Here is a 67033-nt window from a genome sequence, read left to right as displayed (position 1 = left end):
TTTCAACAAGACAACAACTCTAAACACACCAGTAAACAAGCAAAATCTTGGTTCCAGTCCAACAAAATTGAGGTTATGGAGCGACCAACCCAATCCCCGGACCTTAATCGGATAGAACACTTGTGGGGGGGATATTAAAAATTCCATTTCTGAGGCAAAGCCAACAAATGGCAAAAAAATGTGGGATGTAGTCCAAGCATCCTGGGCTGGAATAACAGGCGACAGGGGCCAGAAGGTGGGTGACAATGCAACATAGAAGTGAAGCCGTTCTAAAAAACTGTGGGTAACAACTAAATATCAGGTTAGTGATTCACAGGAATGCCAAATCGTCATAAAACATAGCACATATTGTGAATTTATAAAGATAAATGCAGACACTGCTATTTTTTTTTAACAGCCCAATGTTCACTTTTTATTATTTTCTGTAAAGTAGTTAAACAATTTTCTACATTCCTCTTCATGTTTTAAATTAGAAAACAGTGTGCAATGTTCCCTATGCTGGAAATAAAAACCAGTATAAAGATTGTGTGATTAACTCATGTTTTTGAACACTACTGTATATACAGCGATACACTAGTATTGCGGTATACTAGCACTAGGTACTGTATACAAACAGTGGTATTGCGGTACACTAGCACTAGGTACTGTATACAAACAGTGGTATTGCGGTACACTAGCACTAGGTACTGTATACAAACAGTGGTATTGCGGTACACTAGCACTAGGTACTGTATACAAACAGTGGTATTGCGGTACACTAGCACTAGGTACTGTATACAAACAGTGGTATTGCGGTACACTAACACTAGGTACTGTATACAAACAGTGGTATTGCGGTACACTAGCACTAGGTACTGTATACAAACAGTGGTATTGCGGTACACTAGCACTAGGTACTGTATATACACAGGTATTACGGTACACTAGCACTAGGCACTGTATATACAGTGGTATTGCGGTACACTAGCACTAGGTACTGTATACAAACAGTGGTATTGCGGTACACTAACACTAGGTACTGTATACAAACAGTGGTATTGCGGTACACTAGCACTAGGTACTGTATACAAACAGTGGTATTGCGGTACACTAGCACTAGGTACTGTATACAAACAGTGGTATTGCGGTACACTAGCACTAGGTACTGTATACACACAGTGGTATTGCGGTACACTTGCACTAGGCACTGTATATACACTGGTATTGCGGTACACTAGCACTAGGTACTGTATACAAACAGTGGTATTGCGGTACACTAGCACTAGGTACTGTATATACACAGGTATTACGGTACACTAGCACTAGGCACTGTATATACACTGGTATTGCGGTACACTAGCACTAGATACTGTATACAAACAGTGGTATTGCGGTACACTAGCACTAGGTACTGTATACAAACAGTGGTATTGCGGTACACTAGCACTAGGTACTGTATACAAACAGTGGTATTGCGGTACACTAACACTAGGTACTGTATACAAACAGTGGTATTGCGGTACACTAGCACTAGGTACTGTATACAAACAGTGGAATTGCGGTACACTAGCACTAGGTACTGTATACAAACAGTGGTATTGCGGTACACTAGCACTAGGTACTGTATACACACAGTGGTATTGCGGTACACTTGCACTAGGCACTGTATATACACTGGTATTGCGGTACACTAGCACTAGGTACTGTATACAAACAGTGGTATTGCGGTACACTAGCACTAGATACTGTATACAAACAGTGGTATTGCGGTACACTAGCACTAGGTACTGTATACAAACAGTGGTATTGCGGTACACTAGCACTAGGTACTGTATACAAACAGTGGTATTGCGGTACACTAGCACTAGGTACTGTATACAAACAGTGGTATTGCGGTACACTAGCACTAGGTACTGTATACAAACAGTGGTATTGCGGTACACTAGCACTAGGTACTGTATACAAACAGTGGTATTGCGGTACACTAGCACTAGGTACTGTATACAAACAGTGGTATTGCGGTACACTAGCACTAGGTACTGTATACAAACAGTGGTATTGCGGTACACTAGCACTAGGTACTGTATATACACAGGTATTACGGTACACTAGCACTAGGCACTGTATATACAGTGGTATTGCGGTACACTAGCACTAGGTACTGTATACAAACAGTGGTATTGCGGTACACTAACACTAGGTACTGTATACAAACAGTGGTATTGCGGTACACTAGCACTAGGTACTGTATACAAACAGTGGTATTGCGGTACACTAGCACTAGGTACTGTATACAAACAGTGGTATTGCGGTACACTAGCACTAGGTACTGTATACACACAGTGGTATTGCGGTACACTTGCACTAGGCACTGTATATACACTGGTATTGCGGTACACTAGCACTAGGTACTGTATACAAACAGTGGTATTGCGGTACACTAGCACTAGGTACTGTATATACACAGGTATTACGGTACACTAGCACTAGGCACTGTATATACACTGGTATTGCGGTACACTAGCACTAGATACTGTATACAAACAGTGGTATTGCGGTACACTAGCACTAGGTACTGTATACAAACAGTGGTATTGCGGTACACTAGCACTAGGTACTGTATACAAACAGTGGTATTGCGGTACACTAACACTAGGTACTGTATACAAACAGTGGTATTGCGGTACACTAGCACTAGGTACTGTATACAAACAGTGGAATTGCGGTACACTAGCACTAGGTACTGTATACAAACAGTGGTATTGCGGTACACTAGCACTAGGTACTGTATACACACAGTGGTATTGCGGTACACTTGCACTAGGCACTGTATATACACTGGTATTGCGGTACACTAGCACTAGGTACTGTATACAAACAGTGGTATTGCGGTACACTAGCACTAGGTACTGTATATACACAGGTATTACGGTACACTAGCACTAGGCACTGTATATACACTGGTATTGCGGTACACTAGCACTAGATACTGTATACAAACAGTGGTATTGCGGTACACTAGCACTAGGTACTGTATACAAACAGTGGTATTGCGGTACACTAGCACTAGGTACTGTATACAAACAGTGGTATTGCGGTACACTAGCACTAGGTACTGTATACACACAGTGGTATTGCGGTACACTTGCACTAGGCACTGTATATACACTGGTATTGCGGTACACTAGCACTAGGTACTGTATACAAACAGTGGTATTGCGGTACACTAGCACTAGGTACTGTATATACACGGGTATTACGGTACACTAGCACTAGGCACTGTATATACACTGGTATTGCGGTACACTAGCACTAGGTACTGTATACAAACAGTGGTATTGCGGTACACTAGTGGTAGTTACTGTATACAAACAGTGGTATTGCGGTACACTAGCACTAGGTACTGTATACAAACAGTGGTATTGCAGTACACTAGCACTAGGTACTGTATACAAACAGTGGTATTGCGGTACACTAGCACTAGGTACTGTATACACACAGTGGTATTGCGGTACACTTGCACTAGGCACTGTATATACACTGGTATTGCGGCACACTAGCACTAGGTACTGTATACAAACAGTGGTATTGCGGTACACTAGCACTAGGTACTGTATACAAACAGTGGTATTGCGGTACACTAGCACTAGGTACTGTATACAAACAGTGGTATTGCGGTACACTAGCACTAGGTACTGTATATACACGGGTATTACGGTACACTAGCACTAGGCACTGTATATACACTGGTATTGCGGTACACTAGCACTAGATACTGTATACAAACAGTGGTATTGCGGTACACTAGCACTAGGTACTGTATACAAACAGTGGTATTGCGGTACACTAGCACTAGGTACTGTATACAAACAGTGGTATTGCGGTACACTAGCACTAGGTACTGTATACACACAGTGGTATTGCGGTACACTTGCACTAGGCACTGTATATACACTGGTATTGCGGTACACTAGCACTAGGTACTGTATACAAACAGTGGTATTGCGGTACACTAGCACTAGGTACTGTTTATACACGGGTATTACGGTACACTAGCACTAGGCACTGTATATACACTGGTATTGCGGTACACTAGCACTAGGTACTGTATACAAACAGTGGTATTGCGGTACACTAGCACTAGGTACTGTATATACACGGGTATTACGGTACACTAGCACTAGGCACTGTATATACACTGGTATTGCAGTACACTAGCACTAGGCACTGTATATACACTGGTATTGCGGTACACTAGCACTAGGTACTGTATACAAACAGTGGTATTGCGGTACACTAGCACTAGGTACTGTATACACACAGTGGTATTGCGGTACACTTGCACTAGGCACTGTATATACACTGGTATTGCGGTACACTAGCACTAGGTACTGTATACAAACAGTGGTATTGCGGTACACTAGCACTAGGTACTGTATATACACGGGTATTACGGTACACTAGCACTAGGCACTGTATATACACTGGTATTGCGGTACACTAGCACTAGGTACTGTATACAAACAGTGGTATTGTGGTACACTTGCACTAGGCACTGTATATACACTGGTATTGCGGTACACTAGCACTAGGTACTGTATACAAACAGTGGTATTGCAGTACACTAGTGGTAGTTACTGTATACACACACTGGTATTGCAGTACACTAGCACTAGGTACCCGTATACACTGGTATTGCGGTACACTTGCACTAGGCACTGTATATACACTGGTATTGTGGTGCACTAGGTACTGTATACAAACAGTGGTATTGCGGTACACTAGCACTAGGTACTGTATACACACACTGGTATTGCGGTACACTAGCACTAGGTACTGTATACACACAGTGGTATTGCGGTACACTACCGGTAGTTACTGTACACACACACTGGTATTGCGGTACACTAGCACCCTAGGTACTGTATACACACAGTGGTATTGCGGTACACTACCGGTAGTTACTGTACACACACACTGGTATTGCGGTACACTAGCACCCTAGGTACTGTATACACACAGTGGTATTGCGGTACACTAGCACCCTAGGTACTGTATACACACAGTGGTATTGCAGTACACTAGCGGTAGGTACTGTATACACACAGTGGTATTGCGGTACACTAGCGGTAGTTACTGTATACACACAGTGGTATTGCGGTACACTAGCGGTAGTTACTGTATACACACAGTGGTATTGCGGTACACTAGCGGTAGGTACTGTATACACACAGTGGTATTGCGGTACACTAGCGGTAGTTACTATACACACACACTGGTATTGCGGTACGCTAGCCTCAGCTCTGCGGATCCCATGAGGTGCATACAGTAGTGTGGCGGTACATTAGGGCACAGTATATAGCTGTTCTGTGCAGCTGGAGCTATATCCATCCCGCCAGCGTCAGGGAGGTGTCTGGGAGCCCCAGGATGCGGCATTATGGGGCAGGCTCCTCAGAGAGCTGTGATCATTCATGTGCTGAGAACTCATTAGGGATAAATCAAACCAGTAACAGCAGGAAGCAGAAACATTACACCCACCATTCAGTGCGTCCCCCTCCCTTACCCCGAGCCCCCCACCACATATAAGATGCTGAATATTCTGCCTCCTCCCGGATCATGATGGGGAGGACGGATTCACAGAGCCAAAACGCTGCTGATGCTGCGCTCACTGCCCCTCATCTGGTTAGGAATAAAAGTACCTTCAGGTTAACCCTCCGCAGCCCAGACCTAGGAACGACGATGATTTCTGTTCTCCATAAAGGGACGATCAGCACCCCCTTCATCTACAAGACCCAAATTACAGATTACATTGGAGGATGTGGACAATCAGTCACTGAAAAGGGGTCTCGGGGGGGCAAAAACTAAGGAGGTTAAGGTGGGGGGTGGCAGCGGAGGGTTAGGATTTGCAAATAAAAGTTCACGAAGCAGAAAATAAAAAAGCAAATCATACAGATGTGCCAATTTTCAGGATCATTGCTCCGGCCGCCCTCTCTCCGTGGCAAAGGGTGGGCCCTCGGGGACCCTTTACCCCAGAACAGGGAATATCCCGCCCTACTAGTAAATGATAGACCTTCACAATCGTGCCAGAGGAACAAGCCTAAATTAAAGGTTCTGTGACATATGGTGCCAATCCGCGACACATCGTCCCCACGCCGTACCCCGCGACCCCTCTATAGTACAGCCAGAGGAGAATATCCCATAATACCGCCAATTATTCTAATGGTAAACCTTTCCAGCAGGCATGAGAGCGGGCGCGGATGGCAGGAACGGGTAATAGTCCCAGAAAGCTCTCACAACATCGTATCACTAATGGCTGCACCTCCCGAAGCTCCTTAACAAGCTTCACTGCTCAAAAACAAAGACATCCTTTGTCTACCAAGATTTCCCTCTATAGTCGCTCTGTACAGAATCGAGATGGACGGCTTTCATCTCACCCAAGATTCCGAAATGCTACGGGGCTGCAATACCAAACACCGCCCACGCACAAGGGTGGCGCTGTACGTGGAAGAAAGGTTTTAGACAAAATTCCACATAAAATCCACCTTCCTGCAACTTTTTTCTTTTATTATTCTCAGAAACATTCACCCCCACCATTGACATCAATGGGAAAAATCCTTAGAAACCACAGGGGAAAACGTTCACACTTTGCAGCTGAGGTGCCACGGACACGAGTGTGTGAGATCTGGCCACTATTGACTATTTGCGTAGCTTAGATTTCTTTTTTTTTTTTTGCATTCGAGAAAAAAAACTGGATCTAGCACAATGATGGAAATCAGACTGTTTTTCCCCCCCATGTACATCCTAAAGGAGACGTAGGAATAATTTGTGGTTTTATTCCCGTCTTCCACCAGCTGTACCTTTTTATTTTATCAGCACAAGTCATACGAGAGCTTGTATTTTGTGGAATTTTCAATGTCACAATTTTTTTTTTTTTTTTTAAACCTTCCGGAACTTTTCTTATTCTTTCCTACGGGGTGAGGAATGGAAAAAGCACTTTTTACATTTTTTTTTTTTTAATTTAGTGGTTTTTTTTTCAGCGTTCCCCGCGTTGTGTAAATGAAGTCCACTTTATTCTACTGAACAGCACAATTACGGTCACATCAATTTTTTTCATGTTTTACAATTTTCAAATAAATCAAAAACTTTAAAAAATTCAATTTGTGTTTTTGTCGCCACTTATTTTCCATCGATCTGGTTTTATTGGTACCATTTTGGGATGCATAGAACTTTTGATGACTTCTTTTTTTGTAGATGTACACTTTATGTGCCACCATATAGTGACCTATAATATACGGGCAATACAAGGCAAGCTCCGAGGATGACAAAGTCTATTGTTTCCTTATGTTTTCACAACATAACACTTCTGTGTGTCCGTATTCTGAGAACCAGAACTTTTCAATTTTTCTGTCGACAGAGCTGTGCGATGGCTTAGGGGTTTTTTTTTTAACGAACTGACATTTCCATGCAAACCATTCAGGGGTAACTGTTGGCTCCATTTTTTTTTGGGTGGTGTGGGGAAGAGGGATGAGCCAATATTCTGCCATCGTTTTCCATTGTTACGGTACTCAATGCCCAGGTTAATTACTCTCATGGTTTTTTATCTTCCAGGTCAATAGGGACATTGGGAGGTGATACCAATTATCGTTTCTCTTTGTATAAAAAACCCCAAAACAAAACACATTTTTATTGTAAAAAGGGGATTTAGTAATTTTTATTATTAATTTTTTTATATAGGTTTTTATTATTATTTTTTGTACACATTATATATATTTTTTTAATTTTTAATGAGTCCGAGTTTTATCTAATTGTGCACACTCCTTTCACCCTTGAGCCACTGATTACTGTGTGTAGGGAGAAATCTGTCAAGATGTAGGCGAGAGAAATTCAAGTACCCCATTCCACCAGCACCTCGCTGAATGACCGAGTGCACGCTAATCTTCCTTATCCAAAAACGAAGATGTCCACTTCCAGACAGAGCTATAAAGCCAGGCCACTAATATATGATGATGACAGATGCGACAGGTTCCTTACCTGCAGCCACCACTAGAGGGGGCCAAGTACAAACCTTTACTGCTTGAATGTAATAATAACATTGTATGCAGTTAGCGCCCTCTAGTGGTGGCTGCAGAGAGCCACAATTTTAACTGTTTATTCACTGCTCGGTAAAATGGGGCTACAGTATATGGACAAAGGTATTGTGCCCCCTCCACATTAAACCCACAGCAGCTTTTAATGACCTCGTTTTAAAAATCATAGGCATTAAAGGAATTTATTTTATGTATTTATTTCTTATTCTATTTTTTTTTATTTCTAATTCTATTTTTTTTTACAACAAATCTGAGCATTTTCACTCTCTAGATGTTTAAAAAAAATGTAAAAAAAAAAAAAAAATAAATAAAATAAAAAAAAAGAGCACCTTGACCGCCCCAAAGCACAATCGATGGGACAAGTGGAAATACAAAGAACAGTGTGATCCGGCAGGAGACGAGTGCTCTCTCGTGTGATTCGGCGGCTCTTCTCTGCGGCCTTTCAAGTGCTCGAGAGGTTAGGAAAGAGTCAGACGTCAGAGCACAGGATTCCCGGCATCTTCTCAGGACTCGCCAGCCTAGTACATGCCCCGGTGATGACCTCCTGTGCTCCACATCACCCCATGTTCCTCCGAAATAACAGAAGATGTCTGATCCCACACAGCCCTCTGCCCCAGGTAGAGATGTAGCAGAGTGGAGTCTGTATCGGAGGATGCCTTGTGCAAAGTCCCCCCCGCACCTGTATCTGGGAGCACAGACATTGCACACAATAACGCCCCGGAATCATTTCAATGGTTTTATTGGTTTTCCAGTGCAATATGCGGATGGCAATGAGGCCGTGCCCCACTGCGGATACGAAGACCTGACGTTCAGTACCTGGCAGGATGGCCGAGGGCCGTGGCTTTAGATCAGGCTCAGAGAAAGGGTTAAATATAACAAACAGGTGACCGGCGGCCCCTGGGACAGACTGCGGGGGGCCATACTGGGCACATACAATCATACAGGCAGGTAACATGGCTGCGGAGGGCACCGAGAACACGGAGGTGGTCCGACAGCAAACCACCATGCACAGAAAGCACCGAACAAGAAGTGCAGGACGCCGTCCCCACACCTCCACCTGGTAAGGATCCGTATTCGCCAAGGAGCCGGACTCGGCTATGTGTTGTTCCTCTATTACTCTTCCTGGAAGCCTATAAATACATAGACAATATACATATGTATATATGTATAGGGGTCTTGGCATCAGGCCTTAGCGGTGAGGGAAATGCCATTTCAGTCCTACATTTCCAGGAGGAATAACAGGGGAACAACTGCTTCAGAATTAAGCATAAAAAAAGTTATATAATGGGAGGTTCAAGTATACGCTAAACAGACGTGTCAAGGGATCCATGGGGACGTGAGCCGAGAGCGGAGATGTCCCCCTGCAATACACCAGGACAGAACACATCGTCATTACATAGATACAGTACCAAACAAAGCAATGTACATAATATACCTGTATGAGGAGGGGCCGGCACTGCCTTCATCAGTCCAGCAAGGGCAGCCCCGAGTCATGACTACCCAACATCAGGCGGGGCTGGCATCTCCCTCGTACACTGTGGTGGTCTACCTCGATAGTCATACAAATTCCAGGGGTGGTCCCACGTATGATCGGCTGGGACCCCACTGATCACAAGATGGGGGTACTAATGCCCTATCTGAATGGAGCAGTACTGAGCATGTGTGACGCTCCCTCATTGGCTGTCTGCAGGTTGCACATGCTCAGTACTGCTCCATTCATGTAGAGGAACTTGTACTCAGGATTAATGAGGGGGGATCGAATTCCCAGCGATCAAACATTTATCATCCATCCTGTGGACGGGTGACAGATGTCATATGTGACAATCCCTTTAAAAGAGAAATAACCGGAATGAAGAGCTTCACCATAAACGGTCACTGGCAGAAGCAAATCCACAAATTGCCCCTTTTCTAGTAATAAATACCTAGTTCTATCCGTTTCTAGGAAAGCTGGGTAAAACAGATGTCCCAGGCACAGCCATTTTTTTCATCCCCCTTAAAGGAGGCATCTGTTTTTTTAAACTGAAGGCTTAGAATAGGTCATCCATATAGATTACGGGGGGCCGAACTCCTGGCAATCCCACTGATAGGCTGATTAAAGGGCCACATTGCTGTTCACCAGTTTCTGCTCTAGTGGCCATGCGTGGTACTGCAGCTCAGCTGGATTCCCCTTACTATGGTGCAGTACTCGGGAGCGGCTCCCTATATTGCTTACATCCGTCTCCCACCACAGCTGACAGATAAGGGTGTTGGATGTCGGACCCCCACCAATCTGTTTATCCAGGACTCTTTAGATGCATGCGTTTTGTGCTACATATTTTTGCAGTTCGGTTTCATTAAAAAGTGTGCCCCGTTTAGCTTTTACAGGCTTTTTTTTTTTATTGCTGGCTGCAGAATGAGTTAACCGGTTGTCCGTCAGTGAGCTGGTTCTGACAGCAGAGTTTTGTAACTCCTTTATCTGTCATTTCATGTCAGAGCTCCTCTCAGCCAGTAAAGCTCAGTGGTCATAAATCAACAGAGAAGAGCTTAACAATACGGATAAAGCTCAGAAGGAGCTCACTGACAGATTCTCAGAAAACTCATTCTGCAGCCAGCAATAGACGGCGAACGGTGCAACATTTTTAACTAAATTCTATTGAAAAAACGATTTTTTTAGCCTAAAATACATGCATTCAACAAGAAGAAAAAAGTTCCTGGAAGGTTTCTATTCCCTTTACAGAAATGGATAACTACTCTTAGAGGGGTGGTCACATAACAAATGGCCCTTTTAATACAGGAGGAGCATTCTGGCTACCCAGCTTTCCCCGGAACAGATAAGACAGAGAGCCATCACATCTAACGTAATAATTGGCTCTTCTCCTGTCTTAGAGGACGTTCTCCTCCGAAATCCTGGTCATCAGTAAGTCTATGGCGGCTCAGTGGTGCAACAGTGCCAGCTAGTGGCACAAGGCTGTAAGTGCAGGATGAGGCAGGCTTGCAGAGGATCTGGCTCCTAGGTAAGTGCCTATAGATCCACAGACTTATAAAAAGCCATTTTGTCCAATTATTAAGCACAGACAATACCATCAATACTGATTAGGAATCCCATAGGGGTGTCAGCTCATAACCTTGCGCCATTTCCTCTTGCAGCCCATGACAGATTTCCCTGTTGTGCAGCACATACAGAGGTACCATGAAAAGTGCAGAAGGTCCATTCAGTGTCGGGCCTGAGCAGGGATCTCCGGTCACACTAAGTTTTTATTACGCTTGGGGATAATCCTGCGATACGTCCGACGCTCGGAGATGTTACGTTTCACCTTCACCGCCATGGGAGAGTTCTCGGGGTTCAGCGAGGGGCTGGAGTAGGACCTTTTCAGGCCGGAGTTCTCCTGTCCTCCGTCAGGTTCTGTAAGGCGAGACTCTAAGGCCTGGAGATCTTCGCAGTCGTTCTCCATCCGTAACGCCAAGAGCTTCACGTATGTTTCGTACCGTAATTTCTAGAGAGAGGAAAAAAAAAATAGTGAAAAATCCAGGAGTGAGCGAGCACGTCCATGAGGGTCGGATCGGCAGTCCGGACTTCTTGGGTGGAAAGTAATTCGGTACGAGCATCGTGGGTGGATTTAATCTGCATGCGATGGAGGAAATCTGCAGCGGGAAGTGAGCGCTGGAGCAGATTTTTATGGCGGATTTCATTTTTTGCAATGAAAAAGGTAAATTTGATTTGCTTAATTTTTTTGCAAAAAATCCACATCAAGTAAGTCTTATTTGATTTTGATTAATCGGAATTGAAGTTCTGAGATCAGTGTTGTTATAGGATCTACATACATATCCACATTAAATGACAAGTTATCGCCAATCCATCATGTAGGTGATAACTTATTGATGGGTGGGGGTCTGACTGCACAACGGGAGCTATTCTTCCCTTTACAATGGAGCCGCAGTGCACACGCTCGACCGTCGCTCCATCACTCAGGGCTGCCATTTTTTGGGGCAGAGAACAAAGGGAGTGACGGTCGGGCATGTGAGCGACCTAACTGTCCTCATCACTGACCATGTACTTTTCCCTATGCTGCATTCAAGTGGTCGGAAATCTGACAATCTGTCATGCTTACATGTAATCTATCTATATAATCGTCAAAGGGGTACTTCCGTCTGTTTGTCTGTCTGTATGTAACGGAAATCCCGCATCGCTGATTGGTCACGGCCTCCCGGCCGCGACCAATTAGCGACAGGCTTAGTCCGGCCGCGAATTGGCCCCTCCCTACTCTCCTCAATCAGTGCCCCCTCCCTACTCCCCTCCAGTCAGTGCCAGTGTGTCGCCCCATCCCGGACCAACTTTTTACTATTGATGCTGCCTATGCAGCATCAATAGTAAAACCATATAATGTTAAAAATAATAAAAAAAATAAATAAAAAAATTGTGCTATTCTCACCTTCCGCCGATGCTGCCGCCAGCTTCCATTCCCAGTGATGCATTGCACTGTGGGTAATTTTGCAATGCATCACTGGGATGGAAAGCTGGTGGCAACATCACGCGCATCGGGACAGCTTCGTTGGACGCCGGAGGGCGAGTATGTAACTATTTTTTAGTTTAATTTTTTTTTTAACAGGGATATGGTGCCCACACTGCTAAATACTGCGTGGACTCTGCTATATACCGCGTGGCTGTCTGTGTTATATACCGCGTGGCTGTCTGTGTTATATACCGCGTGGCTGTCTGTGTTATATACCGCGTGGCTGGCTGCGTTATATACCGCGTGGCTGGCTGCGTTATATACCGCGTGGCTGCGTTATATACCGCGTGGCTGGCTGCGTTATATACCGCATGGCTGCGTCATATACCGCGTCGCTGCGTCATATACCACGTCGCTGCGTCATATACCACGTGGCTGCGTCATATACTACGTGGCTGCGTCATATACTACGTGGCTGCGTCATATACTACGTGGCTGCGTCATATACTACGTGGCTGCGTCATATACTACGTGGCTGCGTCATATACTACGTGGCTGCGTTATATACTACGTCGCTGCGTTATATACTACGTCGCTGCGTTATATACTACGTCGCTGAGTTTTATACTACGTGGCTGCGTTATATACTACGTCGCTGCGTTATATACTACGTCGCTGCGTTATATATACTACGTCGCTGCGTTATATATACTACGTCGCTGCGTTATATACTACGTCGCTGCGTTATATACTACGTCGCTGCGTTATATACTACGTCGCTGCGTTATATACTACGTCGCTGCGTTATATACTACGTCGCTGCGTTATATACTACGTCGCTGCGTTATATACTACGTCGCTGCGTTATATACTACGTCGCTGCGTTATATACTACGTCGCTGCGTTATATACTACGTCGCTGCGTTATATACTACGTCGCTGCGTTATATACTACGTCGCTGCGTTATATACTACGTCGCTGCGTTATATACTACGTCGCTGCGTTATATACTACGTCGCTGCGTTATATACTACGTCGCTGCGTTATATATACTACGTGGCTGCGTTATATACTACGTCGCTGCGTTATATACTACGTCGCTGCGTTATATATACTACGTGGCTGCGTTATATACTACGTCGCTGCGTTATATACTACGTCGCTGCGTTATATACTACGTCGCTGCGTTATATACTACGTGGCTGCGTTATATACTACGTGGCTGCGTTATATACTACGTCGCTGCGTTATATACTACGTCGCTGCGTTATATACTACGTGGCTGCGTTATATACTACGTCGCTGCGTTATATATACTACGTGGCTGCGTTATATACTACGTCGCTGCGTTATATACTACGTCGCTGCGTTATATACTACGTCGCTGCGTTATATACTACGTCGCTGAGTTTTATACTATGTGGCTGAGTTTTATACTATGTCGCTGCGTTATATATACTACGTCGCTGAGTTTTATACTACGTGGCTGCGTTATATACTAAGTGGCTGCGTTATATACTATGTCGCTTCGTTATATATACTACGTGGCTGCGTTATATACTACGTGGCTGCGTTATATACTATGTCGCTGCGTTATATATACTACGTGGCTGCGTTATGTACTACGTAGCTGCGCTATATACTACGTGGCGTTCGAATCGGGCCACCATCTAGTGAGATATATAATGATCCGACCCCGTACCTCAAAACGCAGGTAGTCTCCACGCAGGTGATAGTCTTCCCATTCACGCGTTTTGCTTTTTGAGTCTGGAAGATTCCGCTGATGCTCCGTCAGGTCGTCTGTAAACCTGTCCATCAAGGATTCTTGGGACTGAAGCTGCTCTTCCTGTGAAGGCGACAGAACACATGGTCACTATTTCATTACGGGTCATATCCCACCACCATACTCTAATCTCTTGATGAATACGGGTTCCTGTATCCACCATTGTGGAATCATAGATGTAGACGCCAAACCCTCAGACGATGCCGTGGTGGCCGTGCGCAGCCAACATGCCGAAGTGATGGGCTACAGCTTTACATCAGCACCTACCAGGTCCAGTTTGCATGGAGTGGAGGGGAGGATGGGTCTGTAAAACTTCCTTTGAGAACCCACGGCAGCTGGAAATGGCGGTGATGAAAACATGGCGGCCACCAAGTTAATACGGGTGATCCACGAGTTCATCTCTTCGGGTGTCCTAATGAGAGGCAGATGATACATTTCGTTATTAGTGGAGGTGATTAAGAATAAATAGGATTTATTTCTTCCATGCATTTGATTGGCGACGTCTTGTTCTGGTCTGCGACTATCTTGAGCTCGGCGGCTTTTTCTTGCCATTGTTGTGTATATAACTGCAGTTTCAGAAAAGAATTCATGTCATGTAGAGATGTCACAAATTGTGATCAGAGAGGAGTCGGGTGGTAAAACAGAGGGACAGAAGCTCCCCCGAGAGATAAGAGGGGCTCAATAGAATATTTGGTTGAACATTTCTGCCCCTTAAGTTTTAGCGGTCGGTGGGTGTCAGATCTCTAGACAATAAGACTCATCTGCAGGATATGGCGGTATACGGTGGGTAGACGTTACTTACGGAGTCTGGAAAAGGAATACCCGCCAGTCGGCGGTCTGCAGCCGGAAGACGTGCGGCCTCTTGGTGTACTCGCTGGCCTTCTCAGCCAGAGAATGGTGTACACTGATCACCTCCTCCGGGAACTGGAAGTCCGACCTGTACTCATCCTGCCCAAATGAGAAATGTAACAGGATCAGTCATTCGTAAAACATACAATCATTTTTTTTTTTTTTTACTTATTGAGTCCCTCAAAAATAAAACAGTAATAACCAAAAGAAGAAATGTCACAGTCCGCCCCTGTGTGTTGGTTACTGATGAGCGGCACAGCACTCCCACCTATACCAGTAGGTTTTTTTTTATACATCTATAACTGGACGGATCACTTTAAAGGGTGATTAAACTTTTTCAAAAAAACTTTTGAAATGTGAGAAGTTTTGATCGATGGCCAGCCTGATCATGAGCCCCTCACCAATCACAGAAACGGAGGAGCAGAAACTCTCAGAAGTCCATGTGAAATGGGTATGGACTCACAGAAGGTCCATCAGTGCTCCGAGGGTCTGCTGAGCCCCACTGCCCCTCTGTCGGGGTCCTCAACAATCAAAACTTCTGATATATGGATATATATATTTCTTAAAGTTTAGATATTCTTTGCATTTTGCAAAGGCAGCAAATAGAGGACATCTCTTTTTCCTTTTTGGTAGAAGTCTCACCTTTAACAAAAAGATCAGCATCCCCTTTAACACAGCGTGAAAGGATTTCCAGCTTCTTTTCCCCCATGGAGCTATGATGATACAAGAACAAGGTGTGATACAAATAATTCTAGGTAACAGCAGCAATATTAGATAGTGTACATGCATAATCTGATGTAAGCAAAATAATAAAAAACAACAAGATTAATGTTGTTCAAAATGCTGCCCCCCCCCGACTATCCCCATCAAAGTTAATGGGGGCCATTTACGATTTGTCCTTTACCCTTTGAACACAGATCTGTCATAGTAATCTGTGACAGTAATGTGAGCAGAAGGCTTTTGTGGGAGAAATGGCTAAAAGAGATAAATGTATGAAAAAAAAACAGTTTTATACCTGTAGGGAGAATTTTCTGGTGCTCCTGCTGAGCAATGTCTTCTTTTTGGGTCCATTCATTTTTAAGGGGTGTCCACTACTCGGACAACCCTTTCTGAATCTCAGTTTCCCCCCAGTAAAGTAATAACCCCTATACTCACCTCTGGCTCTCCCAGGGCTTGTGTGACATTGTTATGTCATGTAATCCCTGCGGGCAATCAGTGCTGGCTTCTTCCTCCCGCCTTCTGATGTAAGTTCCTTACAGAAGTAGTGAGAGCCGTGGCTGCTCTCTCATTTCATCCGTACCTCTGATTTGTCTAGATGGTGGGGAGAGTGAAGCCAGTGCTGACTGGCTGCAGGGATCACGTGACATGTCACATGATCCCCGGGAGAGCCAATGGAAAGGTGCAACTAATATTTTACTGAGGGGGAAAACAGAGATTCAGAAAAAGTTGACAACCTCTTTAAAGAGTAACTTAACTTTTACTTGGGTTTTTTTTTAATATTTTGTAGGCACTTGATTTGAATGCCTATAGATCGGTGTCAGTAGATCTGAGATCCCCTCTGAAGTGGGACCACCAATCACTTGGGAGATGGCTCAGAAGTGTGCATCTAATGAGGCATGAGCGCACGTAGCGGCCGATGACTTTCTAATGATTGCCGTGATCCACTCAGCCAACTCGCTCAGGCAGCGGAGCGGCGCTCCTGCCTCGTTATCGCTGCAATTCTCAGCCGTCTTAAGCGATCGGTGGGAGTGTCAGGACCCAGACCCCCACCGACCTACAGGCATTTAAAGTGCCTACAAAGTATATGTATGACAAAATACACTTAAACACTTAGTTACTCGTTAAGGATCATTTTCTTTGTGCATTAGATATTACATTACTTCCTCCTTCAGACAATAATAGGGAAACGGAGTTCTTGGTAAAACCCAAACAGCATGATAATGTCAGTGGATCGGGGGGCATGGCGGTCAGTACAAGCCGCAGTCACTTCATTTAGCAAATCCCGGAATCCTATTCCCGGAACTACAGAGTGAGAATGATTTAACAAATAGAAATGTTAATAGTTTATTTTTATCAATTAACAAAATGCAAAGTGAATGAACAAAAGAGAAATCTGATATTTGGTGCACCCGTCCTTTGTCTTCAAAACAGCATCACCTTTTCTCGGCACTCGTCACTTGCACTAAAGTGTCTAAAGGATCTCTGCAGAGAGGTTGTTGGATGGAGAACTAACCACAGATCTTCTGTGGATGTCGCCTGTGCAAATCCTTCTGTCTCCTCATGTGATCCCAGACAAACTGGATCAGGGCTCCATGATGCCGGAATATCACTGCCAGGGCTCAAATGGATTTGGCCAGGATTAATGGTGTCCTCAAAGTTGAAAAATTCAGGCAGATACTTATCAATCATGTAATACCATCAGGGAGGCGTCCGATTAGCTCCAAATTTATTCTGCAGCAGGACAAGGACCCCCAAACATACAGCCAATGTCAGGTAGGACTATCTTCAGAAGAGCAAGGAGTCCTGGAAGTGATGAAACGGCCTCCATAGAGCCCTGATCTCAACATCATCCAGTCTAAGATTAAATGAACAGACATCCACAGAAGGTCTGTGGTTAGTCCTCCAAGATGTTTGGAACAACCTCTCTGCAAAGTGCCTTCAAAAGTACAAGTTTACCTAGGAGATGTGATGCTGCTTTGCCACACCAAATATTCATGGAATTTAGATTTCTCTTTTGTGCACTCACTTTGCTAACTGTTAAAAATAAACTATTAAAAGGGGTTATCCGCTACTTGGACAACCCCTTCTCAATAGGTAGGTCTGACTTAGTAATTTAATAACACTAAGACTATGTGCCCACGTTGTGTTTTTTTTTAAGCATTTTATCCACGTTTTTCCGCTGCTGTAACAATGCGATCCTCTCGGGAACCAGTACCAACACCCCTGGAACAGAGCCGGCACTGGAGGGGAGTATAAGTGTTATTATTTTAAAAGGTAGAAACATAGGGATTGAGAAGGAGTTTGTCCGAGTAGTGGACAACCAATTTAACACTTCTATTTAAAAAAAATATTCTTCATTTTCAGCATATTTCCCCCACCAGATAAAACATTTTTACAGTCCTGTATATGGCCACATTCTCCTGCGTTACTATGGTAGGAGGGAGCCCGATGGTTGCACACATAGGCCTATAACCAGGCGCTGACTCACTTTTCTTTCCGTCGATATCAGCGAGTATTTTCCGGCAGAGCATCCCTTTCTTGTATACCGGGTCATCAGGGTTGGGTGCAGGTATGTCCAGGAAAGGACTGCTCTTTTTTCGGATAGACATCATGCTCTCCGGTCTTGTGAGCAGAGGGTTTGATAGTTTTTCTTCACTCCTGAACAACAGCAATAAGCAGGTTAGCAAAACGAGGAGGAGAGAAAGGTAAAAACATGGATGTAACAGCAGTCTGTAGGAAGGAGATAACGAGGGACTCGAGACGGATAACCGTGACTCTGTTTTACCCACTGAGACACTTTCTGAATAATAATTATTGGTGATGGGGCTGCACTGTGGCTCAGTGGTTAGTACTGCACCATGGCTCAGTGGTTAGCAGTGCAGCCCTGGGTTCCAATCCCACCAAGGACAACATCAGTAAGTAGTTTGCCTGGATTTCCTCCCAACACTTGCAATTTAAATGGTGACTATACAATGCAGTCCCCCTCCAGTGCCTGCTCTCTTCTGTAGTCACACATCAGACAGCTGGGATGGACTTGTCTCCTTACATGACGTATATAAGACAAGTGGCTTAGCTATAAATTGGCAAGGGGCTATGGTGAATTTTTTTTTTAGGTCTACTCACATTGCCCATTCCAACTTCTCTGTTCGGATCGAGTTGTAGAAGCCCTACAAGAAAAGAAAATGGGGTCATGTAGTGCATAAATGACACAATAATGAAATTGTGCACGCATACAAAGTGACTGCAGTAAAAAAAGAAAGAGCAGTCCTTTACCTTCAGGAGCTCCCGAGGAAAACTGGTCCCGTCGTTCATCCCATCAAGGTTATTAATGAATTCTTGTAATGTCATACTCTTCCCGATATTCTGCAGAAAGGAAAGTTGTCAGAAATAAGAATAGTGTGCCTGGTTAATTGTTATACTGTTCAATGTGGAAAAGCATGTGATGGTGGTCAACGTGGAGGGTCATTGTAAGAACTGGCACCTCATATTGTGCAAAGATAATCACAATGGGGTTTTCTCACATTTAAATATTGATGACCAATACTATAAGATTGTTAAGTGTCTGACTGCTGGCTTCTCCACAGATGGGGCAGCTAACGTGGCCATGGCGGTACCATGAGCGTCTTGCCTTGTGTACCAGGCACAGCTCCGAACACTATGATGCGAATTACACCTCAGTCCCATTTAAGTGAATGGAAATGATCAGTAATGCCATGCACCGCAACAGATAATTGTGCAGACCTGCACCTGACAGACACGGCAGCAGCACTCGCTGGAGAGCGGTAGTCTCTTCAATCAGCAGATCGTGGAGGTGCCAGCAGTAAAACTACCCAAAAACAAAGAAGACCAGCATGGTCATATTCTCAGATAACCCTTTTAATTTAATCACGCCAAAGTGTTGGGTCACGTGAATGTGTTACTCAATTCCTTGTGCCCGAACCATAGACATGATTGCAGCCAGGTAAGTGTTATGCCGCAACGTTGCTGTCTGCAATTGTGCAGGTTCCCTTTAAGAGGTGTCGAAAAAAGACGGTACAGATAAAACATAGGATATATTTTCCTTTGAGTCTAGATAAGATAAAATCATTGATTAATTCATGATTTGCTTATTTATCAGTGTACAGATTCCAGCTAGAGTGGCCGTTTCAACATTAACCTCTGGTAAGCCACGCTTTTTCTACTTTTTATGCAGTTTTTCTGCACTAGACTTATGACACCAATAAATGAGGCCGATTGCTTCACAATGGCTTTTTTGCACAGTCAAAGTCGCCTGTGACTTTTTTCATTAGAAAAATAGTAGGTTGCATGGTGGCCATCCTGCAATTTTTCTGCAATTCGCGTCACATGCCATTGCCTTGCTCTAAAATCAGTATTTGGTGTGACCGCCATTTTCCTTCAAACCAGCCTCAATTCTTCTAGCCACTTTTACACAAAGTCAAGGACTTTGTAAGATTTTAGTCTGGTGTATGTGTAACCAAATACACCAAACAGGTGATAATGATCATCATTTTCATATAGAAGTTGTCATTAACTCAATCAGAAAAAGCTGTGTAAGAGGCGTAAAAGCTGGGTGAGGAAGTCTGCTACAAAGGTGAGGTTGTGGAAGACCGTTAAATGGCACAGGTCATACACCATGGCAAGACTGGGCGCAGAAATAAAACGAAAGGTAGCTACACTGCATCAGCAAGGTCTATCCCAGGCAAAGATTCCAAAGCAGACTGGAATACCAAGATGTGCTGTTCAGGCTCTTTTCGAGAAGCACCAAGAAATGGGCAACGTTGAGAAATGACGTAGTGGTCGGCCAGAGAAACTTGGTGCAGCAGATGAAGGACATTTCATGGTTACTTCCCTTCAAAACTGGAAAATGTCCAGCAGTGCCATCAGCTCAGAACTCAAAGCAACCACTGAGACCTAGCTACACCAATCTACAGTTTGGAGAAGTCTGACCAGAAGTGGTCTTCATGGAAGAATTGTGGCCAGAAAGTAAGAAAACTTCTACATGGAAACAAGACCAAACAATGCAATTATGTGCAAAAACATAGGAACTGGGGTACAGAAAAATGGCTGACTTGGCTCTGGAGTGATAAGTCAAAATGTAAAATATTTGGCTGTAACGGAAGGCAGTTTGTTCACCAAGGGCTGGAGAGCGGCACAATAGTGTAAGTAGGAACAGTAAAGCAACTTGCAAGTTTGGGGTTGAATTTCAGCCAATGACGTTAGGGAATTTGTCAGGATTAATGGTGTCCTCAATCCTGAGAAATACAAGCAGATCCTTATCGATCATGTTATACCATCAGTGAGGTGTCTGATTGGCTCCAAATTTATTCTGCAGCAGGAAAATTATCCCAAACATCCAGCCAATGTCATTAAGAACTATCTTCATTGTAAAGAACAACAAGTCCTGGAAGTAATGATGTGGCCCACCGGCCCTGCACAGAGCCCTGATCCTAATATCATTGAGTCTGTCTGGGATTACATGAAGAAACAGATGGGTTTTGACAAGTCTCATATACAGAAGATCTGTGGTTAGTTCTCCAAGATGTTTGGAACAACCTCTCTGCTTAGTTCCTTCAAAACCTGTGTGCAAGCGACAAGTGCCTAAAAGTGACACTTTGGCAGGCAAAGTGCGGTCACAGCAAATATTGATCTGATTTACTTTCCCATAACGGATTCCCCTTTTCAGCCAGATGCCTTCCTTAGCTTTCCAGGACATAAATATTGATGACCTACACTCGGCACCCAGAGTCACCTATCTGTAGCTTTTGGATGTACACAATTTACCTAGCACAGCTCTGTGCACAGCATAGAGGCAGATCTCGGGTGCTGCTCAGCTCCTACTGAAGTGAATGGGAGCTGAGCCACTACGCCATGTACGGAGCCATTTTCCATCTCTGTACACTGCGCACATCCAGTCGCCATGAAAGCTGTCAGACCTCCAGCGATCTGATATTGGAGGATACACGTATCTGTGTGACCGGCACCTTACAGAAGCCTTCTCCATGGGCACTTATCACACCGAGCTTCCACCCCCTCATGGATGATTGTTATGTGGGTGGGTATGCATCCGCATTTTGCACCCGTCCCCATCATATAGGTACTGCGCAGTATGGCCTTCCTCTGCGTATTCTGCATAGATACTTACTATTATAACCACACAGATCTAATACAAAGGTCAGTATCGCACACATATTACCTGTCCGTGTAGATCTGAATTGAGCAGCATGAGGGCACAGGTCATAGTGTGAACAGCATCTGAAATACAATGACGTCTGATGAGCGCCGCTCCGGATCACGAATGACCAGAACATGATATATACAATCCGTATACCGGGATCACTCACCTGCGGATCGGAAATCCTTAGGGTTGCAGTTGTGGAAGCGTTTGGAGAAGTGGTAGAGGACCCGCTCTCGCTCCTGTGTTTCCCCAGTCAGTACCAGTTCTTGCAGCAGAGACCTAAAATATGGAAACGGAGGTGACCCCCATATCTATAGAGAGGGAATGCAGGCTGGAATATGAAGCCTAAAAATGTACTCATCATTGGTCCATGCTAAACAAGGACAAATTATGTGACTGACGCCTTCTTAGGAGCTACGGACCAGGCAACCTGGGTTACATACAGGATCTATGGGAGGCAGGGGGCTCAGCGCTGCCGTAAAGGAGGAGCCCATTTAGTGTTTTCTATGACCAGATGTATTAATTTATGGCACCATCCAAATTTCCTTAAAACCAAAAAACTAAGTATAAAAAAAACGTCATTGCAAAATGAATAAATGGTCTCACCTGAGAGCCACATCCAGGCTTTTCCCTGCGAAGTCGAAAAGTGCAAGGTATTCCTCAGCCACCAAGGCACTGAAGTCATTGCTGAACAGAACAAAGACGTATTATTACACCTGCCGCCATACACATCACTTACACCTCTACATCACTACACACAGGTCGAGGGGGAAGAGGATCCCCCTAATGACAGCCTCCGACCACCACTTCATGGATAAGGAGGCACATGGGATTATGGATTATGTACAGTAAGTAGTGCTTTATTTAAAGGAATTTTATGTTATGTTACAGAAATAAAAGCATTTGGGGTCTACTTTTCTTAAAGTGGAAACCCCTTGCAGCTAATAATTACGGTAAGTATAAACTCAATTCATCTCTATTTTACGGGTATGAACAAGTTCAGTGGAGACCCCAGAGTGAATATCGCCCCTGTTCATTCTTGTGGAGGGAAAAAAAACCTTGAATTTTAGCTTACAAATCCCTTTTTAGATGGCTGAGACCCTCCCTATTTCTATATCGACCCCTTTGTTGTCTTGGGCCTTTTAGAGGCTCCTGTTATCCAGCGTCATGCATGGACTAAACTATTGGGTCATTTTTTTATGATCTATGGTTATTACAAGCTTGAAACGTTCTGGCGGAGCTCCAAATGTAATTAGGTGGATTGTTAAAACTATATTTAACTCTTAATAAGACTTATTATATATAATGTAGTATTTGAACCCACGTCATTAACATGTACGAGTCATTATTATTTTGCATCATTCAGTATATAATTGACTCCACAGACTTAATTTTTTTTTTTTTACATTGGGGAAGTGATATCTCCCTCATGTTCCAGCAACCCGTATTTATTTCCTAGTCTGTAAATGCTGAGGGCCGTTCTCGTTCTCCAAAATTTAACAGTAGAAAAGAGGAGGGGGAGGAAGGGGATGCGGCTGCAGTTTCGCCCTTTCTCACTGACACTAAAGGGGTGGTCAAACAGAAGGACAAACACTGACCCTAGTATCACCCTAGAAAGATCTTTGACACTCAGGAGGCCTAAAAAGAGAAGCTATACTGGTATTTGGGGGGATACAATACTATATATCTACAGCTGCTTAAAAGTAATTTAATTTTTTTTTTAAAAGAGGTTCTCCAAGAACTAATCCAAGATGGCCTGCGTTAACTGTCTCAAGCTGCACCTTGTCCTAGGATGCGTTAAAGCCTGAATAAACACTGCTTGGGACACGGAGACAAAAGAAACAGAAGCTCTGCGAGTCTCCCGGCTCTGCTGTGAGCACGGAGGAGTACACAGCGGCTTTATCCTCCTGGTCCGTGTAAACCTGTCAGGCGGAGGGAGCAGATTAGTTTAGGATGCTGCTCCTCAGCCTGCCGGCCGAGATGTATGTCTCGAGCAGCGTTTCTTCAGGGTGGCAGGCACACACTAGGACAGGTTGTAGCCTGAAACAAGTGACAGCGGCCATCTTGGATTTCCTCTCAGGCAACCCCTTTGAAGGTGACGAGAACTGATAATGAAATAACTGTGGCTACCAATTTCGTTATAATTAGTCCTGACCGTAGGAAGTGTTCGTTCTCACAACAGACATAGGATCTGTCTTTTTTCCCTATTACTCATTGCAGAGAACTTGGAGAACATAGATAGGGTTGTCTGACACTTGGGAGGGTCTGCCATCTGTCATATCGCTGTGGAGGTCCTTGTTCGTCCCACCGTGTCAGAGCCATTTAGTGTTGTATGTGCTGGACAGTGACTACTGTCTCCTGCCCAGGCTCATAAGCAACTTCCCCAAAACCAGCTCTTAAGAGGGGCAATGTTCCCCCAGGAAGGGCTTGTCCGACACGACGAGAACTGCCTGTTACGTAGCCTATTGACACGCTGTGAGACTGATGTCCGTTGCCTTACTTTTTCTGCAGGTAAGGAGCGACCTGAGATTTTTCGAAACCGTCCAGCTGGAATAATTTCAATGCCAAACATCGGGCGGCCTCCACATCCTGAGTCCTGGCTATGGCCTCCACATAGGTCACCTCCTCGGAGCTGCAAACCAAAAAAACTACTTAGAGTTCACACAGAAGTATGTAGAGGTTTTCTGATATTTTACCTGGATTTCACACATGGATTATGTCCATGTTGAGGAAAGAAATGAATGGGAACCATGTCTACGGGAGAGAAGCTGCTTCCAGGTACATCGTCTCGAAGACACATGCATGCTCGGCCAAATCAAGGGTGCATAGCCGTTGGCCAACTTATGAAGATGTATGGGCACCTTTAGTTGCGCCGTCACTTCCACTGAACTTACCCAGAAGTCTCCAGATCTGTGGACACATCATCAGACAGTTCGATCACAATTCCCGGAGGTTCCTGCAGAGGTTTCCAATCCATTTCTTCCGTTTTATCTTGTGATGGAAATCTACTAGCCACATGTTCCTTGCCTTGGCAGCCCTGGCACAGCAGATGAGCGCCATCTTCATCATGGTCCTCCATGAGCATGTCTCCATCAGGCAGGAATACAAGTTCTTCTCTGGTCTCTTCTGATGGAGGAAGGAGCGTACGGTCCATAGATGAAGGAGAAGGTGGATTCTTCTGGTCAAAATTATCATCTTCTATTAACAACTTGGCCCAGAAACCTGTATCGGAGAACAGTAACCCTTCGTCTTCTACAGCCGTCTCGTGGTTGGAGGCTACAATAAGAATAAGGGGGAGTTAGCCGTTCCTGGTACGGACATGCAGGAGTCACCAATACTGATGGAAATCAATCAACAGTTCAAGGGATTTTTTCATTATCATAAAAAGGGGGGAAAAAAATTGCAAAATGCTTGTAAAAACAGCAACTTTACAATTTACCGCCTCTCTGTTCTCGACAGTAGCGAGATTTTTTTTACTTTATAGTTTACTTCTTGTTGTCAAGGCTATCGGCCACCTCAGCAGTCTATCAGCGATGGCCGGTTTCCTAGGCAAGAAGCAGGTTTAGTTATAGAGCACTGGGACCAGTTTAATCGGAGTGCTCCTCGATTCATCTGCTAGTTGCATGGAGAGAGCACACTTCAGATCTGTCCATCATTTAGGAGCACACCACCCCTCCTCTCTAAGCAGGCAGCCACGAGGCTGGGGAACAGTGCGCTCCCAAAGAAAAAAAAAAAAAAGATGTTGACACAATCCCTTTAAGGGAAGAATTGTTGGACAAGCCTTGTAACCCCTTAATAAAAACAGTCCATAAAGGGCCTTAATGACCAGCCAATTTTTGTTCAGGTTTTGCAGTTTTTGTGTGTCTGTAGGTGGCACTTGGTAGTTTAATATAGTCCTGTGATTACAGCAGCATCGGCACACATTTTTTTTTGCTTTTATATGAATAACGCAAAATACGTTCGTTCATATTGGCAATAATCTATAAAAAAAAAATCCCCTGCAATTGTCAAACACCTCATGTAACTTTGGTAAATTACTGGTGTCCTAATTACACGAGGACGCGGCCGGTGTAAATGACACACGCGTTGCAGATTCCTAGGTAACGAGCCCGTACACATCGTCAGCTCATGAATGTGCTTACATCCACTGTGGTATTTGTACAGCAGGTTGTAAACTTTGGATTTATAGCCGTGGAGCACGCCCCACACCACAACCAGCGTGCGCGGTATAATGACGGCGGTATTTATGCTATTACTTGGGGAAGTGTGGGTCACAGAACATCTCTCATATAACACCACATCTGTATGAAGTTCACGGCAAATTATGGCAATTACGCACTTGAAAGGGAAACGCCGCGGTGAGCAAATATTTGCAAAAAAACAAGTACGCAATACATGTGTGTAAGGTTTCTGACACATCCAACAATTTTTAGGAAATAAGTTTTTCAGCATACCATTCACTAATTATGCAATATATAGATTTTTCTTAGGGGGTGGAAAGTTAATAATGAACCACAATGTGCGGGAGGGTCACATATGCAATAATTGGGCTGTACGGGAGGGTTACAGACGTTTTTGATGATGGTCCACCATGCAGAATGAAGAAACGGGAATCATCTATTGTTTCAATCCTCCCCCGTCAATAAAATAGGGGCTAAGTTACTTATCACTGGGCTCTGACCACTGGGACATGCACCGATCATAAAAAAGGGGCTCTCCTCTTCTGAATGGTGCAGTGGAGGTCAAACATGAATACCTCTGCTGAATGAATGGGCTATGGGACCACCAACCATAGCCAAGTTGTAATCTGCTTTCTCTGGGACTCTCATTAACAATAAACGGGGCAGCGGTGGTCTTGTACGATCTCAGCTCCACTGGAATCACTGGTCGGACCCCCATTGATCAGTAAGTTACCTATTCTGTGCTTAAGGCATCATTTACAATCTCAGTACAATCCCTTTAAATTAAAGTGTTCAGTAACAAAAATGTTTTCTACAATCCTCATGTACAGTAAGTATCTTTACCTTCAACCAATTAGTTGTAGCCACTGTTCCTACAAGCTTGTTGCTCACAATATGAATGTGTGCTGATGCTGCTGTAATCACAGGACTTTATTAAACTGCCAAGTTCCCCCTACAGAAACAAAGAAAGCACTGCACCTCCAGTGAAAAACAAAAATCTAGAGTAAGTACATTCATGGAACTTAGCTTGTCCTTCAAATCTGCTTGTGCTACAGACTTTTGCTTCCTACTATATGAACCAGGGCTGTGGAGTTGGTAAGCCAATCCCCTGACTCCTCGATTTCTCTGACTCCGACTCTACAGCACTGGTCACTACTGATCATGTACATAAAGTGCAGCACAGATTCAACTCAACTCAAAGCCCAGACCCTTAGATCAGGAACAGAACAGACATTTACAGGACATTTCATAACTTTCCAAAATTATTATTAAAAAATTACAGCACATCCTGCATTGTACTACTGTACCCAGTGTATGATATACTCTACTCACAAAAAGTTAGGGATATTTGGCTTTCGGGCAAAATTTCAGGATAAACCTAAAACTAATCAAATTTGCAAATGATGCAAAGCCAGGATGAATATCTGACACTGGGGAAGACCGAGAAGGGATTCAGAAGTATCTAGCTAAGCTTGGACAATGGACAGCAACTAACTGAATGGTATTTAACATGGAGAAATGGAAGATTCTACATCTGGGCAAGAAAAACGAAAATTACATCTATGGAATGGGAGGAATAGAACTAAGCAACAGTGAAAAAGACTTGGGTATACTCAGATGACAGACTGCACATGAGTCAACAGTGTGATGCAGCAGCAAAAAAAGCAAACGCCGTTCTAGGATGTATTAAGAGAAGCATAGAGCCTAGATCACGTGTAATTATCCCCCTCTATTCCTCCTTGATCAGACCTCATCTGGCTTCACACCTCCTTGGTCAGGCCTCATCTAGAATACTGTGTCCAGTTCTGGGCACCAGATTAAACAAAAAAATACATTGGAAAACTGGAGCAAGTTCAGAGAAGAGCTACCAGGATGGTGAGCGGACTGCAAAGTATGTCCTACGAGGAATGGATAAATGATCTGGGAATGTTTAGCTTACAAAAAAGTAGGCTAAGAGGAGACTTAATAGCGGTCTACAAACATCTGAAGGGATGTCACAGTGTAGAGGGATCATCATTATTCTCACTTGCACATGGAAACACGAGAAGCAATGGAATGAAACTGAAATGCCTTTATATGTTTACCATGAGGGCCTTTGGGGACTTGTGTTGCCTGGATCTTCCCCCTATTTCTAACTCATCTTGTGGGTTATGTACACCAGTATTATGTATGTGAGTGAGCTAATAAAGACTTGTACAGTTTTTTTTTTTATATATTTACGTCTCACCTCACCTTATTTATTAAGGGCATTTATGCTCCATTTTTCTTTTTTTTGTAGGATAATATTATGTTAGGGAGCTGCTCTAATTGTTTAATTGTAGGTTCTGGCCTTGGAATCATATACATTGGCTTGTATCTGAAAATGTCAGTTTTTGTTAACTAGGTGTTTCATCCATGAATCGGCCCGGCCAATACATTTAAGGGTTTAGTTAGAATTGGTATTAATCAGTCTTCATCATACTGTTCACATTTCGACTTCATGAGACCAGGTGACACCTAACAATTGATCACCAGGACCTTGCCATTGTGATGCTTCAAGTAGGATGCTCTCAGACGGAAGAGGCCACTGAGCTTACAGGGTCACAGAGTCATCAGGGTGTAACAGAGTAGAAGAGTCACAGAACGGCAGAGAAGTGGACGTCCTTCGGCCACATCCCACACTGATGACCGCTTCATTGTGAATAATGCCATTTGGAACCGGATGAGGAGTTCCACACAACTCCTGACACATTTAAGGGAGGTGAGAGGCGCCCAAGTGTCACGTCGGACCATTCAAAACCATTTACACGATTGTGGTCCGCGTGCTAGACAGCCTGCAAGATACATGACCACACCACCAGGCACAGGAATCATCATCTTGCATGGGCCAGCGACCATCTATGCTGGATGAGGGACTAGTGGTCCTCTGTGCTGTTCACCAATTTAAGTCGATTCACGCTGAGCAGAAATGATGGCCGCAAACGATGTTGCAGACGTCAAGGAGAGCGCTATTCATCAGCCACAATTGTCACCAGACTAGCCTTTGGTGGTGGTGGTGTCTAGTCAATATGGTACAGTAACAAGCCCCTACTACTGAATAACATCATTAATCCAGTCATTTTGCCTCTGCACTATAAACACAGGCCTAATTTCATCTTCATGGATGACAATGGTCCTGCTCATCGAGGTCACATCATTCGGGAACGGCTGCTGGAGACTCGGGTACCTCAAATTGAGTGGCCTGCACGTTCTCCAGACCTGAAAACCTATGGGATCAGTGGAGTTTCCACATAGAGGCTCGTGACTCTGTACCCCAGAACATCAATGACCTGAGGGCCGCCCTTCAAGAAGAGTGGGATGCCATGCCTCCGCAGACAATAACTCCACTAGTGAACATCAAGAGACGTCGTCGTCAGCTGTAATTGATGCTCAGGGCCACATGACAAATTATTGAGACACTGACATTTTGTGTTGCGGTGTACCCATTATTGTTATAGGCTTTTGTTAAAAAAGTTGTTTAAGATGAGGACATCACCATTGCTTCTACTTAAATGTCCTACTTTCATGATAAATTATCACAGTAGTGTGAACGTCTTACATTTTTGATAAATATCGCCTAAAAAGCGAATTATCCCTAACAGTATGTAAGTAGTGTATTTTAGGAGTCTGAGTGGGTCCATTTTATACCGACTGCCCCAAAATGGACACCGACTCCACAGCACATTAATAACCGCAAGAAATTATCGTTGTCTGCCAGTCATGGTCTATTTAGTTACATAGTCAGTGTTCCTACAAGCTGGTTACTTATAATATGAATGTGTGCCGATGCTGCTGTAATCACAGGACTTCAATAAATTACTATTAAGGAGAAATCATCAAGTTTCCCTTCACAGACACACAGAGTACCTTTTGTTTGGTAAAATGTTTAAGTTACCGTATATACTCGTGTATAAGCAGAGCACATTTTTATGCGATGAAAATGCCTCCCTCGGCTTATACTCGAGTCATTTTCCCAGATAGATGGCGGGGGAGCCCGAGCGGCGGAGCAGCGGGTCACAGAGAAGAGCCAGCGGCTGTGGCTAAAGCCTGTGACGCTGCTAAAGAGAAATGAAATAAATAGCTCTTCCGGACGAGCGATCACGTGGCCCCGCTCATTAAGGTAATGAATATTTACACCACTCCACTCCCATAGGCATGGAGTGAATATTCATTAGCTTAATGAATGGGGCCGAAACGAGATGCAGCAAGGACACGCAGGCAAGGTAAGTAGGATGTTTTTTTTTTTTTTTTTTATAGGAGCCATGCATACAAGGATAGGGGATAAGGAACCATGTATACAAGGACAACGACGGGATGAGCCATGCATGCAAGGACAATGACGGGGTGAGCCATACATACAAGGACAGGGACCGGGGAGCCATGCATACAAGGACAACGACGGGGTGAGCCATGCATACAAGGACAACGACGGGATGAGCCATGCATACAAGGACAACGACGGGGTGAGCCATGCATACAAGGACAGGGACCGGGGAGCCATGCATACAAGGACAAAGACGGGGTGAGCCATGCATACAAGGACAACGACGGGGTGAGCCATGCATACAAGGACAACGACGGGGTGAGCCATGCATACAAGGACAGCGACGGGGTGAGCCATGCATGCAAGGACAGCGACGAGGTGAGCCATGCATACAAGGACAACGACGGGGTGAGCCATGCATACAAGGACAACGACGGGGTGAGCCATGCATGCAAGGACAGCGACGGGATGAGCCATGCATACAAGGACAACGACGGGGGGAGCCATACATACAAGGACAGTGACGAGGAGAGCCATGCATACAAGGACAACGACGGGGGAGCCATGCATACAAGGACAGCGACGGGGTGAGCCATGCATACAAGGACAATGACGGGATGAGCCATGCATACAAGGACAACGACAGGGGGGAGCCATGCATACAAGGACGACGGGGTGAGCCATGCATGGCAGGACAGGGACCGGGGAGCCATGTATACAAGGACGACGGGGGGAGCCATGCATACAAGGACAACGACAGGGGGGAGCCATGCATACAAGGACGACGGGGTGAGCCATGCATGGCAGGACAGGGACCGGGGAGCCATGCATACAAGGACGACGGGGGGAGCCATACATACAAGGACAGTGACGAGGAGAGCCATGCATACAAGGACAACGACGGGGGAGCCATGCATACAAGGACAGCGACGGGGTGAGCCATGCGTACAAGGACAGGGACTGTGGGAGCCATGCATACAAGGACAGCGATGGGGTGAGCCATGCGTACAAGGACAGGGACCGGGGAGCCATGCATACAAGGACGACAGGGGGGAGCCATGTATACAAGGACAACGGGGTGAACCATGCATGCCAAGACAGGGACCGGGGAGCCATGCATACAAGGACAGGGATCGGGGAGCCATGCATACAAGGACAGTGAGTGGGGAGCCATGCATACAAGGACAGGGACCGGGGAGCCATGCATACCAGGACAGGGACCGGGGAGCCATGCATACCAGGACAGGGACCGGGGAGCCATGCATACCAGGACAGGGACCGGGGAGCCATGCATACCAGGACAGGGATGAGGGGACAATGCATACCTGGCTTATACTCGAGTCAATACGTTTACCCAGTTTTTCATGGCAAAAGTAGGTGCCTCGGCATATACTCGAGTATATACTGTATTTCAGATAGAACTCTATTAGCAGGAAGTAAGTAAAGAGCTGCAGAAATTTGTGTCTTCTACTCTCTGTTCAATATTGAAGACTACAGCATGATATAGTGTGGCATACACTGGCAATAAGGTCCCATTGTAAAGTAAATGCATAAATAAATGGTACTGTATAGCGTCTCTTCTAAGGGAATCTAGATCTGAAGACCATGGGAGTCACAGCACATGGACACCCCAGCAATACTATTAATTCCACAGAAGGAGTTTGTTAAATCACAAGTTTACATGATTAAGAGGAAAGGAAATCTTACAAGTTTCCGGCATGGTCGCTGTAGAGGTGAAGGCCGTCATAATGTTCTCCGGCTCTTCTCTGTTGCTTAGGACATCCTGAAAGGTACAGACCATCAGAAAATGACTACTGGTGTATGCTGTGCCGAGAAGTCCTCGCCGTGCCGGGCTGACGAAACCAATTCTGATGTCACCTACAGTGAGGGCTGCACACACCCGTGGTTTCTGCCGAAAACGGATGTCAGCACGGCGACCGCCACAATGAAAGCAGAGACATGTGACTCTCTCCTCTCGTCTGTGTAACTACCGCTGGTACCAGCAGAGGAAGAGCAGACGCCAGAAAGCATTGCATCATGTAGGCCACCAATAAATCTGTACCACAAATGGGGAAAGACGACACTAAAATTCGCAGATGTGAAGAGAAAAAAAAAGTTTTTGGATTTCCTGTCTTGGAACCAAACCAGATGGACGTCATATAAGTAACCAGAATCAATCACAATTCGTATGAATCTGTCTGAAAACATCCATGTCTCTGAAAGGCTCAAAAGCCAGGACGCCTGATCAACGCCTTAGTATGCCCAATTGTGGCTGTATGCATAAAGGTGGGCTAAAAAATTCCAGCGTCACCGGCACTAGTGGACCAGATCACAAATAAGCCGTGAATGGAGCAGATCTCTGATCCTCTCTTAACCAGAGGTCCCAGCACAATTTTAAAAGGAATCTGTCAGTAAGATCAAGCCTTGCAAACCACATATCTGGGCATGTAGGTTATTGAAAAATAAATCCATCGACACCTTTATATCTTCTATCTGTTGCTGCACTCCCGAAAAATCAGTGATTTAAAAGAAATGAGGAGTTTAGTGCTCTGTTCACAACAGAGCACATCCCGAGTCTCTGTCGCCCAACATTGTTTCCCTGTCCAGCACCAAGCTTGATGGATCGCTCACTCACAGATTTCTTTCTCTGGCACCTGATGTCACACAGACAGCATTCTATCAATCAAGCTAAAGTCCCCGATGCTGGGCAGAGAAACAACCTCAGGAGGCAGAATCTCGGGAAGTGCTCTGTCACCCCCAGAGCATTTAATTCATCGTTTGCATATGAATGAAAATGCTGGTTTCTCGGGAATGCAGCAACAGATAGAAGATATAAAGGTGTCGATGGATTTACATTTCATAAAGCTGCCTGCCCATATATATTAGTTCCTGGTCCCACTCTGGACACTTTGGAAATGACCACAAGTGACCTGTCTCTGCCAGGGATATGCTAAGTTGCCATTTCCTGTGTGTTGCAGACCAGAAATGTGACTTGTGGAGCATCGGTGCAGGTGAGATCTTTCTACATTATTTTCAACCTTATTGAGCCCTTTGAATCTTAAATCTGCTGACAGTAGGGCAATGTTCACATGTAGTGTTTTTACTCCTTTTTATGCAAAATTTAAGCTGCTTACAAAAAGTAGGTTTTGCTTAGCCTTTGTTGCATTCTTATTGCTGCATTTTGCCAGGCTACATTTGCTTCTTGTGTATTCTGATAAAGTTTAGTGCATAAAAAATAATCTGATTCAACTTCACCAGGTTTTAGCACCAAAAACGCAGTAAAATTTGATACCTGCATTTTTTTGGAGTTTTTTTTTCCACCACCCATTGCTTTCAATGTGTGAAAAATGCTGCAAAAGCGTTGAAAAAAAAAAAAACGCTGAAAGAAGTGACATACTACATTTTGCAAAAATGCAGCTCTTTCACAAAAGAGTCAGGAAAAAAAAAAAAGGTGTAGGTGTGGACATGAGATTTCTGAAATCTCACAGACATTGCTGGTACTGTGAAACGCAGCTGAAAATTTGCATAACAAAAGCTGCAAAAACGCAATGTGTAAACATAGCCTAAAATAGTAAAGTAAGCAAAAACTGCAATAATGTCACATGCACAGAAAGTACCTCCCGTGTGTACAGTGTAACTAAAGAAGCCCTCCTGTGTATATATGTGCATGTAGTGTAGTGTCAGTGTGTTGTTATACTCACCTACAGTCGGTTCTCCGGTGTCCAGCGCCGTTCTGCTCCTCTTCTGAGTGATGTCACCACTCTGCAGCCTCTAAGGGGTCATGCTGCGCTCTGTGTGACCCCAAAATGGCTTTGGCAGACCGAGGTTTACATTAAAATACTTCCGGCTCGCGCATAGAGCACAGAGAGTGCAAGAGGGTTTGAAGAGCGGTGACATCACTGAGAAGAGGAGCAGAACAGTGCTGAATCCCGGAGAAGGCAGATGTAGGCGAGTATGACACACCGACACTGCACTCCCATTTACACAGATATAGTGAAAAAAGAACTTCTTGAGGACTTCTTCTTCCATGGAGGGACAGTGCCTACTGCACTAGTCTTATCTGTATAATGCAATAATTGTATGAGCCAAACCAGATCTTTGCATATCATGACAATAATATGGATGTCACATACCTCCTGCGTACTGTGTTGGCAGTCAGGAACTTGCCACTTCTTGGTCCTTGGGTTGGCAGACAACGCCCTCCTCTCCTCCCACTCATCCTCGTAAATCTGGAGCTCTTCCAGCGACTCTTCCCGTGCGATTTGATGCCACCCATCTGTTCTCGTACCTGATATTTTAACATCCCAAACGTTCTGTACCAATGCTAGCCTGGTCTCGGGGGCCTCTGCTCTGCCACAAGTGTCAAATCCATATTCACAATCTCCTTCAGGAATACATTGAGGTTTACTCCGAGATGTAGGATCTGAATTCAAAGAGTTCCTGAACAAAGGATTATCACAAAATAAGCTCTCATCTTCTACCTCCACTTCGGAGTAGGAAGCGTCATCACTCTCCTGCTCCTCTTCTAAGGTGGGAAGTTCCTCGTCTATTAAAGCGTTAACCTCAATATGAGGTTTGGTCTCCGGAGTCCATCCTCGGGGCGGACAGATCTCAGAATGATCGATCTCGTCTTGGAGATCCATAAAACACAGTTGTGCCTGAAGTAAACTAGCCAAAAAGACATCCGGAGCAGCGCTGTCCTTGGTCAACGGGTTGACTTGGGTCTTCATGTTGGTGGGTTGGTGGGGACCAAGATGGACTTCTTTGTGGACTTTCGAATAAGTCTGGTCTCTACAACAGTTCTCGGCATTGGTACCTGGAATAAAACCAAACTCTTTGGTCTTCGTTTGGTCTTTGTGATCACGTTTATAAGGTGAAGACCTCTCGGAGGTCTTTGAGGTGCACAGATTGGAATCAGCACCACATGTTAATCCCTCAGGCTCCACATAAACCCTAGAAAAGGTAGTAGTTCTTAGGTCAGGCTGCAGGTAATATATAGGTAGGAGGTCATCATCCACCGAAAGCTGCTGCTTTTCCATTTCACGCTGCTCATTTGTATTTATGGGTTTCCAGTTTGGTCCCAAAAATATGGATTCCTGGAGTCGTGCGCTGGATGAGCTCGAGTTTTCATAGCCACTTTGGAGGCTTTCACATTAACATCTGCCCTGGAAGACACAAGAAGAAAAGCAAACAGAGAGGAAAGGTTAATGGTTAATCAAGGATAGTAAAACTAGTAAAGCCTCAAGTAGCTTACATATGCGATTGCCACATATAAAGGCAGAAGCAAAACCGGGCGACATCGGCTTATGTTCTACACAGGGCAATATTCCCCTGAAAATCTGCAGAATCGGAACGAATGCTAAAAGTCTAGAAGCAACAGAGGATAAAAATGACTGAAATGGAAAAAAAGAGGACTCATGGAAATGTAGACTGTTCTAGGGAAAAAAAATACATAAAATATCTGACGTCAGAGGCCGCTCCACAGCCGCAAACAAAAAACTATTTGTAGCTAAGATCAGAAAGTTCTTAAAGGCAGGATGTTCTGATGATGGATATGGCTGAGGGGGAAAAATACCGAAATACAAACACCAAGGAGATGAGTAAGAGAAAGAAAGGCAGGGATGTAAGAGACGAGAAAGATATTAGATAGGGGTTGATGAGGAAGCCTGTATGGAAAGCTCAGGAGAAACGCAAAAGGTTCCACATGTTTGACAGTTTTGATCAATTCACAGAGTCGATGGATCGGAGACAAGGGCGCACAACCAGTGTGTTAGTGTACGGGCTGGTCTGCTCTCAGATGCCCAGTCACAAGTTTTTATGACAACTATCTACTATATAATTGTCTAAGGGTCACTTCCATCTTTCTGTCTGTCCTTCTGTCTGTCTTTCTGTCACGGATATTCATTGGTCGCGGCCTCTGTCTGTCATGGAAATCCAAGTCGCTGATTGGTCGCGGCAAAACAGCCACGACCAATCAGCGACAGGCACAGTCCGGAAGAAAATGGCCGCTCCTTACTCCCCGCAGTCAGTGCCTGTCGCCCGCATACTCCCCTCCAGTCACCGCTCACACAGGGTTAATGCCGGCAGTAACGGGGACCGCGTTATGCCGCGGGTAATGCACTCCGTAACCGCTGCTATTAACCCTGTGTGTCCCCAACTTCTTACTATTGATGCTGCCTATGCGGCATCAATAGTAAAAAATGTAATGTTAAAATAATAAAAAAACAAAAAACCTGCTGTACTCACCCTCCGTAGTCCACCGAGCCGCACGCGCCTGCCGCCATCTTCCGTTCCCGGCGATGCATTGCGAAATTACCCAGAAGACTTAGCAGTCTCCGCTCGCGTATCGCAGGAGCTTCGGTGGATCCCAGGGGTGAGTATATAACTATTTTTTATTTTAATTTTTTTTTAACAGGGATATGTGCCCACACTGCTGTATACTACGTGGGCTGTGTTAGATACCGCGTGGCTCTGTGCTGTATACTACATAGGCAGTGTTATATACTATGTGGGCTGTGTGATATACTCCGTGGGCTGTGCTATATACTGCGTGGGCTGTGCTATATATTACGTGGCCAGTGTTATATACTACGTCGCACGTGTTATATACTGCGTGGCTGCTATATACTCCGTGGGCTGTGTTATATAGTACGTGGCTGTGTTATATACTGTGTGGCCACTGTTATATATTGTGTGGCCTGTATTAATCGGGTATTCTACAAAATGTATGTATATAGCAACCACATAGTATATAGCACAGGCCACGTAGTATTTGTCTGCTATATACTACATGGCTCCTATATACTACGTGGCCTGTGCTATATACTATGTAGCTGCTATATACATACATAAATACAATACATATTCTAGAATACCCGATGCGTTAGAATCGGGCCACCATCTAGTGAACATATAAAAAGGGGTATTACATTACCTAAGGAAGAAGCTATTTTAATTGGGGGAAAAGTATTTTAATTGGGAAGAAAATGGATTCTGCTGTCCTTGAAACTGGCTCTGTCCAATTACCGTAACTAACTATACCCTTGAAAATAAGGAAAGCTTCAACACACTGACCCCTCTATATCAGACACAACACTGTGTGTTATTGCTTTTATGAATAACAATTATAAAGCTAATACTAAAATACAAAATTATCAAAGATATATCGATATATTTAATTGTCTAAATAATAATCAAAGCAAAGTATGAATATTTACCATAACAAGGTGCATGAGAGAAAGACAAGAACCAGAGACACCAGAATAAAGGAGCGTTTATACTGGCTGGTAATTGGGAAATAAGGCTATGTGCACACGTCAGGATTTCTGGCAGAAAATTTCCTGACAAAAACCTGACATTTCTGCCAGAAATCCGCATGGGTTTTTTTGCGTTTTTTTTTTTTTGCGCATTTTTCATGCATTTTTTGCGCGTTTTTTCTTGCATTTTTTTCCAAATGCATAGAATAGCGGGAAAAACGTGAAAAAAAACCCCGCAAAATTAATGAACATGCTGCTTTTACCGCAATGTGTTTTTTCGCGGAAAAAAACGCATCATGTGCACAAAAATTGCAGAATGCATTCTAAATGATAGGATGCATATGTCTGCAGTTTCTAATGCGGTTTTATCGCAAAAAAACCTGAACGTGTGCACATACCCTAAGAGTTTCCAGAAAAGCCCGTTTCCTAGATAATATTATCGGTCCATCTAAACAACCCGCCAATCCCCTGTTGAAGGGGCGAAACAATATTTAATCTAGCGTTTAAATCCTCGTTCTCGGCAGTACATCATCCAGCGTAAACAGGGAATGTGGGGCTGATAATATGGTATATCCATGCGACCAAGAGCCATCTCCCCCGTACCCCAACACACAGGAACACTCGGCCCTGTGCTCTCCGAGTGGAAGACGCTATCTGATTCCTCTGGCAGCGGCTCCTCTACCAGAAAAGAAAAAGATCGGCCGTTGGAAATCCGACACGCCGGCTGCCCTCCCTGCCCCAGTATACAGCAGGTTCGATGTAGCGGCTGCCCTCCCTGCCCCCAGTACACAGAAGGCCGGCTGTGGTGGCTGCCCTCCCTGCCCCCCAGTATACAGCAGGCCGGCTGTGGTGGCTGCCCTCCCTGCCCCCCAGTATACAGCAGGCCGGCTGTGATGGCTGCCCTCCCTGCCCCCAGTACACAGCAGCCCGGCTGTGATGGCTGCCCTCCCTGCCCCCAGTATACAGCAGGCCGGCTGTGGTGGCTGCCCTCCCTGCCCCCAGTACACAGCAGGCCGGCTGTGATGGCTGCCCTCCCTGCCCCCCAGTATACAGCAGGCCGGCTGTGGTGGCTGCCCTCCCTGCCCCCAGTACACAGCAGGCCGGCTGTGGTGGTTGCCCTCCCTGCCCCCAGTACACAGCAGCCCGGCTGTGGTGGCTGCCCTCCCTGCCCCCAGTACACAGCAGGCCGGCTGTGGTGGCTGCCCTCCCTGCCCCCAGTACACAGCAGGCCGGCTGTGGTGGTTGCCCTCCCTGCCCCCAGTACACAGCAGCCCGGCTGTGGTGGCTGCCCTCCCTGCCCCCAGTACACAGCAGGCCGGCTGTGGTGGCTGCCCTCCCTGCCCCCCAGTATACAGCAGGCCGGCTGTGGTGGCTGCCCTCAGTACACAGCTGGCCGGCTGTGGTGGCTGCCCTCCCTGCCCCCAGTACACAGCAGGCCGGCTGTGGTGGCTGCCCTCCCTGCCCCCCAGTATACAGCAGGCCGGCTGTGGTGGCTGCCCTCCCTGCCCCCAGTACACAGCAGGCCGGCTGTGGTGGCTGCCCTCCCTGCCCCCAGTACACAGCAGGCCGGCTGTGGTGGCTGCCCTCAGTACACAGCTGGCCGGCTGTGGTGGCTGCCCTCCCTGCCCCCAGTACACAGCAGGCCGGTATCCTCATCGCTGCTGTGACCTCTTCAGTAAATGTGTAACATGAAGTGTTCTAGTCCAATGTAATATAACAATTCGGTAGTTCTGAGGAGACATGGGGGTCTGTAGTTCTGGATCCTCAAAGAGCGCCTCTCTCTGGAGGACCCCTCCTGTCCTACACAGACAACCCATTAGTCTCTATGGGCACAGTGCCGTTTGTTATTTCCCCTGTGGTGGCGCTGGAGGGACGTGAAACACTTCCATGTTTTGCCCCAGATGAGCGCCGATCGCTGGAGCTCTGGGCAGTAGGACGCTATGATGTCGGCCAAAACAGCAAAAATCTACACGTCTATTCGCCCTCCACTGTGATATCTAGGCCAGGTTCAGACAAGAGTATACGGACCACAATGCCCGGACGGACCGAGGGTCTCCAGGCCCTAAACACATGAGGCTGTAAGTTTGGGTCAGGAGACCCGCGGTCAGTCCGGGCATTGAGTATGTGGACCGTGAAGTGCTCCTCTCTGAACCGGTCCTTACATGCTGTGTGCAATATCCATTTCTATCCAGTTATAAGATACTAAAAACTGTATATCAGAAAAACATGGCTGCCTTCTTGTCGGCTGGGATGTAACACCAAGAACAGCCTGGGGATGAGGGTGGCGCTGTTGGTACGAGAAAATAGCCATGTTTTTATTTAAAAACACACAAAACAAACATGGGCCGACAAGTGTGGGTCAGGAGGCTCGCAGACAGTCCGCGCTCGGATGTGTGAATGCGGCATATAAAGCAAGTACTTCACCCTCAGGCTGATCACATCCCTCAGCCCCATCACACACAGGGGACATTCTGTAACGTGGTGCGTCAGTTCCCTCCCAGTGCCACTGGTGCATGTGCTATACTGGAAACCAGGACAGTGACGGGAGCAGTCCAGGGCCACGTCCAGGGGCAGCTGTGCAGACATAATAATAATATTTATTTTTATATAGCGCTAACATATTCCGCAGCGCTTTACAGTTTTGTACACACTGTCCCCAATGGGGCTCACAATCTAAATTCCCTATCAGTATGTCTTTGGAATGTGGGAGGAAACCGGAGAACCCGGAGGAAAACCACACAAACACGGGGAGAACACACAAACTCCTTTATTTTGGGAGCACAGGCAGTGTCAGATATTAACACCGACTTTGTGCTGGAGACGGATAGTCACAGTGCTGGAGAAAAGTGCCACTGTGCAGTCCCGCGCTTCATTGTTAGGATCATGGGGGGGGACATAAAAGATGTTGTTCACCTTTGCAGCTTTTTTTTTTTTTTTTTTTTACTTGAATACATTGATTTGTGGCCAAAATCAGTTTTCAATAATTTTACAGCATTATGCCTTCTATAGCCTCAGTGCTGCAGATTGAGTTAACTGGGGATCCATCAGTGAGCTCCTTCTGGCCTCTCATCTGATTTATGACCACACACCACATCAAAGTTGAATGTGCAAGGAAACACAGAGCCTGTAGAAGCAAAACTGTGTGATATTTGGACTGGTACCCAAATGCAAAAATGATTTTTTTGGTCTAAACACATGCATTTAAGTAAAAAACAAAATCAACAAAGGTGGACAACCCATTGAAACGATGCCATCACCTAGTGATATGCCATATACATATACACATTACCTAGTAGGAAACATGGACATTCTGGACCCCCTCTAAGAGCCTTTCTATATAAGCAGCCCCCTTTCTGGAGACCTAGAGAGCTTTCAGTAGAAATCCAGAAGGTGCCACCGCTTGTAGGAAAGATTCCCAGTAGGCAGTCAGAGGGTTATCAGCCAGGAAATGTTAACTTTCAGCAGATTATTCTTTTATTTTATTTTTTTGCTGTGATTACAATTAAGCACTGAAAGAGCAGTTGTCGGCTCACATACAAATTAATTTAAAAAAACAAGATAAAAATAATAAAACATCACACAGCTATAAAAGCCTTCATCAGGTGTCTGATGCAAGACGCCCCTATATACATTATTTATACCCTTATCCATTACTTATGGGGGCGGTTTCCCAAACCAGGGATCCGATCACGGTTACCCCCTTTTTTTATTTCATTTTAAAAAGGTCTCATAGGATAAATGTTCAGTCTGACAATTGTGAGATCCAAAAGAACCAACGTTACTGGCAGACTCGTTCATAATAAATGTAGGAATGCAAAAAGCCAAACAAATATCCAAATCACTTTCATATGAATATGTATAATATATATGAGCCTCTAATTTTATATTCAAGTGGAACCTGATATGTAAAACATCCGATTACTTTCCCCCTACATGTGTTGCAGCTGTTCAACATAAGTACCGTAATAAGTAAGGGTATAAATCATTTATATGAGGCATATTGGACACCTGATGAAGGCTTTTAGAGGCGAAACGCGTGAAGAGATCCTTTTCATTTGCAACCGATATCTAGTGTTGTGCCTGCTCAGGTGATCAAATACATTTTCAGACTATTCTAAGGCAATACACTATACCTCCTACTCTTTCAGGTTCCTTATTAGAGAACTAGATATATTCTCTCCCTGAATGGCCTCCATGTAATACTACATGTGCTCTGCAGCTGACTGCAGACCGTGCCATTTGCAGGACAGAGAGCGATCGGCCATGGGGGAATATTATAGACTAGATGGTTGCCCGATTCTAACGCATCGGGTATTCTAGAATATGTATGTAGTTTATTTATGAAGTTTTCAGAATAATGCAACTTATACACAGGATTCGGCCGGCCGGGCGCGACCAATTAGCGAAGTGTGGTTCAAATTCCGCACCAATTCGTGGCCGGACTGCGCCTGTCGCTGATTGATCACGGCCGGCCGTGACCAATCAGTGAAGCCAGGGCCGGCTCCAGGTTTTTGAGGGCCCCGGGCGAAAGAGTCTCAGTGGCCCCCCTCTTTAACACATACCACGATTCATGATGTACAGATACAGCAGAGAAATCTACCACAGCCAAGTAGCATATAACACAGCCCACGCAGCGTACGACACAGCCCACGCAGCGTACGACACAGCCCACGCAGCGTACGACACAGCCCACGCAGCGTACGACACAGCTCACGCAGCGTACGACACAGCCCATGTAGTATATAACACAGGCCACGTAGTATATAGCACAGCCATGTATATTGCACAGCTACGTAGTATATAGCACAGCCCATGTAGTATATAGTACAGCTCACGCAGTATATAACACAGCCCACGTAGTATATAACACAGCCACGTAGTATATAGCACAGCTCACGCAGTATATAACACAGCCATGTAGTATATTGCCCAGCCACGTAATATATTGCACAGCTACGTAGTATATAGCACAGCCCACGTAGTATATAGCACAGACCACAAAGTATATAGCACAGAGACGCAGGAAATAACACAGTCACGTAGTATATAGCACAGCCACGTAGTATATTGCCCAGCCATGTATATTGCACAGCTCACGTAGTATATAGCACAGCCACGTAGTATATTGCCCAGCCACGTAATATATTGCACAGCCCATGTAGTACATAGCACAGAGACGCAGTATATAACACAGCTCACGCAGTATATAACACAGCCCACGTAGTATATAGCAATGTGGGCACCATATCCCTGTTAAAAAAAAGAATTAAAATAAAAAATAGTTATATACTCACCTTCCGGCACCCCCGGATCCAGCCCAGGCGTTTACCGATGCTCCTCGCAACGCTCCGGTCCCAAGAATGCATTGCGGTCTTGCGAGATGATGACGTAGCGGTCTCGTGAGACCGCAACGTCATCATCTCGCGAGACCGCAATGCATGGCCCGGAGCGTCGTGAGGAGCGGGAAAGGAGTGGGAAAGGCGCCGGAAGGTGAGTATAGAATGACTTTTTATTATTATTTTTAACATTAGATCTTTTTACTATTGATGCTGCAAAGGCAGCATCAATAGTAAAACGTTGGTCACACAGGGTTAATAGCAGCGTTACCGGACTGCGTTACACCTGGCGGCCGCGACCAATCAGCGACGCAGGATTTCCATGACAGACAGACAGACGGAAGTACCCCTTAGACGATTATATATATATATATAGATATCATGGACCAGACACAGCCGTGCCAATGTGGAATCTGATCAAAATGATAATTTCTGTGCCAATATTTACAGTATCAAGGACCCAACCCCATACTGGGGGAACGACCTGTACGCATACACATATACGTATATACTGACAGAGACCACAACACTGCACCACCATCAGCTCCTTCCAGATGAACAGGAAAACCTCACATCCGTACACGACTGGTTACCGCAATGTCAACTGTGCTAGACAGAAGGCGGACGCCCAGCACCTTCATGTCTATAGAAAAACATGGCTGCTTTCCATCCCAGAGCCTCACATATCAATGGGCTGTATCCGATACTGCATTTCCTTTCTACTGAAATGAATGGGGCTGAGCTGCAATTCCACACACGACCTGTGGACCGATGTGGCGCTGTTTTTGGAGGAAAGCAGTTATTTTATCTATTCCTGGAAAAGGTGATTAAACTCTGTATTTATGGATTATGCTGCGAAGACGCAACAAAACTGCAACCTTAAATTTCCAGCCAATTTGATGGCAGACTTTCTTCCAATTTGAAATCAATTGTTAAAAATGTGTAAAAAAAAAAAAAAAAAAAATCCACGCTTACAGGGGACCGATCATTTGCCATGAATATTTTTTTTCCCACCTGGCGTAAAAGCTGCTGTTCTCCAGAATCCGACTTAGTTTTCCCTATGTTCCTGGGCCTCTCCATTCCTGAGATATGGCCCTTTCTTCCCTCTATGTAAATCTAACCTTTTTTCCAAGTGGGCGTTGTCCTTTACTCTTCTTTAAGACCACACCCAGTTGGCTAACAAGGTCAGTATTATATACAGGGAAGAAAAGGGCATATCTCAGGAACGGAGAGGAGCAGAAAGAAAAGAAAGTCATTGCCAGATTCAGGAGAACAGCGGCATTTACTCCAGGGGGAGAAAATTACACATTTATGGCGAGTGATGGTTGGTCAATAATCTGCATGGTGTGGATTCTGCTGTAGATACCGGCAGCGCAAACCCGCAACTAAAAAGGAAAAAATGTCGACATTGTGGACTTCTCATTAGCGCCTATTAAGTGCAGACATTGAGGACGTACAGCTTACCTCAGGAGAGTTCAGCACCCGCAGGGGTGAAGGCATCACTTCTGGAGTTGGGATCTATCACAACTATGGCAAGTGCTACCTCGTTATGGAAGCGGGCAGTGGAGAGGGGCTGTCCAAATTCTGACTCCTATCCGCTATACTAGCAAATGAGCAGAAGGAAGCGTGTCATGTCACAGGAGCCAGAAGAACGCTTTCTAGCGAGAGGTGAAGAGGATCCGATGACTGTATATCTGTCAGCTCGGCAGCAGGCCGGCAGGAAGTCAGCTCACCTCCAGAGGAAGCGCAGCACCGGCCAGCGCTCTCGAATGTGCCAGGTACAGGAAATCTCTGCAGCCGATCGGTGACTCCATGTTTCCACATTCATCACAGCCCTGCCTGGCAAAACAGTGACGGGTCAGTGATTCACGCAGCCCATCACGGGGCCGATGGAAGTCCCCGATGTTACATATCTGGTACATAGCAGATCAAGAGATGGTCAGCTTATGAAAGGGTTAACGCCAACAAAATTATGGGCAGCGATATAGGTACGTGGGCAAAACATCTCTCTAAAAGGGGACATCCACTTTGGAAAGCAGCTCACGGGGCCCTGCTGTGTCACTGACCCCTGAGAAACCAGCAGCAAAAGTCAAATTTCCCTGCAGCGTCCCCCGCCCCCACAGGAGGAATGAAGAATTGCACAGTGACCATTGCAGTTAGAGAGCTTTCCATAGAATGCATGAAGGCACTGGGTCCTGCAAAGTAAGAGAGATGGGGTCATGAAAGATGGATCTCCTCCAAAAACCAAAACAGGAAAGCGATGTCTTCAAAACAACAAACTGGGCAGCACGGTGGCTCAGTGGTTAGCACTGCAGCGCTGGAGTCCTGGGTTCAAATCCCACCAAGGACCACATCTGCAAGGAGTTGTATGTTCTCTCTGTGTTTGTGTGGGTTTCCTCCGGGTTCTCCGGTTTCCTACCACAGTCCAAAGACATACTGATAGGGATTCTAGATTGTGAGCCCCATCGAGCCCCATCGGGGACAGTGATGATAATGTGTTCAAACTGTAAAGCGCTGCGGAATATGTTAGCGCTATATAAAAATAAAGATTATCACAGTATGATACCCCCAGAGTAAACTCCTTCACAATACCTCCACACGCACGGTATGATGACGTTACTGTACCCCTCCCAGCAAAGTATCGCGACCCATCATTGATGCCACAACAGTGATCCTCACACAGACCTTTGCACAGTAAAATGGCCCCCACATAGTCCCCCATACTGTATAATGGCCCCCACACTGTATAATGGCCCCAACAGTCCCCCACACTGTATAATGGCCCCAACACAGTCCCCCATACTGTATAATGGCCCCAACAGTCCCCCATACTGTATAATGGCCCCAATACAGTCCCCCATATTGTATAATGGCCCCAACAGGCCCCAACACAGTCCCCATACTGTATAATTGCCCCCACATAGTCCCCCATACTGTATAATGGCCCCCCACATAGTCATAATGGCCCCAGCATAGTGGGTCAAATATAATCACCCTTAGGGCCAGATTTGGCACGCGCGACAAATTCTGACATATGTTTGCTAGATCCTTTTGGGTCAGAGTCTATGGCCTCTGCCAGAGATCTTGATGTTCATTTGTCCGCCGTGCGCAACATAATCAAGAGGATTACAACCCATGGTACTGCAGCTAATCTCGCTGGAAGTGTATGGCAGAGAAAAACTGATGAAAGGTTGCAACGCAGGATAGTCCGGATGGTGGATAAGCAGCCCCAACCAAGTTCCAAAGAAATGTACAAAAATCAAAATAAAATCTGCCAATATTCCTTATAAATTGTAAGCTAGTTCCTCTTGTTGATGGAAGGCTGTATCCGAGGAGCAATTTCTTACTTGTTCTGTGGTTGGGGGACACAACCTCATTTAATCAATTTGTCAGGGATCTGAATATTAATGTAATGGAACTTAAAATCATTTTTTGAACATTACAATTAGAAGGGAAGAAACAGGGCGTCTATCAACTAAGACGCATAGGAAACCAACATCCACCAACAGATTTTTGCACTGGAACAGTCATCACCCAACTAGTCTGAAGAGAGGTATGGCAATACCGTTGTAATCAGATTAGTTGCTCTTCGGATACAGCGTTCCATTAATAATCCCAACGTGTAAAAGTTAAGATTTCTCAAAAAAGGGTACCCATTCAGCAGCTTGAATCCAGCCTTCAAAGAGGCGCGTTCAAAAGACAGAAGAAGCCTACTAAAAACACAACAGAGAGGATCTAATGAACAAGCAACTCCATAATGGAACCTGCAGGGTGCTGCAGACTCGGACTATGTTCAGATATGCAGAGCGTTATAAAGCCATGTAGCAGTGATCGCTGTAGATGTGACTACCACGTGGGACTCGTGTCGCGCCCCTTGGCGTTTGGAGTGGCGTCTATCAGTCATCGAACCGCACGCAAGTCTCATCATGCACGCCAGACGCGTGACGCTCAGCGATCACACACCTGACAGCACATGTCATGTCTGCCTCATATTTATAAAGGAAACCTACGTGATTCTGCAACAAAGTTACAGCCGAAAAAGTTTTTCTAAACTTTTTGTTGTGTTGTAAACTAATCTGAGGACACATGGCACAGATCGGATTCCCAGCAGCTGTGGATCAGGCTGATCCTCTCTGTAACCAGCCCTCTATAATCACTGGGGCACAGCTTTTGTTATGGATTTTACTCGCTTTTTGTACCCCTGACCTTGCCATAAACCAGAAGTTTCCTCCTACCTGGCCGCAGAAGTCTCCTTCCGATTGTTCTGCGCTGTCACCCTTCGCTGGATGCTCAAGGAGCCCAATTCAAAGAGCTGAGATGGACCCGAGCAGCTGAGACAGGTGCTGTCAGGGGCGGTCAGAGCTCGGCGGTCTCGTGGGCAGGAAGCTCGCAGGCAGCCAGCTGTTCTTGGCACACTCGCAGCCCGGCAGAGCACAATGTTCGGGGCGAAAGGGGAAGTGGCATTTCTCCCAGAGAATAATGAGGCCGGAGCGGGCAGTGCAAGGTAGAAGGGCAGAGGTGGCACCAGCACCCCCTCCCTGGGGCAAGGCTTAACCCTCTAAGCACCACGCCAATATTTTCACTTCTTCCTAAAGCCATAACTTTCATTTTATCTTTTTCCAATTCAGACGGTTTTAATTTTTTTTTTTTTTGCGGGATAAGTTTTATTCTTTAATGGCGTATCATATAATGTACTGTAAAAAGAGGGAAAAATATTTGCGGGGCAAAATGTATAAAAAAAAAAAAAAAAACACGCATTCACTGTCGGGAAATTTTATTTTGCAGGTGCAGTTTTATTTTTTTCAACATAATAAAAGTCTTCAAAAAAAAATAAAAAAATTAGTTTTAGAACCAAAACTTTTCATATTTCCATCATTGGACTTAGCTATTTTATTTAAAGGGAAAACTGTCACCTTGAAAACAAATTTATTTACCTGGAGATATAGGGTCGATCTGAAGGTAAATAGCGTTATATAATGATGCCCGGCCGCCGGGAGGGGAAAAAATGAGCTTTACTCCTCCCGAGAGGAGCCAGATTGATTGACAGCTCCCGGTGCGGGGCATCTGTGCAGAGCAGGATGACAATCAAAGTGCCGGGACGGCTCACAGCATAGTAAGCGGTGACAGCAGCCGCTCCAGCACGACCCTACGACTGAAAGCCGGCGGCTACGACTGAAAGCCGGCGGCTCATGGGAGAAATATTCTCCCAGTGGCCACACTTTAGGCGGCCGGGCAGCATTGCAATGTTATTTACCTGTATATTAACCCTATAGCTGGAAAAAAAACAAAAATAAATATCGTTTTCCAAAGTGAAGTTTCCTTTAACAGATGGGAAAATAATTCTATAGCTGGTACAATTTAATGCAATATTTAAAGGGGTTGTCTGGTGTAAAGCAGTTATCCACTGGTTGGGGCCCAACTTCTGGGATCCCCCCCATTCGGCAGCAAGTGGAACCTTTATACCAGTTATGGTATGGAGCGCCAGTGCAGATACTTGACCGCCGCTCCATACATTCCCTGTGGGGCTGACCAGTGCTGCACTCTGCTTTTTTCCAGAAGTCCCATAGAGAATGAATGAATGAATGAATAAATGAATGAATGAATGAATGAATGAATGAAGCGGCTGTCGTTCCCTTCAATAAAGGGGATTAAAGGGACACTGTCACCTGAATTTGGAGGGAACAATCTTCAGCCATGGAGGTGGGGTTTTTGGGTTTTTGATTCACCCTTTCCTTACCCGCTGGCTGCATGCTGGCTGCATTATTGGATTGAAGTTCATTCTCTGTCCTTCATAGTACACGCCTGGGCAAGGCAAGATTGCACCTTGTGCAGACATGTACTACGGAGGACAGAGAATGAACTTCAATCCAATATTGCAGCCAGCATGCAGCCAGCGGGTAAGGAAAGGGTGAATCAAAAACTCCAAAACCCCGCCTCCATGGCTGAAGATTGTTCCCTCCAAATTCAGGTGACAGTGTCCCTTTAAGTTCCCTGTCAGAAATAAAATTAGCCAATCGAGTCCCGGCGATCACCAAGATAGTTGTGGCTAGGACAATCACTTTAAAAAAGGCTGTGTATTGTCTTGTCAGCATTCTCCTCTTAAAGGGGTTTCTGCAGGAGCACACCTCTCTCTTGCCTCGCTACTTCCCAAAAGGGCAGCGGGCTCCTTCTTGATTGACCTGCTGCTGGTTCGCACCGTGAGGTATCTAATGTTGCAAGCAGAGGCAGTTTTACCTCTGTAGCATGGGAGGAGAGCATGGGCACTGACACAGGCCCAACCCAGCGCTCTGCCGAACTTCATTGCAGCGCTTACAAGCTTTATAGAAGAGAGCTTGTACGTACTGCGCTAGGAGAATCGCCACCGCTGATGGTCTGCAGAGGAGACCAGTAACCTTGGTAATGAGCAATAGCTATAAAATTAGAAATCCATCCGTTTTTTTAGAGCAAAGTATTTTATTATTATTATCATCGTTTTTACAGCACTTTGCAATTTTAACCATTTCAGGAATAAACCTTTAATTCCCATGATGGTGATGAGGGGCTGGTTGATGGATTAACAGAAGGGACCCCTCACCCTCCACCTCACTATTTGCTCCATACATTTCCCGGGACATAAATGCACATCGCAAGTCACCAAGATGTCTACTAAACTGACATACGATTTAGACAGAATTTCTTATATTTGCTCTGCCTTCTCTCGCGACTGACGGCACTTCTAGTGCAGAAGACGATGCCGTACAGCCTGTGAGGGGCAACAATGTACATAACACAGCACAAAAGTGGGGAAGTATTAACTTTTGTGCTGTGGGATATATATTCAGTGGTTATTTAGGCTGCACCCTTCGGTTGGCAGGACCCGTGGACTCCGGTCATGTGACCCTGATGACATCATCACAGATCTTTCTGTACTTCTATGTTGCTGCCTGCTTATGATTGGTCAGTGTCATACAGGAGGCAGAAGAACACGCCCCCAGTGAAAACGATCTGATAAAGTTAACTCATTAGGTGCCAAATACGTTGATTGCTGATATCTACGCAACAGACACATAATTTAAAAAAAAATAAAAAAAGTTTTACTCCGCTCTATTACATCACCTGCCCAGTTTAACATGAAACATTTGGTGAAAGGTCCTCTGCACAGAGCTGTGGAGGAAACTAAGTGACCCCCTGCGTCATATGTATATATGCTCAGCACATGTTCTGCATAGACATCTGCCATGTTAGTTCTCTGACATACATCTACCCTGGGAATGTCGGGGAGCAGACAAGCCCTCATTATTAGCTCTTACAGTAAATAATTCTGAACTATCAATTCTTACAGTTCCTCTATTAACTCCTTCTGGAAATGAATGCATGAACTGACAACTGGGTGTTACCATTCCTGCTTGTCAATTGGGCGTGTCCTCACACAGTTCAACAACGTCCAATCAGTATGGACAATTAAAAAGGGCAATGTGGCAATACTCCCAATTTTATTATCCTTTCCCTGCTAAGTTACATTCCAGTTAGTAGCGCCAGACTATGTAGACTTAAAGGAAAGTCTCCGTCCCATCCAAAGCACAGAGGAACTCGCCATAAATGTCACCTTTAAAGTGCGAGGACTTCTATAAGAAATGATAATGAATGCGCAGCGCCCCTGACAATCAATATTACATCCACAGTGCTCCTTATACGTTCAGGAGGAAGAAGCGCGGTTATCCCTTATGTCCCCACGATAGGACGATTCTGGCTGCCAATGAATGGGTCTTATAGCGGGACCACTGACACACGGACATATAGATGACGTCTGCACAGGGCAGCTGGGGCAGAGCCGCATACACTGGCTCCTTTGTTCGTGCCCATGGCTCCTCACTACTGTAGGAGTAATTATTGTGGGATTCAGTCCAGAAAATCACACACAATCCTGGCACCAGACCCCCGAGCCCCTATAAGATCAGACTGCAGCAGCATCGGGTCCTGCAGGAACATGCCACTGCCTGGGTCTCCCGTAGATCTGCAGATGTACCAAGACATGTAGCGACAGAGAGCAATATCTATACTGGATCTGTACATCTACATCACATGCACAGGAACTAAAAATGGATAGCCCTAGAGCTAGAATGAATAAGTGTTAACCCCAGAAACCCGTGCACATTACTGATAGAGAAGTCCATTAATAGGGACCTCCACCGCTCCTGACATGTCTGTTTCAGTACCTGTGCTCCCTATGAAACACCAATTCTGGGGCATCTTTTCATATAATTATGCATATTGGCACTCCTCTGTTATTCCTCCTGGAAATGTACAACTGGACATAGACTGTGAGTGCGAGTGTCCCGTAACACAGCAGGGTCTCATGATTAATCTCCACTGTGGTGGCTTGTAGCAGCCAGCTTTCTCCACTTATTACAGCCTGCAGTGCCCATATAGTCAGATATACTGAATCCAGTCCCTGCAGTGCCCATATAGTCAGATATACTGCCCAGTCCCTGCAGTGCCTATATAGTCAGATATACTGCCCAGTCCCTGCAGTGCCCATATAGTCAGATATACTGAATCCAGTCCCTGCAGTGCCCATATAGTCAGATATACTGCCCAGTCCCTGCAGTGCCTATATAGTCAGATATACTGCCCAGTCCCTGCAGTGCCCATATAGTCAGATATACTGAATCCAGTCCCTGCAGTGCCCATATAGTCAGATATACTGCCCAGTCCCTGCAGTGCCTATATAGTCAGATATACTGCCCAGTCCCTGCAGTGCCCATATAGTCAGATATACTGCCCCCGGTCCCTGAAGTGCCCATATAGTCAGATATACTGAATCCAGTCCCTGCAGTGCCCATATAGTCAGATATACTGAATCCAGTCCCTGCAGTGCCCATATAGTCAGATATACTGCCCTTGGTCCCTGCAGTGCCCATATAGTCAGATATACTGCCCTTGGTCCCTGCAGTGCCCATATAGTCAGATATACTGCCCTTGGTCCCTGCAGTGCCCATATAGTCAGATATACTGCCCCCAGTCCCTGCAGTGTCCATATAGTCAGATATACTGCCCCCAGTCCCTGCAGTGCCCATATAGTCAGATCCCCAGTCCCACAAGATCGCTGTCTCGGGGTAATCCTTGACACTGATCTCTCCTTCAAACCACATATCCAAGCCCTTAACACTTCCTGCCGCCTTCAACTCAAAAATATTTCACGGATCCGTACATTCCTCAACCAAGAATCTGCAAAAACCCTAGTCCATGACCTCATCATCTCCCGCCTCGACTACTGTAACCTCCTGCTCTGTGGCCTCCCCTCTAACACTCCTGCACCCCTCCAATCTATTCTTAACTCTGCTGCCCGACTAATCCACCTGTCCCCCCACTATTCCCCGGCTTCTCCCCTCTGTCAGTCCCTTCACTGGCTCCCCATTACCCAGAGACTCCAGTACAAAAGCCTAACCATGACGTACAAAGCCATCCACAACCTGTCTCCTCCATACATCTGTGACCTTGTCTCCCGGTACTTACCTACACCAACCTCCGATCCTCACAAGATCTCCTTCTCTACTCCACTCTTATCTCCTCTTCCCACAATCGCATACAAGATTTCTCTCGTGTATCACCCCTACTCTGGAACCCTCTACCACAACATATCAGACTCTCGCCTACCATCGAAACCTTCAAAAAGAACCTGAAGACCTACCTCTTCTGACAAGCCTACAACCTGCAGTAACCACGGATCGACCAAACCACTGCACGACCAGCTCTATCCTCACCTACTGTATCCTCACCCATCCCTTGTAGATTATGAGCCTTCGCGGGCAGGATCCTCACTCCTCCTGTACCAGTTATGACTTGTATTGTTCAAAATTATTGTACATGTTTTTATTATGTATACCCCTCCTCACATGTAAAGCGCCATGGAATAAATGGCGCTATAATAATAAATAATAATATACTGAATCCAGTCCCTGCAGTGCCCATACAGTCAGATATACTGCCCAGTCCCTGCAGTGCCCATATAGTCAGATATACTGCCCAGTCCCTTCAGTGCCCATATAGTCAGATATACTGCCCAGACCCAGCAGTGCCAATATAGTCAGATATACTGCCCCCAGTCCCTGCAGTGCCCATATAGTCAGATATACTGCCCAGACCCAGCAGTGCCAATATACCGTAGTCAGATATACTGCCCCCAGCCCCTGCAGTGCCCATATAGTCAGATATACTGCCCCCGGTCCCTGCAGTGCCCATATAGTCAGAAATACTGCCCAGTCCCTGCAGTGCCCATACAGTCAGATATACTGCCCCAGGCCCTGCAGTGCCCATATAGTCAGATATACTGCCCCAGGCCCTGCAGTGTCCATACAGTCAGATATACTGCCCCCAGTCCCAGCAGTGCCCATATAGTCAGATATACTGCCCCCAGTCCCAGCAGTGCCCATATAGTCAGATATACTGCCCCCAGTCCCTGCAGTGCCCATACAGTCAGATATACTGTCCCCAGTCCCTGCAGTGCCCATATAGTCAGATATACTGCCCCAGGCCCTGCAGTGCCCATATAGTCAGATATACTGCCCCAGGCCCTGCAGTGCCCATATAGTCAGATATACTGCCCCCAGCCCCTGCAGTGTCCATACAGTCAGATATACTGCCCCCAGTCCCAGCAGTGCCCATATAGTCAGATATACTGCCCCCAGTCCCTGCAGTGTCCATACAGTCAGATATATTGCCCCCAGCCCTTGCAGTGTCCGTATAGTCAGATATACTGCCCCGAGTCCCAGCAGTGCGCACGTGTGTAGGGTGATGGGTGCATCCCAGGCTTATTCCGCCCTACATTATGCACATATTTACTACACAATATATATCTAACAAACAGGAACCATGGCGTGTAGCTGACACGTCTATTAAAACTGCGTGTGATTCCATCGCCATATGCGGCCATTCCTATGAACAATTGCTCCGCACGCTCCGCACAACACTGCAGCGCTAATCCCGCACGCTCCACCATAATCCGCACATAATTACCAGGGATGGCGCTGATGTCTTGAGCCATCGGTCTTATCTTCCCATTAGGGTTGAGCGACTTTTACTTTTTTTAGGGTCGAGTCGGGTTTCGCGAAACCCGACTATCTCAAAAGTCGAGTAAAATCGGCCGATTATGGCGAAAAGTCGGGGATCGACCGAAACACGAAACCCAATGCAAAGTCAAAGGGAAATCAATCTCTCAATCTCTCTCTCATCGCCGACCGCACACTAGGATCGGGTCGGGTTTCATGAAACCCGACTTTGCCAAAAGCCGGCAACTTTTGAATTTGTCCGATCCGTTTCGCTCAAGCCTACTTCCCATCTTCAAATTGTACAACGACAGAAAAATAAAATCTTCAAATTACAACTAAGTCTAGTAAAATACTTCATCAGCCTCCTCGGGAGGTGATAGGAGACAGTCACAGAGGTTCAGATGAAAATATCATCCCTCCAAATCACAGGCCCAAAGCCTGAGGCTGCACTACTGGAATGGAGGACATGGAGGCTGGACACCACCGTGATGGTCTCGGCGGAGCCATGGAGTACAGAGAGCCATCTCTACAGACATGTAATGATCGGGGGGATAATCGCCATTATGGCTTCCCTCTCACAAGGTGTAACACCAGGGCCATCAGCCGATGGACCCCACACACTTACAATGGGGTCCATCAGGATTTCTCTTCTGGCTGGCAGGAACCTAGTAATGGTTCCCAGGCCGGACATGTACAGATCACCAGTCAGATTTTACAGTTACAGACATAAGACTTAAAGGGGCTGTCTAGTCAAAACAGATAGGTGATAAGTTGCTGACTGGTGGTGGTGGGTTCAACCAATGGGGGTCTCATGCCCATTTCAAAATGGAGCGGCAGATTAGAAGCCCATTCTTCATCCTGTATGGGACAGCAGGAAAAGCAACGCTCAGCAGCCGCATAGGGAATGAATGGAGAAGCGCGCTCTGCCACTCCATCCAGGAGGGATAAACGTGTCAAAGTACCCCATTGTGCTGATCGGTGCGGATCTCAGTCATCGGACCCTCACAAACAGAAGCCAAAACAAAAAAAAATAAATTATATATAGTTTATATTATTTTACTCACATATATAGCGGCATTAATTCCACAGTGCTTTGCATCTTTAGGAGATAGATAGATTATAAATATACATACATTGTGAAAAGTCCTCTCCCATAAAAATAAAATAGTAAGAATGGTGATTAAATGCTTTTATGCCATGGATTCTGCCTTCCAAAAAGACTAAAATTTACCCAAAAAACAAATGTACTCTAAAATGCCACCACTCATAATGCAGAAAATACAACACGCCGCACTGCTCCAGTGTCTGGAAAATAAAAAAAATGCTCAGTCCTACAGTGCAGTCACACAAAGACAATAAAATTATATATGTTATTGTGCAGGGTGTAAAAAAAAAACAAGCTTAAAGATATATATATATATATATATATATATATATATATATATATATATATATATATATATATATATATATATATATATATCTATCAGGGTCTTCTCTCCTCCTGTACCAGTTATGACTTGTATTGTTTAGGGTTATTGTACTTGTTTTATTATGTATACCCCTCCTCACATGTAAAGCGCCATGGAATAAATGGCGCTATAATAATAAATAATAATAATAATAATAAGTACAGCAGCTATAGTGGGGGGACATAGAGTGACTTGTGTCCCCCTGTATGAGTGGTCACAGCGGGGTCTGCACTTATGGGGGGTGCTGTCTGTGTACATGGGGTCTGCATACAGCCCAGTCAAACAGCTGAGTTATTGGGGGTCCTAATCCTTACACAGACCACGGGGGAAGGACTGCCACAGCTCAGTATACAGCTCCGCCATAACCAGGCGCTCACTACATGTCCCAGCAGCCCTCCTTACCTAAGTAGCCCTGCCTGCTGCGCCGTGCTCTCCGGCGGGGGGCGCTGTGCTCCGGGTAAATGGCGCAGTGCTGTGCACGGTGGGGTCGGTGACTCCCCTCAGTGTGGCGGCGCACGGTCGGTGTCGGTAAAAGCTCCTTCCTTGTTCTACAGACGGAGCAGTCTGTGTTTACCGGAAATAATAAAAAAAAAAAGCAGCACCAGAGCTCTCAGCTCACATTACAGCGTGCGGCAGTGAGGAGTAATGGCGGAGGCGGGAGAGGGCGCAGAGGTCACAGCGAGGGGAGCGGACACCGTCGCCATGGCGGACACCGTCTCCATCCCCACAGCCTTGTGGGCTTGTGTGTGTTTTGCAGGACGAGTAGTACTTTTGACTGACACCATTCACTTCTACACATTACTGTACTTGTGCGCAGCGTATTATCATCTGCATGCCAAAATGCATTTATTTAACCAAACCCGTATCATCTTTTTATTATTATTATTTTAGTGGCACAAAAAACTTAAGAAAACTTGAAAAACCCCAAATGTTTTTGTTTTCTGCCCGTCATGTTTCTGTGGAAGGCGCTGCGTGCCGGCGTGTCCTGGGCTTTTTCCTCGTGGCCGTTACCATATATTGTATTTATATGGATTCAGCAATTATTTTATTTTTAAAATGGAGAAAAATGACGGGAAATTAAAACTTTCCTTCTGACTATATGTTGTAGCCCCCAAGGGACTCACAGCTGGGATTGTTGGATCATTGGTACTATATACTGCAATATACTGCAATACTTCAGGATATTACAAAAATCCAAAGACTTACCGATAGGGAATGTAGATTGTGAGCCCCGATGGGGACAGTGATGTCTGTAAAGTGCTGCGGAATATGATGGCGCTATACTAGCAAAGCATAATAATAAAAATCATGGCCTCTGAAGAGGAAGAACATACAAACTACTTACAGAAGTTGTCTTTGGTGGGATCTGATCCCAAGAACCCAGCGCTGCAAAGCAACACTGCTAACCACTGTGCCACTGTCCTACAACTGCACCATCCATTGCACGTGGCAAGCTGCAGCCTAAGATTCCATAACAAATGTCCGATTTTTATTTATTTTACATCAATTTACTCCTTGTAAACACCTAACAGCACACCATGCCCCATCATAATGTACCAGCCATATAGGCCATGTGCCTGGCTATGTCCAACAGTGTGCCACGCCACGATAATAGGCCCCAAAACAGTGTGTGCCAGCCACAGATGCCCCATAAGTGTGTGCCAGCCACAGATGCCACATAACTGTATGCCAGCCACAGATTCTCCGTAACAGTGTGTGCCAGCCACAGATGCCCCATAACAGTGTGTGATAGCCACAGATGCCTCATTGCATTGTGTGCCAGCCACAGATGCCCATAACAGTGTGTGCCAGCCACAGATGCCCCATAACAGTGTGTGCCAGCCAAAGATGCTCCATAACTGTGTGCCAGCCACAGATGCCTCATAACAGTGTGTCCCAGTCACAGATGCCTCATAACAGTGTGTGCCAGCCACAGATGCCCCATAAGTGTGTGCCAGCCACAGAAGCCCCATAACAGTGTGTACAAGCCAAAGATGCCACATAACAGTGTGTCAGCCCCAGATGCCCCATAACAGTGTATGCCAGACACAGATACTCCATCACAGTGTGTGCCAGCCACAGACGCCCTATAACAGTGTGTGCCAGTCACAGATGCCACATAACAATGTTTGCCAGACATAGTTGCTCCATAACAGTGTGTGCCAGCCACAGATGCCCCATAACAGTGTGTGCCAGTCACAGATGCTCCATAACAGTGTGTGCCAGTCACATATGCCCCATAACAGTATGTGCTAGCCACAGATGCCTCATAACAGTGTGTGCCAGTCACAGATGCCACATAACAATGTTTCCCAGACATAGTTGCTCCATAACAGTGTGTGCTAGCCACAGATGCCTCATACCAGTGTGTGCCAGCCACAGATGCCCAATAACAGTGTGTACCAGCCACAGATGCCCCATAACTGTGTGCCAGCCACAGATGCCCCATTACAGCATGTGCCAGCCACAGATGCCCCATAACAGTGTGTGCCAGCCACAGATGCCCCATAAGTGTGTGCCAGCCACAGATGCCCCATAACAGTGTGTGCCAGTCACAGATACCCCATAACAGTGTGTGCCAGCCACAGATGCCTCATAACAGTGTGTGCCAGCCACAGATGCTCCACAACAGTGTGTGCCAGCCACAGATACCCCATAACATTGTGTGCCAGCCACAGATGCCTCATAACAGTGTGTGCCAGCCACAGATGCCTCATAACAGTGTGTGCCAGCCACAGATGCTCCACAACAGTGTGTGCCAGCCACAGATGCCTGATAACAGTGTGTGCCAGCCAGAGATGCCTCATAACAGTGTGTGCCAGCCACAGATGCCCCATAACAGTGTGTGCCAGCCATAGATGCTCCATAACAGTATACTATCCTCAGATATAAATATCCATGGTGGGGTCACCGCTTTGAGTATGCATTGTTTGAGGTTGGTTGCTTACCCCCATTGGCCCCTTTTTGCAGCTCTATTTTCATTTGACATGTTTTCTTACCCTCCATCACTCAGTACATCCAGGTATGGCCGGCGTCCTGCGGGATGAGAGGTGACTGTACCTGCGGTGCACGACAGCTGATCATTATTACGTATCAGTCCAGCTATTATCTCCTGGTATTAAACATCCCGATGACCTATATGTCAGTTCTGCTTTTCCATCATCAGTGTTATTCAGAAAAGTCCAAGAAAAAAATCTCATTATACGGTCGGCATTAGGAATCTGCAGGAACCGGCCCGGCGAGTTCATCAGGGTACTGTACTGCTGATCCTACATCACTGCCGTGTAATGCATCTAATGCATGTAATGTAATCTCATTATCTCAATGGGAACCAGACAGGACTGCTCTAGGGAAAGGGGTACATATGTATTGTCTGGAAAAATGTGACATTCTTAGGCTGGTTTCACATTTGCGTTTTTTGCCGCTGCGTTTCTAACGCATATAAACGCATGCGTCGTGTTGTCCTATATTTAACATTAAAAACGCATGCGTTTTTTTTTGTTTGCGTTTTGCCGCTTTGACGACGCATGCGTCTTTTTGTCGCTTGCGACTTGGTGCGGAAATGCAACATGTAGTAATTTTAGAGGCGTCTATTTGCCGCAAGGAAACGCATGCGTTCGATTGCGCACGGTTTGCGTAAAATACAAGCATTGCTGTCTATGTAAACGCATGAGTTTTTAAGGCTGGTTTCACACTTGCGTTTCAAAACGCATGCGTTTTTTAAAAAAACGCATGGTGAAAAAACGCATGTAAACGCGTGCAAACGCTGCGTTTTTTTGACGCATGCATTTTTTTCATGTTGTGAAAAAACGCGGTGTTTTGACGCGTTTTTTCATGCGTTTGCGTTTTTTAAACGCATGCAGATAAATGTGTGACAGCTGTCAATCATCAAAATAAAGTAAAAAACCCACTATAAACAGAAAGAGCTAGGGTTAGGGGTAGGGTTAGGGGTAGGGATCCTAACCCTAAAGGGATCCTAACCCTAACGGGATCTTAACCCTAACCCTACCCCTAACCCTAAAGGGATCCTAACCCTAACCCTACCCTTAAAGGGATTAGGGGTAGGGTTAGGGTCCCTTTATCAATTTTATGGTGTGGGGTGGTTTATCAGTGTGTTTTTATGTTTTGTTTTTTTTTAAACGCATGCGTTTTTAACGCATGCAAACGCATGCACAAAAAAACGCATGCGTTCCCATTGACTCCAATGTGTTTTTTGACCCCAAAAAAATGCATGAAAACGCAAGCGTTTTTTTGTGTGCAAAAACGCCTCTCAAAAATACTACAAGTTGCATTTTTGAAAATGAACGCATGCAGTAAAAAAATGCATGCGATTGAAAACGCGACCAAACGCGTACACAAAAAAACGCATGCGTTTTCAATGTTAAATATAGGAAAAAAAACGCATGCGTTTTTTTGTGCAAAAAACGCTGCAGACAAAAACGCAAGTGTGAAACCACCCTAAGCACATGCGTTTGGTTGCGTTTTTGAACGCATGCGTTTCAATAGAGAAAAACAAGTCTAGACACTGATAAGCCACCCCCCACCATCAAGGTGATAAAGGGATCCAAACCCTAACTCTAAACCTAACCCTAGCCCTAAACCTAATCCTAACCCTAGCCCTAACCCTAACCCTAATCCTAGCCCTAGCCCTAACCCTAGCCCTAACCTTAACCCTAGCCCTAACCCTAGCCCTAATCCTAACCCTAGCCCTAACCCTAATGGGAAAATGGAAATTTTTCCCTAACTAAGGAGTTGATGAAGGGGGTTTTATTTATATTTATAAGGGGTTTTCTAGTGGATTTTTATGATTGGCAGCTGTCACACACTGAAAGACGCTTTTTATTCCAAAAATTTTTTGCGTTACCACATTTTGAGAGCTACAATTTTTCCATAATTTGGTCCACAGAGTCATGTGAGGTCTTGTTTTTTGCAGGACGAGTTTACGTTTTTACGTGACATTTTTGATTGCTTTTTATTCCGATTTTTGTGAAGCAGAATGAACAAAAACCAGCTTGTGAAATTTCTCATCATGCGTACCAAAAGCGCAAACGCAGGAAAAAACGCATGTAAACGCGTACAAACGCGGCGTTTTTTAACCGCATGCGACAACGCATGCGTCTAAAAAACGCAGCGTTTGTACGCGTTTACATGCGTTTTTTCACCACTTGCGGATGCGTTTAAAACGCTGCGGATTTAAACGCAAATGTGAAACCAGCCTTACAGATGATAGATCTGTACAGTTGATGGAGCTGGGCTGTGAACTGAGCAGTTCCAGCCAATACCAGGAACAGCTGATCGGCGGGGGGTGCCGGGTGTCACAGAGTCCTGACAGGGGCCCCCAAATATGTTAAATCTTTAATAGCAATAGTCTTTTTCAATAGGCCAAAGGGACTTTTGGGCCCCCTAGGCTCCAGAGCACGGGTGCGATTGCACCCCTGCCCCTGTTGTAGTTACACCCCTGAGCCCTGATGAGTGAATCTGCATCACCATGTCATAAAGGGGTCTGGTAAAGCTGATAAACCCTATGAGGCGCTGGAAAGGCAGCCATATTGGCCCCTGCTGGCGGTCATGCATGTCTTTCTGATGATTTATTCCAGCAGTGTACACAAGTACATTACCGCTACTGCCACTGTGTTATGTTTGGCGTAGATTTCCTTTTAATACCTTAGGATTTCAGCAAACATTAAGTCATAAATGTAAATATGAACTTCATCTTGGCATACATTTTACAGGGTTCCTTTATAGATAAACTCTGTTTACTTTGTAACACATGAATACCCGCTGTATGTACCCAGGGATGTATCACGCTATTTGTCTAATCTCGTAAAGCCGCCATAAATAAAGCACATTGTCATGTACTAACCGCAGGAGCAATAACCCTTATCACCAATGACTAGTGAAAGTGACAGCTACCAATGTAAGCTAAGTGATCCCGCTCCCGACAGCCGAGGTCATGCACTATGAGTCGAAACAGAATAAAATGCAACAAGCGATTTTACATTTGACCATGTGCATGAGACTAATGTCAGCCGAACCTGATGTTTTCATCAGGATCAGACACCTGTCTAATGTGTATGGGGCCTTCCTACTCTCCTCTGGTGGAAATCTCAGGGAAGGGAAGTATTGGACACTTGTATTTTAACATGCCAAATCCTTTTGTTTTTAGGGCAAATAATTCACCACCTAGGTGTCTACCATCATATGCATACTCAGCCACGCATGAATCTTCATGGGTGTTTATGGGGGGGGTCAAGAGAGAAAGAATTCATCTGTCAGGTATATAATGTTAATGGCCTTTGTCGTAGATCGGCTCACTCGGCTGCAGACAGAGGTAGACACAGGAATGTTGTCTCTTTAAATCTTATAAAATTTACTGCATAAACAAGTGCAGTTAGCAAAGCAAACACAGCTTTTCTGGCCTAACGGGAACCCAAACAAATGGCATAGTCCATGTTGCTGCTGAGATCCTCCCGCTCGGGAAAAAAACATAAAAAGGTTCAGCTTTCCTTATCACGAAACACAGATCTGGAGCTCCCATCTCCAGTCAAATTCAATGCTAAATGAGCCAAAAAGCTGTGTATTTACCTTTTGGGCTCCACCCTGGGGTGGAGATATGGTGAACAACCTCCCACCCACTCTTCAGCTGTTCATTAAAACCTAGCCCCTAACATGGCCGATTAACCCCTCTCAGCACTTAGTGTTCTGGAGAATTTTCCTAGGTTCATATCACTGAAGCTAACAACCTCAATGACACATATCTCTCATCCTGTACTTTGCCAGTGGCCTAGTCACATATGGCCCCCCACTGCCCAAAGTCATATGTTTTGACACTTTCAGTCACCAAAAAGGAAAGTTTAGACAGGGCAACGGCGTTATCGTGTAGCTTCCCAGGCCTGTGTTCCACATGAAAGCTGAAGTCCTGGAGCCCTAGAAACCATCTCGTCACCGGAGCATTCTTTCCCTTCCTTTCCCTCATCCATCTCAGGGGTGCATGATCTGACACTAGCCTGAACCTCCGGCCTAACAGGTAGCACATCAGGGAGTCAATTTCCCATTTGATGGCTAAGCATTAATTTTTTACAATTTCATACTTTTCTCACAGGAGGAGCGTTTCCTACTTAGATACAGGATTGGATGTTCCCCCCCCCCCCATTTACTTCCTGAGACAATACCACTCCCAACCCGATCAGTACCCTTTCGTCAGGTCCAGGGTGGTGATGTAGCTGGCTGACCCTAGCCTCTCAATGAGTTCAACGACACGGGGCATCGTTCAATTTGGACATCTCATCTGGTTTCCTGTAGTCATTATGCAGCGCCCCAGGGTCCTGGTCATTGCAGTAATGTCATTCTTCCACCAGGGGGAATGATGTTACGTCTGAAGGCAATAAAGGAGATCTCTCTACCAGGTATCACATACCACACAACACACTTCACACTCCAGGCCGCCAGGGGGAGCCATGCTTCTATTTATTAGGGCACTCCTCACAATTAGGTAAAACTGGTGGGGTGGACAGGAAGTTAGGGAGAAGCGAGCTGGGTTTCACCCAGGCAGCACCAGTCTGGCGGACGCTGGCTGGGCTACACTCAGTAAGCGGCTATCTGAGCTCCGCTCGGGTAGTGGGTCCCTGACAGGGGTGGGATCCTGTCAGAGGCCTAGACAGAATGATACAGAGCTGCGCCTGCTTACCAATGCGGCAGCATCCAAAGAAAGAGACATTGAAGGGAATTGCGTTGCTGAGAGTGAGAAACGAAGTCATAGCGAAAGGAGAGGAAACCAGAAGGAGTTCTGCCCTGTCAAAGGCTGCCTCCTTTCTGAGGCGCAGAAGCCGGTAGCCGGAACACCGAGGGAGTCATCGTCTCCAAGCCTGGCTCCAGAGACCGGCAGGACAGCTAGTTCCATATTAGTTGCCCGACCTTATACCCAGGAGGCACGGTGGCAACTGTGGGGGCCGGGGCGTGGTAGTGTCCCTTCAGGCCATCAGTCATATGGGTTTGTCCTATTCTATCCATCAGGGGGACAGAGAGAGAAAGAGACATAACATCTAGAACATCTACAATAGTTGTGAGGACCTTACCGAGACGCACAGCAGGAAGGTACTACAACACTCAGGCGCTAGAGGAAGGCTACTGATTTCCACCTGGATAACGGGACACTGGATTTGCCTTCAGACTGGCCAGACTCTGCCTGCCCTGTGATCTGGTGCTCTGGACTGTGGATGCTGAAGCCTTCAGTAAAAAGGTAAAGAGACTGCACCCTTGTGTCCTCGTTCTTCACTGCGCCTCACACCATCCACCATCTACACTCTGGGAAGCCCTGGGGACATAATTCACCTGTGGGAAGGTATACCATCTAGCTGCCATAACATCACCCCAGCGGACCCCTAAGCAGCGTTGGTCACCCTGACCGAATACAACAGGTGGCATCACAAATATTATCCCTTTAAAGACCTTTCCCCATTTAACAACGGATGTCCCTAGGGCCACGGACCGGGTCAGCCACCGTGACATCCCCCTTGAGAACCGAAGGGCCCGGCTCCGAGTACCCCGCCGCCCTTGGAGGCGCTCTAATTACAGAAACGCCATTCTCCATTAGACTTTGGTACATGAACAATGGTGTTGGACCAACCGCTCATTTTACTCCTTGATAACGCCCAAAATCAACATTCTCCCCAGACTCAACATTCTCCTGGCCTCCTCTGAAATCACCTTGCCGCGGGCTTCAGAGATTTGATATGGATTTTGGCTCACCCACACATGTGGTTTCATCAGGATTTCATGCTCAACAATGTGCGTACATCCTGGCAACTACAAAACAGGTCCTGATTCCACTAAACCAGTTCTCAGCACTGTTTTGTCTTGGCTATTGACAGTGTCTCTGCCTCTGTGACATCCTTGACCTTGGATTCAGGACTGGCAGCCCGGCACATAGCTTTACTTGTTTCTTGTCTCATCATGGTTTAAGCAGGTTGATGTGGTACGCCTGGTACTGCTTTCTTCTCCCTAGTTGGTGGACCTTGCACTTGACATCACTCAGCTTCTCGACCACCTCGAATGGCCCCTGCCACTTGGCCAGAAATTTACCAACACCTGATCTCCAGGGCTAAACTGTGTCAGCCTCACAAACCAATTGGAGACCCTTGCCTGGGCTTCTTATGCTTGAAGTATGCTCTCCCTCACAATCAGCATCACCTTTGCGATCCTGTTCTGCATCTAGGCCACATGCTCAATGAAGTGTAACCTCTGCTTCTCAGGTCTCCTTCGCAAAAGTCCACAAAAGTGCCGTCTATATAATAACTCAAGCGGTGAGTACCCCGTAGGGGCCTATGGAACCTCTCTAACAGAGAAAAGCAGGTATGGAAGTAGGGAATCCCACTCTCGGCCATCCTTCTCCATGACCTTCTTAAGCATGGACTTCAGGGTCTTATTAAACCTCTCCACAAGGCTGTTAGTTTGCCGATGGTACACCGACATCCTGAGTTGTGTAATCTGGAGAGCCTTACATAACTCTCTCATTACTTTGAGCATGAGCGGCGTTCCTTGGTCCATCAGGATCTCCTTTGGTAGGCTCATCCGGGAGAAAATATGGACTAGCTCTTGAGCTATACTCCTGGGGAGAAGTTTCTGAGCGGTGGCCATGTTGCATGGACCATGACCATGGCGGATTTAACTAGACAAGGTCCATGGCAATCCGGTCAAATGGGACCTCTATAATGGGTATTGGCACTAGGGGACTACAGAAGTTAGAGACAGGACCAGTTAGCTCACAGGTAGGACAGGACCGGCAACAATTAACAATCTCTCAGTGAGATGCAGGCCAGTAACATAGTAACATAGTTAACATAGTAACATAGTTAGCAAGGCCGAAAAAAAGACATTTGTCCAACCAGTTCAGCCTTTATTCCGTCAGAATAAATCCCCAGATCTACGTCCTTCTAAAGAGCCTAATAACTGTAAGATACAATGTTGTTACACTCCAGGAAGACATCAAGGCCTCTCTTGAACCCTTCGACTGAGTTCGCCATCACCACCTCCTCAGGCAAGGAATTCCAGATTATCACTACCCTAACAGTAAAGAATCCTCTTCTCTGTTGGTCGAAAAACTCTCTCTCCTCCAGACGCAGAGAATGCCCCCTTATGACCGTCACCTTCCTTGGTATAAGCAGATGCTCGGAGAGATATTTGTATTGTCCCCTTATATACTTATATATGGTTATTAGATCGCCCCTCAATCTTCTTTTTTGTAGACTAAATCATCCTAATTTAGTTAATCTCTCTGGGTATTGTAGTTCCCCCATTCCCTTTTTTAATTTTGTTGAATTCCTTTGTACTCGCTCTAGTTCATTATATCCTTCCTGAGCACCGGTGCCCAAAACTGTACATAGTACTCCATGTGCGGTCTAACCAGGGATTTCTTCAGAGGCAGTATAATGTTCTCAACATGTGTATCCAGACCTCTTTTAATGCACCCCATGATCCTGTTAGCCTTGGCAGCCACAGCTTGTCACTGGCTGCTTCAAGTAAGTTTATCATTAACTAGGATCCCCAAGTCCTTCTCCATGTCAGATTTACCCAGTCGTTTCCTGTTCAGTGTGTAATGATGGTGATATTGATTCCTTCTTTCCATGTGTATAACCTTACATTTATCATTGTTAAACCACATCTGCCACCTTTCAGCCCAAGTTTCCAACTTATCCTGATCCATCTGTAGCAGAATACTATCGTCTCTTGTATTGACTGTTTTACATAGTTTTGTAAATCTTTAAAGGACCTGCTCTTGGGTTTTGTTTGTGCCTAGGTGCCCAGCCATGACATGAGAATGGGCCAAGTCTAGTACTCTACGCCTGTTGGGTCCCGGTACTAACAGCAGCTCTAATACTTTCCCTCTCAGTTTAGTGATGCGATATAGCAAAACCTCACTTACCGCGAAATCTGGGAACTTGGTGTCGGCCCTCAGCTCTTGGGCAGCCCCATTTATCATAGTAAATTTGCCCCTTTTAACGTAAGATCCTCCATTTGAGCAGTCCAAAAATCCCCCCAGAAACCCTAAACTCAGGAATATCGGTCTCATGGTTCACCGTCCCGTCCTCATGCAGCAGATCTTTAACTACTCTGACCTCATGGGACTCCGTGCCACAGTTCATTGTTATAGTCACTCTGGCGACGGGGTAGCATTGGCGTCCCCATGAATACAGCGGATGCCCACAAGCTTTCCGGGGATCAACTGGTGGGGGATTGTGGCCCTTTCCAGGGTCGCCAAACTCCCCGAGTCCAAATACCAGTACCCCATTTATTGTCACAGGACATGCCTGCATCCACCAGCCTGATAGTCCACACTGCATGCTGGATAGGCATAATACGAACAGCGCCTCCCTATGCTTCAGTTCATCTCTTTGGCAGAAATAATTCAACAGGCGGAACAATGTGCCCAGGACTGTGACACTGGACTCTGGATTCC

General features: G+C 45.7%; 1 protein-coding gene across 3 annotated transcripts; it reads right to left on the bottom strand.

Moving 5' to 3' along the window:
• Positions 1-8789: 8789 nt before the first annotated feature.
• On the bottom strand, positions 8790-56163 carry LOC138676994 (PH and SEC7 domain-containing protein 1-like). 3 transcript variants are annotated; one of them, XM_069766760.1, is made up of 16 exons: positions 55981-56163; positions 34621-35652; positions 32195-32270; positions 24919-25300; positions 24525-24656; positions 22631-22711; positions 22191-22303; positions 22043-22101; positions 19123-19212; positions 18973-19016; positions 18338-18507; positions 15772-15842; positions 15083-15228; positions 14548-14692; positions 14200-14343; positions 8790-11539 (listed from the first exon to the last, which is right to left on the bottom strand). In XM_069766760.1, exons 2-16 carry the CDS (start codon positions 35524-35526, stop codon positions 11288-11290), a joined length of 2811 nt encoding a protein of 936 aa, XP_069622861.1. In that variant the 5' UTR covers positions 35527-35652; positions 55981-56163; the 3' UTR covers positions 8790-11287. The 3 variants fall into 3 exon arrangements, with proteins under 3 accessions (XP_069622861.1, XP_069622863.1, XP_069622862.1); XM_069766762.1 differs by having other exon boundaries at positions 34621-35647; XM_069766761.1 differs by lacking the exon at positions 55981-56163 and adding an exon at positions 47315-47409.
• Positions 56164-67033: the final 10870 nt, after the last annotated feature.

The sequence above is a fragment of the Ranitomeya imitator genome, chromosome 4, assembly GCF_032444005.1.
Source record: "Ranitomeya imitator isolate aRanImi1 chromosome 4, aRanImi1.pri, whole genome shotgun sequence".
Taxonomy (NCBI): domain Eukaryota; kingdom Metazoa; phylum Chordata; class Amphibia; order Anura; family Dendrobatidae; genus Ranitomeya; species Ranitomeya imitator.
The sequence above is the reverse complement of the archived record's forward strand: the minus strand, read 5'-3'. Positions and strand labels throughout refer to the sequence as shown.

Excerpts from the sequence above, each read along its gene's own strand:
- LOC138676994 (XM_069766760.1), bottom strand. The coding sequence starts at position 35,526 with ATGGAAAAGCAGCAGCTTTCGGTGGATGATGACCTCCTACCTATATAT. Across the intron at positions 18,508-18,972 it reads GAGAAGTTGGAATGGGCAAT|GAGTGAAGAAAAACTATCAA; the intron begins GTGAGTAGACCT and ends GCTGTTGTTCAG. Across the intron at positions 14,344-14,547 it reads CTCCATGCAAACTGGACCTG|GAAGAGCAGCTTCAGTCCCA; the intron begins GTAGGTGCTGAT and ends TCGCCTTCACAG.